Raw genomic sequence first — 72,089 nt, forward strand, 5'->3', positions numbered from 1 at the left:
ATAAAAATCCTGTTTATTTTGACAGAAAATCTATTGCGTGTCAGTAAGTCATCATAAATATGTATTGTCTTAAAAACTGACCTGATCTAAGACCAGTGATCGTTAATAAAAATAGAAATTTAAAATGATAACAATGCAGCCGTGTCCAGGCCCCTTCAAATGTGCTTTTTTGACACATAATTTAAAAGGTTTACGTACGTCGTCAAAAACATGTATTGTTTTAGAAACTGTCTAGCATATTTTAGGTGACTGAGTCTTAGATCACGCTAGTATCATCTACAACTGGACAGTTATAATTGTTATGTCATAATTATAACCCTGATCTTAAGTCACTAAATTTCACCAACAGTGATGAGAAAAGCAAAATGGAACAAGTTACACAAAAACTTTATTTCGTGAGAAAAAAAGCTGATAGAGAATTTTTTTAAATCTCTTTTGATCTTTTTTATCTTTGCACAAAATATAGTCTATGCAAACAACTGCTGAAAAAGTTAACCTTTACACAATTTTTAGTGCAAGCCAAACTCTATTCAGTGTAAATTAATATCTTAGTAGCGTTTTCCTGTTTTCAAGTGATGGTCCCAGTCACGTGATGTATGTATTCGATGAATGGAAATTTCCTCTTTTTGCCTTCTGAAAATTTCATTGTCATCAGAACTTAAATTATTCATTTTAACGTAATTATGAAAATGCGACCAACAATTCAGTCGATCCAACTAAACACGATACTGCATGAGATATTTGGACTGTAACTCATGATTCCATAAACTTGTAAAGAAGCATTAACTTCAAACACTTCATTATATATTTCCCACCATTAGATTTTATTGTATCTCTTGATCGAAAATACTTAGATTTGATACTGACATGCCTGTGTGTTGGGTATCTAAAAATATAAAGTGTACATGTGGTTAAATAACCTGGAGTATTTATCAATATATAAAGACTTTCATTATCTTTTAAATAAGAATGGAACAAATTTATGATTTTGAATGCCAGGTGTCAGCCATTAATACAGTACATACTAAGGGGTTTTCATTTTTGAGGCGCATTTAGGTAATTTTAGTAGCCCTAATTTGCACATTTTGCTAAATAAGCTGAAATGAGCAGTACAATAAACTGTTTGCAATCAATAATGTATTCTTCATTTTTTTTTTACATTACACCAAAATAAAGTGATAATAGGTAAAAAAAATATCGTACAAACAGATATCAATAAAATGCTGAATGTTTTACAATTTTCTAATTAATTTTATATCCATTAATCATCATTGAGAATTGAGAACAACTGCTTATAAAGTTAACTTACTCATTTTCATTCTTGTAAACCTTTCATTTGCATGGATGAGTTATCTTTCCTGCAGTTGCGCTGATTGAGTACTGTTGAACTGCTACGGAAAAAATCTTGAATCAACTTAACTTTGGAATGTAACATATTACAATGTTATTCGATTTAAATTGATTGATTGTACATATTTGTTGTTTCTCGTCCCATTTGAGAATTTTTCACTCGTAAAAAGACGTCGCCAAACACCAGTGAAGCGCTCCAAATTTAGAGCTTTACTCAGCATTCATGGAAATGAGCAGTGAGGGATTTTTATTGTGCCAACTCTGTCTTGACACGGGGTCGTTGTTTTTAAGGTCTCGTCCGAAGGACCCGCAACTTTCACTTCAAAGTGCCGAGCGCTTGGCGAAGAAACAGTTGCTACCTTTTTTAATGGACGAAGGTCAGTTGCGGCCGGGGTTCAAACACACAACGGTTCGATCACGGAGAGAAATAATTCAATTATGTGCAGACATCTTACTCTTGATCTTTTTTGATATCCTAAATATTTTCTTGTAGAATTTGACCCATACAATATTTCCAGGGCCATGACTTAAAAACAAGATTGAATCTGGACTCCCTGGTCTTCATGGACATTAATTCAACTCATTACCGTTTTGTTCTTCCTCGGAAAATAAAACTTATTTTTATCCCTTATCAACCCCTATTCAATGCTTTGATTCTCCACTGTAAGCCCTACCTGCCCCCGAGACATAGTGAGTACAAGTTTGAATCTACACTTTGTAATGAAGCTTTCACAAAAGGTTTATCTTCCATTGTCACGTTGTTTTTAAGATAATTCATAAGTAATCAACTGTAGCCCCTAATTAATTCGTGTTTTGAAATATAAAACACACACCTGTAGTTTACTACTTCCCTTTATGATCTTTGATATTTAGGATATATTTGTAGTTTGCCTGTGTGAAAAAGAGATTAGCAGATTTTGCCAAGAAGCAAACGATTTTGCTATGTTTGTCTTACATAGATACAGTAAGTGCATTTGTCTCTAAAACTTAAGTATAGGTCTCTGTAAAAATCAGGCAAAGGGTGAATCATGAGGGTTCTCAGAATTGGATGATTTTCCATGAATAGATTTCTTTTGCACTTTGAACTATGCATGTAAAATTAAAAACAAATTGGATTATGGCTACAATGGAAACCTGGTTAAAGAAATTTCCCTAGCAACCAGCCGATTTTCAATGTGAATGAACAAAAAAAAATCATTTATATGGAAGGCTAGAAATTAAAAACAAATATTATAAAATATTCGTTTTAATGAATGTTATCGTAAAGATAAACATTTAAAGTGTTTTAACAATGCAAAACATAGAAATTAGATTTTATGATATCTCCGGCAAAAGGAAGTGTAAGATATGCATGTTTTACATTTTCTGCTGATTCGTCATTTTTGTAAATTTAAGCACTTTTCAAGCCCATATTTTTCAAACTTCTGACACAATACATAAGTTTCGTATATTTTACACAAAGGAAGAGGAACATCACTTCTGGAATTTAAATTTAAAAAGGTGTTTTTTATGATATTTCCAATCCGTTGCCTAGCAAAAAAATGGGTGTTTTTATGAAGAAGAAAGAGTATTTGTAAATTCTTGGGTTTATAAATTGAATAAAATGTTACCGGTGAATATGAAAAAAACACTATTTTGCAATCAGAAAATTTATTTGAGACTTCTTTACAAATCAAGGGACATTGTACTAATACTTATCGCCATAGCGACAGAAAATTGGCCATAGCAACAAAAAAATAAAGTTACTTTTTGTCACTAATGCATTCCTGTAAAGATTAATAAAGATTATTTTTTGTTTTACTTTAAATTTCAAAATATTCCTTTAATTACATGTAGCACATTTAACAATATGAAATTGATCTTAATAAAAGTATATGTTGTATTTGATTAATCCATGGCAACGATTCTGAGTTTATAACGCCAACATATCTTTTAAAGAGTTACAAGCATTTCTTTGTAAGCAAAATAAGACCCAAAGTTAATGTAAGAAAGAAGATTGTTCTCACAATGAAAACTTTTTGTGGTTGCTCATCTTACATATCATTGTAAAATATATTCTAATTTAAATATACGAAATAACACCATTTCTATGGGAAAAAGTACAAAGACTGAAGAGTTCACTGTAACGATTGGTAAACCGCTCTCACTGATAATCATGAACACTATAAAATGTCTTAAAAAGGATCATACAAATATACATAAAAAATACATTTTTTTTTTTTTGGTGTATTCCTGTTGATAATTGCCTATTATGACACATTAGTATCATTCTATTTTTTCTTTAAAATATTTTGTCTTCAGTCAGTGTATATTTTTGAAAGCGTTGAACTTTCAGATACATGTAGACCCAATGCCATTGCAATATGTGACGATAATTAACATGAACTTAACATATTAGATCTATTACTTAGTATATTCACAAACCCAAATGCATAATTATTATATTATTAAAAAAATATTTGAAAACAATAAAAAAAAAATTATGTGTTCTCTGTTTGTAATTAAAAAAAATCGCAAAATCGTCCTACAAGGGTTCAAGAGCCACTTTTTAGTAAAAGTTATTTCCCTCTGAGAACTTTTCTGTGTAACTGATGTAAACAATATGCCAGACGTACCCGACGTCAGCTGTTCCATCGCCTGTGTATCCAATGCTATAGAAACACCCTGCAAAGTATCTTTAAGATTTACTCACGCATTTGGAGTAAGGAAGTTAAGTGAGTGTAAAAGACAGATTTACAGCCACTTCAGACAGTGCTCAGTAAGTAATTCCGACATAGCAAGTGAAGGGCAACTGATAGCCGTTCGATGTGGTTTGTTTGAAGTTGATCTCAGCTTATACACTGAGTGCCCCTTCCACAGAGACAATCTCGGAATAGCTTGGCAGCAAAAATCTACGTGCCAGTATCCTCTTCATGAAGGAAGGCCAAGCCATACCGCAGATTTACATTCCAATTGAGCAAGCTGGTTTTCAGTCATTTTGCCACATTGTTACCAGTTGGCTCAAGTATGTGTACAGTTTTAATTCTATTGTGCTGTTTTATAAATTCCATGATACAGTGGGCCAAAAATAAGTTCACTGTACTCTTGTAATATACCAAAGAAGTGTGAATTCAGGGGCAAAAGGGGGGAGGTATACTACACAAATGAAATAAATAAAACATCAGTGATATTTTTGGTGTCACCTTCCACACCCCAGAAAACAAAAGGAATGTTAAACGACTTTTTTTGGAACAAGATAATAATGAAGAATTAAAATGTTCCTAACATCATCTATATGAATTTGAAAGTACATGTATACAAACGGTACAGGAAATTCATTCCTTTATTGTAGGCATTTGCCGTAAGTGTATTGACCTTGTCCACAACCTGCCTGATATTTTTAAGGAAAATCTGTGATAAACAGACTGAAAGGTAAATGTACTACAATGAAATCAAAAAGAAATTCTTTAGCACATAAATGGCATGTTTCTGTTAGGAAAAAGGGAAACTGTCCTAACCATGTTTGTAAGGAAACAATACAAATGTTGATTTCTATTGAATATTTTAAAAAAGTTCATATCTAATAATATAGCAACAGTAAAATACTGTAATTTATTTACTGAATAAAAGTAATATTTTGCAACAATGTGAAATATCATGGTGATATTTTGTCACAGTGTTAATTAAAGAATATCAAAAGTGTGACAAAACTAGAAATTTTTCTGTCCATTCATGAAGAGTGTTGAAAAATACACTCAATGGCCTACTTTAAGATAGAGTCAATAAAACATCCTGACAGAGACTTAAGAACTCCTTAAGTTTCTCCAAATATGTTGAAATCCATGTTCACAATGTTTTCAATCCCTAAGTTGTGACATCTCAATGTCACAGCCTATGATGTTGTTTTGCTAAAAGATAGAGGCGAAGGGAAAAGAAAATGTAATAAACAGAAAATTCAATATCTTGTAGTTGAATATGGAATATATTTTTTTCACTCGTGATACAGGTTTTTTTTTATTGTGTTAACCAGTGCGAAGCATGAATGAAAATTCTTAAAATATATATATATATATATATATATATATATATATATATATATATATATATATATATATATATATATATATATATATATATATATATATATATATATATATATATATATATATATATATATATATATAATATTTGATGGTAATTAAGAATAATGAAATTATTCCTGATACGATTTTGAAAGTATGAAAGTGGTAGAAGGAATTAAGAAGATAGTGAGGTTGCCATCGAGTTCCTGTTTTAAACTTGAGTTTATATAAGATTACAAGGAAAGTTTACAGAAGATTAGTTCTCAAACTTAGCAAAAGAAATCTATTTATCTCTTTGCTTCAAGAAGTGCTTTTTCTTGTTTATGATCACAATTTTCTGTGTAAAGTGTAGTAGAATAGTGCATGTGATAAATTACCTACGGATCAGTCTTAACAGTGTGTGATAAATTATCTACGGATCAGGCTCAATTGTGTGTGTGATAAATTATCTACTGATCAGAATTATTAGTGTGTGTGATAAATTATCTACGGATCAGGCTTAATTGTGTGTGTAATTAATTATCTACGGATCAGAATTAATAGTGTGTGTGATAAATTATCTACGGATCAGACTAAATTGTGTGTGTGATAAATTATCTACTGATCAGAATTATTAGTGTGTGTGATAAATTATCTACGGATCAGGCTTTGTAGTGTGAAATGTGAAACGTGTAGAATCATGTATGTGATGTATTATCTGCGGGTCAGGCTTAATTGTGTGTGTGATAAATTATCTACGGATCAGACCTAATTGTGTGTGTGATAAATTATCTACGGATCAGACTTTATAGTGTGAAATGTTTCGAGTCTCGAAATAAAACATTTAAGTAAATGTCAAAAAGTGTTGTTGTTTTTTTTTGTTTTTGTTTTGTTTTTTTTTTTTTTTTTTTCTGTAGAAATTATTATCTTACTTTAACCAGTTTGACCAAGATTAATGAGTTAATTTTAACTCATTAAGACAATTATTCAAATAAAGGTTCAGGTTATCTGTTAGATGGATGTAAGATGCATGTGCTAAATGTGTATCTTTTAATAATTTTTGCAGAGCACTAAATGCTGTGCATGCTTTTCAGAGGAGGAACATGTCAGATGCACTGATATTTATTTTCTCAGTACTCATGAACTAACAAAAGGTTCCCTTTGTATGAAAGAAATTTGAATGTCGTTTCATTGATATAAATGTCGCCTTTTCGTTTAGAATTGAAAAAAAAACAATCTCACGAGAATTCTTCACAATAGTTTAGTCTATAAATGCTTGCACGATTTGATGTAATGGTTGAATCAATCTACACCTTTTGTTGGCTTATCATAAATTGTGCAGGGACATTACCAAAGTAATGAATAGAACGTGTCTATCTGTTTACGATCATTAAAGTCTCATTTTCAGTTCAAACTAAATAATTTAAATGCTGGTGACATTTTATCTTCAGTATATTCATCATTGCTTAAAATTGGTCTAAAATGCATCCAACCTTCTATTAATTATTCAATACTGGTTTTATAATATAGGGGACCATCACCAAATATGTTGAATAAATCATCACATTTCTACATCTTTTTTTTTAAATAAATCCCCTTTAATATGCTTACAGTTATATATGAGTGGAGTAACGTGACAACAACACAAACTAAATATAATAGGAGAAAGAACCAAGAGGTTAATATTTCATTGACTTATATAATTTATTTATCAGTTTCTCATAATCTTTTTTAAACTGCACAGGAAATTAAAAACCCCTTCAGAATAGAAATATAATGATGTTATGAATTATTTCATTTCATTAAAAAAAACCTGATTAACTGTTCATTTTTCACAAGCTTGATATGATTGCAAATATAAATTTAAATCATCTGTAAACACATTATTTTAAGTCTAAATCTAATTCATCTAAGGATACGCTATTTCAAATTCAAATCTAATTCATCTATAGATACATTATTTTTTTAATCTAAATCATTTAAAGATACACCATTCCACGTCTAACTCTTTTTCTCCCTTTAATACACCATTCCACGTCTAACTCTATTTCGCCCTTTAATACACCATTCCACGTCTAACTATATTTCTCCCTTTAATACACTATTCCACGTCTAACTCTATTTCTCCCTTTAATACACTATTCCACGTCTATTTCTCCCTTTAATACACTATTCCACGTCTAACTCTATTTCTCCCTTTAATACACCATTCCACGTCTAACTCTATTTCTCCCTTTAATACACCATTCCACGTCTAACTCTATTTCTGCCTTTAATACACCATTCCACGTCTAACTCTATTTCTCCCTTTAATACACCATTCCACCTCTAACTCTATTTCTCCCTTTAATACACTATTCCACGTCTAACTCTATTTCTTCCTTTAATACACTATTCCACGTCTATTTCTCCCTTTAATACACTATTCCACGTCTAACTCTATTTCTCCCTTTAATACACCATTCCACGTCTAACTCTATTTCTCCCTTTAATACACCATTCCACGTCTAACTCTATTTCTCCCTTTAATACACCATTCCACCTCTAACTCTATTTCTCCCTTTAATACACTATTCCACGTCTAACTCTATTTCTCCCTTTAATACACTATTCCACGTCTATTTCTCCCTTTAATACACTATTCCAAGTCTAACTCTATTTCTCCCTTTAATACACTATTCCACGTCTAACTCTATTTCTCCCTTTAATACACCATTCCACGTCTAACTCTATTTCTCCCTTTAATACACCATTCCACGTCTAACTCTATTTCTGCCTTTAATACACCATTCCACGTCTAACTCTATTTCTCCCTTTAATACACCATTCCACCTCTAACTCTATTTCTCCCTTTAATACACTATTCCACGTCTAACTCTATTTCTTCCTTTAATACACTATTCCACGTCTATTTCTCCCTTTAATACACTATTCCACGTCTAACTCTATTTCTCCCTTTAATACACCATTCCACGTCTAACTCTATTTCTCCCTTTAATACACCATTCCACGTCTAACTCTATTTCTCCCTTTAATACACCATTCCACCTCTAACTCTATTTCTCCCTTTAATACACTATTCCACGTCTAACTCTATTTCTCCCTTTAATACACTATTCCGCGTCTATTTCTCCCTTTAATACACTATTCCACGTCTAACTCTATTTCTCCCTTTAATACACCATTCCACGTCTAACTCTATTTCTCCCTTTAATACACCATTCCACGTCTAACTCTATTTCTCCCTTTAATACACCATTCCACGTCTAACTCTATTTCTCCCTTTAATACACCATTCCACCTCTAACTCTATTTCTCCCTTTAATACACTATTCCACGTCTAACTCTATTTCTTCCTTTAATACACTATTCCACGTCTATTTCTCCCTTTAATACACTATTCCACGTCTATTTCTCCCTTTAATACACTATTCCACGTCTAACTCTATTTCTCCCTTTAATACACCATTCCACCTCTAACTCTATTTCTCCCTTTAATACACTATTCCACCTCTAACTCTATTTCTCCCTTTAATACACTATTCCACGTCTATTTCTCCCTTTAATACACTATTCCACGTCTAACTCTATTTCTCCCTTTAATACACCATTCCACGTCTAACTCTATTTCTTCCTTTAATACACTATTCCACGTCTATTTCTCCCTTTAATACACTATTCCACGTCTAACTCTATTTCTCCCTTTAATACACCATTCCACGTCTAACTCTATTTCTCCCTTTAATACACCATTCCACGTCTAACTCTATTTCTCCCTTTAATACACCATTCCACCTCTAACTCTATTTCTCCCTTTAATACACTATTCCACGTCTAACTCTATTTCTCCCTTTAATACACTATTCCACGTCTATTTCTCCCTTTAATACACTATTCCACGTCTATTTCTCCCTTTAATACACTATTCCACGTCTAACTCTATTTCTCCCTTTAATACACCATTCCACGTCTAACTCTATTTCTTCCTTTAATACACTATTCCACGTCTATTTCTCCCTTTAATACACTATTCCACGTCTAACTCTATTTCTCCCTTTAATACACCATTCCACGTCTAACTCTATTTCTCCCTTTAATACACCATTCCACGTCTAACTCTATTTCTCCCTTTAATACACCATTCCACCTCTAACTCTATTTCTCCCTTTAATACACTATTCCACGTCTAACTCTATTTCTCCCTTTAATACACTATTCCACGTCTATTTCTCCCTTTAATACACTATTCCACGTCTAACTCTATTTCTCCCTTTAATACACCATTCCACGTCTAACTCTATTTCTCCCTTTAATACACCATTCCACGTCTAACTCTATTTCTCCCTTTAATACACCATTCCACGTCTAACTCTATTTCTCCCTTTAATACACTATTCCACCTCTAACTCTATTTCTCCCTTTAATACACTATTCCACGTCTAACTCTATTTCTCCCTTTAATACACTATTCCACATCTAACTCTATTTCTCCCTTTAATACACCATTCCAACTCTAACTTTATTTCTCCCTTTAATGCACCAATCCACCTCTAACTCTATTTCTCCCTTTAATACACCATTCCACGTCTAACTCTATTTCTCCCTTTAATACACCATTCCGTAATTTCACCTTCTGAATCAGAGGAACATTCCCCTTCATATAAAGAAATACACATAAAGTAGATACTCGTTGCAAAGAATCATAAACAACTGAAGAAATAAAAAAAAAATACAAAACTATTTCATCCTCAATAGAAATACTTTATACGTTTTCAGATTTTGATTTCAAGCATTTCCACAGAATGTTCTGACAATTGTCATGCCTCTCCATAGACAACAAGAAGAATACTGGACACTAGGTACTGTTTTCAATCTCCAGCCGTCTAAAAGATATTGTCCTTTTGTTTGGTGATAAATTATGTTGATGTTAAATACCTTGCTTTCAATAAAATTTGAAAGCGACTAAGCTGTTTAATGAAAAGAGCTGTATTAAATCTGAGTATCTCTTTTTTAAGTAATTCGCGGAAGGATGTTTAAACACAAATCACAATAGTAACCCCTTTCTATTTTTCCTTGTTCTTGGAAATGTTGTAGTGGTTAAAATATCTTACCATCAAAGATCTTTCAGAAATGAAATATGATAGACACCCCCCCCCCCCTCCCGAAAAAAAGGTATATATCACATATTTTTACAAATTAAAATGCATATGACGTCCAGTTCCCGGTTTGGCAGAGGGGGCTGGTGAAAGTTTTTATCAGTAACGGTGCAATTGCAACGATTAATGATACATTAGATTGTATCATTAGCGGTCGATCATGTAAATATGTGCTTGTTTCATTAAGCGTTAAGGCTGCTCTGCGTTTGTGACGCTTAATGATATAATTTTATCATTAAGCGGCGATCTAGCATTAATGGTTGAAAAGGTCAACCATTAATGCAATAATTTATGGCATCAAGCGTTAAAAGTGCAACGCATAATGATATGAGTACCATTAAGCGGCGTGATATCATTAGCGGTTGCTACAATGCCATCTCTTGAAATAAAATTTCCATAGGCTTATATTTTCTCCTAGCTTCAATCATGAGAATTGCATGATTACCCTGTTTGGTTTTCTCATAGTCAGGTATTTTAAAAAGTATGACCCTTTTATCTTCAGAGAAATGTATAATTCATAATTAAGATTTGCAAATGATTTTAAAATTAGAGTATCTGGCTATCTGCATAAACAACTGTGCCAAAACTCAATAAAAGTTAAATTTCTTTTCCCAGATTCGTTAAAAAAGAAAATAATGAATCCACATTTTTTTTTCTATTTATACTAAGAAAATATTAATTTTAATGAGAAACTGATGTGGAAACTTGATTCAGACATGTAGCATCATTTTTGAAAGTGGATGGATGGGGGGGGGGGGTCAGAATTTTTTTTTAACTTACCCTGGGGGTGTAAGTTCCACCTTCCTTTAAAAACCCAATTATATCTTTACATATATTACTATGATTTAAAGCTATATATGGCGTATCTGAGCTAAAAAATAAAAACACGAGACTGAGTGAAGATAAACATGATATATGTTATTTACGTTCAAATAAAAATTTTCCCCGATTTTGAATTTGAATAACCCCATGTTTCCATAGTTAAACTGACTTTAAGATATGTCCATTATTTTAATGCGGAGTCAGTAAATCAATCGGTTATTTTTTTTTTTTTTTAAATTTCTAATATCTTTGAAACGTGATTGATTTTAAATGTGTTATTTACAGGAAAGTCCTATCTTTATATAAAGTAATAAAACAAATAGAAAGATCTTTTTAATTTTGGTTAGTCTGAACTTATCAGAAATACGCTATATATGACTTTAACTATACTACAACAAATAGTGGGTAGAGGGCAACCATGCAGCCTAAGCGAACATTTACAATATTTATATAATATCAAACTCTCTGATACAATATAACACAGTGTTATAGCACTGTGGATAGTACAAATGTTGTGATTTGAACGGTTGCTTTCTCATGTTCTTAATGGCTATAAACGGTCCCACCATCTAACACATACAGTGCAGTCAACGCGTTTTATGCATTTACCGCGCATCCCCGCGGTGTGAATCTCATCGCGGTTAGTACAGGTGTCTCAGGTGAAAATCGCGTGCCCACGCGGTTCGACCATCCAGGTAATTCACACCGCCGGGGTGCAGCCTACCGATCATAGGTGAAAAACAGTCTTGGTCTAAAAGGCGAGTTATCTCCATTTGAAATGTAATGATATTTAAAATACAGAAGCTGAAATATTAGAATATTTTAAGTACAAAATGAAAATAACTTCTAATAAAAATATATTCTCGTGTATCTAAGATAATTTTAAACCTTTTTTTTTTTTTTTTTTTTTTTTTTTTTTTTTTTGCATTTTTCAAATAACGTTATATAAGCCTTGAACTTTATTTAATGTGCATGTAGCGAAAGTCAAGCAATGTGTTCATTCTTTTAGAAACCAAAACCGTCGATATAAATTACTGTAGGTGATATAGTTTTACGACTATGCAAGGTAATATACCCTATATGCTATTCATGATATTCGATATTAATTAATATTTTCTTTGTGTGTTTTGTAAATTTTAGATGTATATTTTTAGGGGGTTTGGTTAAAGAATGCATCTATCGCAGTTTCATTGGAGAGGGGGAGGTTATATTTAATTATTAAAAATCCAATATAAGATTGAAATAAGCAGAAGATTTTGGATGTAATTATCATTCTCGGAGTCGTCTGTGAAACGTCATTCCTATCTAAATGTACATGTATTCCTGGGTGTAGTTCTTGAAATCCGTAGGAATGGGATAATATGTGTGCGTAATTTGATGGCCCTTCAGTCCGGTTTGTTCCCGTTTTGCACACATTTAAATTTTAGGTATTGAAAAACTGTGTGCAAAACGGAAATTCGTCCAGATAATTACTTAATTGCTATAGTATATATCATAATTTGGAATTTGGAGAAAGAGAATTTATGGAAAGAATTGAAATAAAAAAGATATTAATTTTGCATTTCATATTTTAATTGATTTATTTCTGTGATTTCACGATAAGAAAAAGCTATTCTATAAAACATAAAAAAAATATCATAAATACTTATCAAAACTATAACTATTTTCATATGATTATCTCTGTCTATCACCCTCTTTCTACTTAAAAATTAAGAATGAATTCATTCACTCATTCATTTGTATTTTTATGGATAAAAGGGGTAACTGCGATGAGGATATCTGTCTAAATTATTAACTTCATCTTCAGTTGGATTGGACAAATTAAATTTTCAAAATTTATATTATAGTGCATTGTTAAAATACTGGTAATTCCAGGTAAATCCGGATCGACAGAGATCATACTATAATTGCTATCAAAACATATTTCACACCTATTGTTCTATACTTAATTATCAAATGTGTGCAAAACGGGAACACACCACCAGTCCTTAAAAGATATGTAAAATTACGTAGTGTCTAGAGCTTTACTTGGTACTCATACTTCGTCCTCCTGCATACTCTACAAGGTGCGATCACCTACACCAGCCCTACACCATGTGCGCACGCGCGCAAGCAGATCAGTAAAACTGTACGGTATAACATCTTTCACATTTACATCGATCATTTTGAAACAATTGGTTGTTGTTATTATATTATTGATGTGTTTTGGTTTCAAACAATTTTAAAAAATATATACGAATTATGTTAGCTAAAATCAACATCAAAATCATGAAATGGAAATGGTTGAATAAATTCATAAGTACATGATGTATGAGAAACCCACTCAAAATTTTAGCAGGAAGTGGATATGTAATATTTTAGCTTCATTTCCTTTGATCTTTAGTAGGAAGGGGATTTCTATGAAATTCTGCTCCCTTCATGAATACGAAAACGCCAAATAAATAAAAACAATTCTCACATTTTCTTCTTCCTCTTGGGTATCCAGTTAATGGATTTGATATGCATAAATGGTATTGATTGAGTCAGTCATTGCATAGAATCGTGAATTAATTATGAACTAAGTTTCTTGTCAATCAAACATTCAGGAAACAGTTACGCGATTTTACCTCAAATTATAAAGACCTTTTATCTAATGATAATTGATATTTACTTTACAAAAAGGAACCCCATTTACATTTACCAGAAGTTAAAATGTAAAGGGAGAAGATACATTTACCAGAAGTTAAACTAAGGATATGACATTACTGATATGTACATAGGTGATAACATTATTGTATTTTTTCAGCAAGGGTCTTTATTATCTTTTTTTTCTATAGTGTTCACACCAATGTAAACCCCTTCCTCGCAGTACAGTCACGCATTTTAATGTATATACATTTACTGCAATTAAGCACTTTAACACACATTCAATTTTGAAGATTTCTGCTCTGATAACGTTTTCAATTTTTGATAATAAATGATTAGGTAAACAATTTTGCAAATCTATTTTAAAATATTGCCCAAAGAAGAATGTTTATTTCTTCTTTCAAGAAGTCCGATTTGTTCAATTTATTTGACGATACTTCGCAGACGAGTCAATTTATGCAAGCCTTTCTAATGACGCTAAATAAACTCACCACTAGAATCATTGGCATGGTGAACTGTTTTAGAGGGTTTTGATGTCATCAAATTTTGTGCGAGCTGGGAAGCTTGATCCACAATTAACAAAATCCGACAAATGAAAAGTTTTTTTTTTAGTTAATGTTTGATGAAAAGTGTTTTATTTTCGTTTTAACGCTTTTTTTTTTTAAATTTTTCAGGATACTTTTTTTTTTTTTTTTGGGGGGGGGGGGGGGGTATGTACTTTATTGGTCAATTGTTTGTTAACCAGGTAGGTGGCAATAAGATTTTAAACAGGATATGATATATTTCTTTCACAACACGTTTACCAAAAATGAAGTTTAAAAACGTCAATGCCTCCATGGCACCTGATCCCACCTCTGATGTCTTAGAGGTCCGTGTTTGCCCTGCTCCTATTTTGTAATGTTTAATGGACTTTTGAGCTCGAATACTGTTCGTTATCTCCACATATTTCATTGATGAATTAATTTTATAAGTATGCAACGTTTCGATTTGATTTCGACTTTATACTCTGCAAGTTTGATTAAATTCGATCTAAATACGCTTATTCATAAAATTCGTCATGCCATAGAAATGTGATGGCAAAATGTATTTCGTTTGTATTTACCAGAAGTTAAAATGTAAAACGAGAAGATGCATTTACCAGAAGTTAAACTAAGGATATGACATTATTTTTTTTTTTTTCCAGCAAGGGTCTGAATTATCTTTTTCACATTGTGTTCATACCAATAAAAACCCTGTCCCCGCAGTAGAGTCACGCATTTTAACGCATATACATTTACTCCGCATTCACACAGTTTAACGCACATTCAATTTTGAAGTTTTCTGCTCTGATAACGCATAAAGTTTTCATTGTTTGATAACAAATGATTAAGTAAAAAATACAATTCTATTCTAAAATATTGCTCAAAGAAGAATATTTTATTCCCTCTTGAATATGTCAGAGTCGTTCAATTTATTTAACGATATTTCGCAGGCGATCCAATACATGCAAGCCTTTCTACTGATGCTAAATAAACTCACCACTGGAAACACTGGCATGGTGATCTTATGAGTTTTTTCAGCTTCTGCTTCATGAAAACTGTGCACAAAAATTGAGGGAATGAACTCATTTATACTGAAATGTACAACAAAGTTGAATGTATAAATACAAAACTCACCATCTGAAAATCTATAGCGGAGGATTAGTTAGGGGTTTAACCTCCTTTTTAGTTTATATAAATCTTATAATGAAGTAAACAATCAATAGTCCCCATTTTATCAAACGTAAACATATCACGTATACCTTGTAATTTATGAAGTTGGAGTAGTAATTTCAGAGATTGAGGGTGCACCAGGTGGAATAGTCAGAATAGGTGTAGGGTGCACCAGGAGGAATTGTCAGAATAGATGGAGGGTGCACCAGGTGGAATAGACAGAATTGATGTAGGGTACACCAGGAGGAATTGTCAGAGAAGATGGAGGGTGTACTAGGTGGAATTGCCTGAATAATTAGAGGGTGCTCCAGGTGGAATTGTCAGAATAGATGGAGGGTGCACCAGGTGGAATTGTCTGAATAGGTGGAGGGTTCACCAGAGGAATTGTCAGAATAGATAGAGGGTGAACCAAGTGGAATTGTCAGAATAGGTGGAGAGTGCACCAAGGTGATTTGTCAGAATAAATAGAGGGTTCTCCAGGTGGAATTGTCAGAATAGATGGAGGGTGCACCAGGTGGAATTTTCTGAATAGATGGAGGGTTCACCAGAAGGAATTGTCAGAATAGATAGAGGGTGAACCAAGTGGAATTGTCAGAATAGATGTAGAGTGCACGAGGGTGAATTGTCAGAATAAATAGAGGGTTCTCCAGGTGGAATTGTCAGAATAGATGGTGGGTGTACCCGGTGGAATTGTTTGAATAGGTGGAGGGTGCACCAAGTGTAATTGTCGGAATAGATTTAGGATGCACAAGTGGAATTGTAAGAATAAATTGAGAGTGCTCCAGATGGAATTGTCGGAATAGATAAAGGGTGCACCAGGTGGAATTGTCAGAATAGATAGAGGATACGCCAGGATGAATCGTCAGAATAGACAGAGGGTGAACCAGGTGGAATTGTCAGAATAGATGGAGGATGCAACAGATGTTATTGTCAGAATATATAGAGGGTGAACCAGGTGGAATTTGTCAGAATAGATAGAGGGTGCACTAAGTGGAATTGTCTGAGTAGATAGAGGGTGAACCAGGAGGAATTATCAGAATAGATAGAGGATGCACCAGGTGAAATTGTCAGAATAGATAGAGGGTACACCAGGAGGAATTGTAAGAATAGTTGGAACTCACCATCAGCAGTACGTTTGTATTTCATTCATATATCGACCATAATATTGCTAAGAATATATCAATTAGAATAAATTGACTCCTTTAATTTTGACGAATTATTGTCTTCCAATAGAAATTTGAGAGACATATTACTTTTTGTATGTAAAAAAAATAATTCGTATAAAGTAAAACAGATATATTGTATGCTACAAATACCATATGTGGTATGTTAACTCCCCTTCAAATTCCTTAAAACGACTGTCACAAAAATCTTAACGAGTGATTATTCTTCTCTTTTCATTTCTTCTTTTTTTTTTATTTCATAGGAAATCCTGCATATTTCGATGAAATGGTTGTGCATCTGTCCAAAAAAATAAATATATATATAAATATACAAAGGGAGGTAGGAATGTTGTCTCTCAGTTTAACATAGAAAGGGAACCCTGTCTCGAAAATCCAACAGTTTTAGCAATGTTTTAGATTAAATAAACTTTTTAACTAAGTAAAAACCTATAAAACTACATTAATTTTATGTAACACAATCTACACAAAAGAATATTTTCAAACAAAATAAGGAACAAATCACCAATAAAAAATACTTGATGTTACCTTCGGATGTTTGTGAAAACTACGACGATAAATACCAGAAATTTTACGATGAAATCATTTAAAAGAAGAAGTCAAAAAGATATGAAAACCTGAGGGACTATAGGCAATATTGATACATCTTCTTTGTTTGAGATGGAGAAAAAAACCCATATTTATACCAAACTTTCTTTATTTATCACTCTTAAACTATGTAGTTTGATTCTTATACGGCACTATCAATTTCGATTCACCAGATGCTTTTCGGCAAATCATGTCTCTTCAGTGATGCTCATGCTGAAACGTTAGAAATCCAAAATATTTTAATTAAAAAACAGACTTGGAAAGCTTAAAAAAGGGCTGCCAAAGACTGGAGCCAAATACGTCGAAGGATCAGACCCTCCGCTCACTCATATAAATCTAAGCGTTAACGTTTATGATTTTCTGCAAGAATTATACTTCATAAGAAAAACAAATATATATATATATATATATATATATATATATATATATATATATATATATATATATATATATATATATATATATATATATATATATATATATATATATGACTTATGGCTTTAGGAGACCAAGGAGGATATATTTTCTGGCTTAGGGAGACCACTGGATTAAGGCGACCTTTTTCGGTCTCCCTATTATTTTGACCTCATCAGTATTGCAAATGTCTTTTTATAGATAAATAAACAGTCTGTCATTAAATATTATTAATCTTTAACTCTGTTATTTAACATTCAAAAGTTGTCTAATTTCTATCATCTTCCCTAAAAAAGAAAAGAATTTATAACCTACGTATAATTTCAAAGGATAATTTTTCTGCATTTTGGAGACCATGAAAAACATGCAATTAAACAAAAAATCTAGCATATATATTTTTTCCGCTTTTGATTTGTTCAAATGAGTGTTTCTTTAACTTAGTTTTCCATGTTTTATGTTAAAAACCTAAAAAGGAAAAATATTGTAAATTTATGAACCATGTTTTGAATTCTTAGCAAGTGCTTTCCGTCATTTGTTCCGAATGCCATCGGAATGCCCCTTCAGTTTTCAGAAAATGACCCCTGAACACCATGGATGTTGAGAAATTTGGGTAAGTAACTAAAATGATACAGTAATAAGTTGTAATTAAGAATACACAAGACAAACATTCGTTTGTTTTTTGTTTTTGTTTTTTTGCCTAGTAATTTAGCTTCCAAGAGAAAAAGTATGATTTTAAATAATCGTTAGACTATAGTTCGGTATATAAAATCCTGAAGGAAATTCGAAATAAAGTTAAATGATAGGCCCCTATATTTTTTAATTCTTTTATGCAAGTCCACAAACAAATTAAATATTTTAAAGAATAGGCCGAACGTTGAAAAAATAGTCTCGCAAGTTGACGCAGCTATTTCTTGCTTAAAAATTTAAATTAAACTTAATTTCTGTAAACATCATGCAGGACATGATCATCATGATATAGTATAAATGAAACAGACCCTGTAAGAAAAAAATAGCTGTAATTTAATAATTGTTTATTAATATAATGTGGTCCTCTGCTAATAGAATATATATGCTGACTGTAAAAAAAATCTGAATCAGGGTGAAGCAGATTTGATACAATACATGGCTGAAGGAACGGGGGGGGGGGGGGGGCAGGCCCCCTGTAATTTTGCTGAAATTAAGGTATACTATAGAAAACATTGCTCCTTTATGCTCGGGCCCCCTCAATAATAACCTTTGATGATCTATTTTTCTTTTGCTTTTGGGCCCCCTCAATAATAACCTCTGATAATGTATTTTTCTTTTGCTTATTAAAAATTTTTTGGTTTGTAGCCTCTCCCAACCTGAAACTGAAAAATGTTGTTTGGTTGTGCTCACCCCCCCCCCTCCCCCCTCCAACTAAATTAACTACGGGCCTATTCTCCATCCCTGAGGTTTTCTTTCACCAAAGAAAGATTAATTGGTAACAGTTCAGATATATATAGCAATATTTACGGAAGGGAATATTCTCGTTTAATTATGAAGATGTGACAGTAACTCAGTCAAAGCCACAGTGAGTGTAACATTTATTTAATATTATTGTTAATGTTTACAAATAGTGAAATACTGATACTGTGAAATTTTAATGGATATATAGAAAATATAAAAGTACAACCATTTATTGTAAATCACATACATGAAAAGCTTCTTTTTTTTAAAGCAATTGGAAATTCTTCATTTTTTCATGAAATTATTTTATTTCGTATGTATGATAATTTATTTCGTATTTTAATTCAGTCAACAAATCATTGCCGCAGCCTAGTTCCCTTCATTATATTTTCAGCAGTTCAGTGACAGAGATAAAATGATCATTTGAGGTTTATACCCCCCCCCCCTCCCCACCAAATGAAACTGAAAAATGTTGGTTTTGGTCCCCTTCAACTGAAATTGATTCCTTCTTACCATGCTTACAGGCCTAACTATGAAGATGTGACAGGGAGTGTAATAACAATAATTGTTCAGACGAACACATATTAAGCTGATATACGTATCAAATTTTAATGGATAGATAGAAATCAATAAACAATTACAACCATTTATTATAAACTACATAAAGATAATTTTTCAAGCAATTTGAAATTCTTCATTTTTTATGATAATATTTTATTTCGTATATATGTTTATAGGTTTATTCGTATCAACAAATCTGTGTACGAGTTAATAACGCAGCCTGGTTCCCTGCATTTTCAGTGACAGAGAACCAGAATAAGATTTGTAGGGAAACAAGCCTTGTTACAAGGTTTGAGGTTTGTTTATTTTATATTTTAATTTACACTTTTTAAAAATTATTATTATTATGCAAAAATCTGTGTGCAGATGAATATTTACATTTTAATGTTACAAGTCGTTTTGTGGTTCATATTTGCGGTGACTGTCCCACGTGTGTTTACCTGTTTACATTCACCTACTGACCTAGAGTCTTCAAAATATACCTTCTGTAATCATGACTGTTGTAATCTTGTTTTTATGTTAGTTTACCGTATGTAACTTGACTGTTGTATAGATTTATAGCGATCACTGCAAGCTTTTAATATTTAGGTGAAGAGAAATTTCAGACTATCAATCACAGGCACTTGTTTCATATACGGTGCACCCCTACTTATTTTTACCACAAGGTATCTAACTCAATTTCAGGCACCCCCGCTTCAAGCTCGTATTTTGTTCATGTATCATTATCAATCATTAACCTACTTTAAAATGACATCGTTCACTTCAAGAGACTTTTTTCTTGTCAAATAAATCGTTTCAGACGTCTCTGGTCGAGTCTCTTTATTGTAAAACACTCATTTATTCCACGAAAATTACCTCGATACATTTTAAGACTTTAGATGGGATACAACTTCCAGTTGGGGGTAGAATAAAACCAGAGACTTCCGAGTATTCCATTCCGAGGTCTCTGGTTTTATCCTTCATTTATAACCCCAACCGCAAATTTGTATCGAAAATTACCTTGATACATTTTAAGACTTTAGATGGGATACAAATTTCATTTTTTTTTCACAGGTCACGAGGTTTCAACTTAAAAAATAAAAATTCTCACCGTTAAGATATGTTGGAAATTTTAGCTTGATATGTTGATAATTTGCCAAATTATTATGTAATAAAGGGGACTTTATATGATCACCCGGCGCTGTCGCTTTAGTTCAGTCTTCACAACAATTCTTTTTCAGCACATGCCCTTCGGGCATGTAGACCTATCATTTTTACCCAGCCCATTCAAATTTGTACATGTCCTACTCAAAATTCTTACATTTACCAGTATTGTGCAACAAAAAAAACCCATTCGGTATAAAGGTTTTATATTAATTTTTTCAGCATCGTAAACCAACCATGGCCTGTGATTGCCATTTTCCAAAGCGTTTTTGTTCATAAATATCTTTTGAGTTGCATGCTGGTCATTTGTTGGCCGGTTTAGCTGAACTGAATTTCAGAAATGGGATCATGACTGTAGTGCCACAGTATGTGGCATTGATGAACATCTCGTAATTTAGCAAGCAACTTCGAGAAAACAAATAGGTTAAACTAAACACTTCAATGATTAGATTGACAATCATTTGACAGGTCGTATCGAGAATGTAGACAGGCAATCCATTGACATTACATATAGCAACGTTTAAGCGAATAATGGGGGAAGGACAGAATAAATGGCAAGTAAAGATCGTACAATGAAAGAAGATTCACATATGCCCTCTTCGGACATGTAATTTGGCAATTTTTACATGCCCGGCTGCAAATTTAACAGGTCCCTGGCATTGGACTCCCGGGTTATTTGGAAGACTGTTTGTTTAGTTTCATGAGGTCCGACAACATTGATTCTCAATGTCTGCTCCCTCTACCCCATACACTTATCTTGATAAAATTATATATAAATTACATTATTATTTATATAAATTGATATAAATTATATAAACCAGTCTTGTTTATATAATTTTACAATGTCATAAACAGCTGCTTAAGTGCATATAATATTGTAAATGGATTTATATATAGGATTAGGGAAAGATCCTCACTTGATTATGGCAGCATATTTAGCTCGTAGGAGTTTATTATCTACCACACATGATCAATGTCACTTTTGGACGTGAATGACTTTTGACACCCTAACTTCAGTTCAAATCAACATTAACTTTATGTGACGTCTCTCTGAATCTTTTTTGGCATGTAACTTGGGTAAAAACAATTAAGTACTCTTGATGCATTTGATTTCTCTTAGCCCGTTTAAACATTTCCAAGGTCTATACCAGTTTTTGCAGGGGCGAAACTATGTAGAAGTTGGAAAAGAAACCCATCCCCTTTTTGACGTATTTGGTTTTCGAGGGGTGAAAATTTTCAATATTACACTCAACTACATGCAATATTTATTATATTATACTGAATGTTTTATACAAATAATAGCGAACCTTGAGTGCATAAATCTGCGCAGTCACTATTTTTTGGAATATCACCCGTCGTCAAGCCATGTTGACTGTTGCGACACTGGGCGTGGCTTCACTATTCAGCGGATAATAGTGCTTTTTAACAAATGTTTCTTGACAAATCAGATTAATTCATCTAATATACCTGAAAGTACAATATTAATTAATTGTCATCATTTTCCTATATTACCATTTTTACTGGTAATGGTTTTGAAATGATAGGAACATGCACTGTTCAAAAAGTCTTAAAATGTTGTTTTGGCTCAATTTCTTTGTTAGATTACTGTGTTGAACTAAGGCAGGCCAGTTAAAGTAACATGATCCTATAGATTCCATGTACATTTAGTACTGTAAAGTAGACAAATTTATTGTTCTCACAAGTAGTTCTCAAACATTGATTTAAGTTGGTCTCCTGAAGGATGTAATAATGCAATTGGTCTGCTTAAGGTACAGTGTATAATATAGACATGCATATTTTATTTTGAATTTGTACAGTTTGTATTATGTCAATCATTAGAAATATATGAATCTTAATTAAAAAACATTGTTTTCATTAGAATTTAAGATATGTATAATAGGCATATATTCTTCATGCTTTTCCATAGTTAAGTCCTTTTTTACAGGGTCTCTGCTAGAATCATGTGGACCCCAGTGTAACAAACCTATGGAAAGAGAGAAAATCTCAGCTCAAGGGTCAACATGTCTTTATTCCAAGAAAGGTAAATTGATAATTTTTTCTGCTGAAATACTCTTTTATAAATTATAACATCAATGCAAAAGAGTGAACAAACAATGTACCTAACAATATTTTGAAAATGAAAGTGCAATAACAGTTAATAATTATGATCAATCGTATGAATGTTAATAATCCAATCAAAGTCCTTGTTGTATATCATTTTTGCTAGGGCTGTGTATTGAGCAAAAAAAAAAAAAAAAAAAAAAAGACATTTTTTAATGCGATATGCAATATATTGAATTCTTTAACAATTCTGTCAAAAAAGTCTTATAAATCATTATGCATGAATTTTAAAAAAAATAATAATTGTTTTTTACTCATTTTTAATTTTTTGTCTCACCGTCTTTAAAAATTACACTTCAAATTCAAACTTTTCTTGACTGTAAAATCAACATGTTAAGTAAAGTTGTCTATGTATTTTTATGATTTTGTAATAATCATTTAAGATGTGCTACCTCCTTAATGATTATGTCATTTTTGATCAGTTTTAATTCAAAACAGTTACCGGTAAATATAATCTTTGGTGATTGAAATTCCCAAGTTTTTCACACAATTACATAAAAAAACTGCCTGCCCATAAGTTATTTTTAGCTCACCTGAGCCAAAGGCTCAAGTGAGCTTTTCTGATCAAAATTTGTCCGTTGTCTGTCGTCGTTGTCGTCTTTGTCATTGTTGTTGTTGTTGTAAACTTTTCACATTTTCATCTTCTTCTCAAGAACCACTGGGCCAATTTCAACCAAACTTGCCAAAAAGCATCCTTGGGTAAAGGGGATTCAAGTTTGTTCAAATGAAGGGCCACACCCTCTTTCAAGGGGAGATAATTAAGAATTAGTGAAAATTTAGTGGTATCTTTTAAAAATCTTCTTCTCAAGAACCACTGGGCTGTAAAAGTTGAAACTTAGGTGAGACCTTCATTACATAGTGTAGATTCAAGTTTGTTCAAATCATGACCCCCTGGGGTAGGGTGGAGCCACAATGGGGGATCAAAGTTTTACATAGGAATATATAGGAATAAATCTTTAAAAATCTTCTCCTCAAGAACAACAAAGCCATGATTAGTCATATTGATATGGAATCATCCTCAGGTAGTGTAGATTCAAGTTTGTTCAAATCATGACCCCCAGGGGTAGGATGGGGCCACAAGGGGGGATCAAAGTTTTACATAGGAATATATAGAAAAAAATCTTTAAAAATCTTTTTCTCAAGAACAACAAAGCCACAATTAGGCATATTGATATGGAATTATCCTCAGATAGTGCAGATTCATGTTTGTTCAAATCATGACCCCCAGGGGTCGGGTGGGGCCACAATGGGGGATCAAAGTTTTACATAGAAATGTGTAGGACAAATCTTGAAGTTGTTTTTCTTAAAAACAACAAAGCCACAATTAGTCATAATTTATATGGAAGTATCCTCAGGCAGTGTAGATTCAAGTTTGTACAAAATCATGACCCCCGGGTGGGGGGGGGGCACAATGGGGGATCAATATTTTACATAGGAATTTATAGAAAAAAATCTTTAAAAACCTTTCTCTCAAGAACAACAAAGCCACAATTAGTCATATTGATATGGAATCATTCTCAGGTAGTGTAGATTAAATTTTGTACAAATCATGACCCCCAGGGGTAGGGTAGGGCCACAATGGGTGGATCAAAATTTTACATAGAAATATGTAGAAAAAAATCTTGAAAAATCTTCTTCTCAAGAACAACAAAGTCACAATTAGTCATATTGATGTGGATTCATCCTCAGGTAGTGAAGATTCAAGTTTGTATCAAATCATGACCCCTCGGGGTAGGGTGGGGCCACAAGGGGCGATCAAAGTTTTACATAGGAATATACAGAAAAAAAAATGAAAAATCTTCTTCTCAAGAACAGCAAAGCCTTGTTAAGTCATATTGATATGGAAGCATTCTCAGATAGTGTAGATTTAACTTTGTTCAAATCATGACCCCCAGGGTTAGGGTGGTGCCACAATTGAGGATCAAAGTTTTACATAGGAATACATAGGAAAAAACTTCAAAAATCTTCTTCTCAAGAACAGTGAGCAAAGTCATGTCTTGTCATACTGATATGGAAGCTTTCTCAGGTAGTGTAGATTCAAGTTTTTTCAAATCATGACCCCCAGGGGTAGGGTGGGGCCACAATGGGGGATCATAGTTTTCCATAGGAATATATAGGGAAAAAAACTTGAAAAATCTTCTTCTCAGGAATAGCAAAGCCATGTTTTGTCATATTGATATGGAAGCATCTTCAGGTAGTGTAGATTCAAGTTTGTTCAAATCATAAACCCCAGGGGTAGGGTGGGGCCACAATGTGGGATCAAATTTTTACATAGGAATATATAGGAAAAAATCTTTTCATCAACAGAAAAGCCATGTTTAGTCATATTGATATGGAAGCATCCTCAGGTAGTGTAGATTCAAGTTTGTTCAAATGATTGGGGGGGGGGGGGGGGGGTTAGGGAGGGTCCACAATGGGGGATCAAATTTTTAAAAAGGGAATATATAGGAAAAAAATCTTAAAAAATCTTCTGCTCAAGAACAGTAAAGCCATTTGTTATATTGATATGGAAGCATCCTCAGGTAGTTCAAAATCCAAGCCCCCTCCCCTTTAAACTTTTCAATACTGAAGTGATTTGTGCTTTTTCCTAGCCAATGTGCTCAGGTGAGCATTGTGGCCCATGGGCCTCTTGTTTTCGATACGATATATTCATTAATCTAGATATGTATCGATATACAGGTAAACTTCGGTATCTCGAGCACCGGTATGTCGAATACCACGGATATCTCGAAGTGAATCAACGGTCCCGGCCGTTTTTATTATATTTATGATTTTAAAAAACCCCAGTATCTCGAACACGAAAATCTCGAATACCTCGCTTATCTCGAAGTAGATTTACGGTCCCAAGTGCTATAAACACATGCGTTATCTCGAAGTCCAACAAATTCTCGCTCCACTGAATTCACACCTTAGTAAACAATAATCCCATTATGCTAATTTTACGGTCTGTTGAACGTTTCCATTAGGTCTAGCACAGGCTTCATGGGACCATTGCTGATAATCACACCTTATTAGTCCCAAGCTGTTGTTTTTGGTAGTTAAATTTAATTACGCAGGCCAGGTGATTTGGAGGTGTTAATAAAATGCACTCTCAGAGATACTATGACACGATAATGAAACAGCAGCTTGGGGACGACTACTGTACTAGAAATTTAAATTATCGAAAATACACGCTTATACACATCATTACATATCAAAGTAAACACTGAACACATCAAAGTGATATTGAACTCAAGAAATTAAACAATTAAAGACATTATTTTGAGTATAAAAGTCAGTACCAAAAATCAAATGTTCAGTAAATATCATGTCCGATAGGGCAATCTAACGAAGGACCCAGTAGCCAACCAGGGGATAGTTAGATTATCTGACCGTGGTGTAAAAAGAAAACTTAAAGTTCATACAATCGAAACAAAGTTTGCTTTTGTTTATACATATTGGCAATTTCAGTAAATTATTGTAGAACGATAATTCCTGTTGTTACATTTAGGCATGTGGGTATATATACATATCCTGTTAAAGTCTTTGTGTATCACATTATATCATGATATACTTCAGACAAATTAGTACACCCGTAGTTTTGAATACAATTCATACATTGATTTCATTTGCCACAATGGTCTCTTTAATATTGCAATAATGCATTTGGTCTTCCTAATGCATGTATAATGCAGGTACTGTATATACTCTATGTCCAGCTTATAGGTGAGTCATAAAAAGATTAGTATTTTGAAACCAGGTTAAAACATCAGAGCATTGATTTGAAATTGTCAATTGATTCTGGCAAAAAGTTGTACTGATTTATAAGCGGGTCAATAGCAAATCCCTCCAAAATAACCTCAAAAAATACAACTGACTTATAGGTGGACCACCTTATAGGCAAGTATATATACGGTATAGTTTTTGTTGAATTTTGCTAACAGCAAAACACTATGAATAATGAATTTTGGGAAAAAAGATTATTAAGTTTAATGATGCATGTATGTAGTATAGAAATATTGTTCATATGCCTGTACATGGTACAAATATGCATTTTACAGAGTGTACATATGCCAGAATCATATGGACAGCAGACTGGCCCTGGTGATTCCGTTAAGAAAAAAGAGGAAAAATCAGTGCTTGTGCTCATTGGTCATTGGACAAAGGTAAATAGATTTATTTCATGAAACTAAACATGTAAATTACTAGGATATTAAAATATCACAATTAAAATACATGTACTGATTTATATATATATGGATATCAGTTGGTCTCCTTGATGGAGTTAAATGCATTTGTTATCCCTTTTAAGTGGATCATTTAAATATTATGCAGTTTATTTAGAAGCTCTTTATTATCTGCACTGTTCACTTTTACAGGGTGTATGCCAGAATTTTTTCAAGAACAGTCTGAATCTGACATGGAAAAAATTAAGAAAAACAGCCTTCCTGTTTATAAATCTACATTCTGACAAAGGGTAATTTTGTTTAGTTCAATTAGAAGTGCACATTTAAGTTCAGTTGCTTTCCTTAATGATATATTATAGCATTTTTATTCCCTTATGAACAATATGTATACTTGTAAAGCATGTATCACAAAATCTTCTGCAAACAAAGTTTTGGGTGTATAGTGTTTGTTGTTTAACGTCCCTCTTGAGAATTTTCACTCATATGGAGACGCCACCACTTGTCGGTGGAGAGCTGCAAATTTTTGTCCTATACTCAGCACTTATGGCCATTGAGCATTGAGGGATCTTTATCGAGCCAGCACCTACTGTGACATGGGACCTCGGTTAATACCTCTGTCTCATCTGAAGAACGGGTCTCCATGTCCCACAGTGGGATTCAAACTCGCAATGTAAGAATCAGCTTCTTTCTCCGCGACTCTAGAGTAGATGCTCTAACCACTGCATCTGCTCTACTTTGGCAACTTTGGGTGTATACAAGCATAGGAATCATCATGTCCATCTGTCTGTTCATGTGTTTGGCCACTTTTATGATTAGTTTTTTTGTTCCAATTCTGGCTGAGATAAATTGATTTAAGTCATCAAACAAATTAAGGGAAAATACCATGGTATTGGAATGAACATTTTGGAATACTGTCTAATTGTTCCATTGTAGTTGGTTTCTTTAATGTTGAAATAATGCATCTGGTCTTCCTAATGCATGGCATACACTGTATGCATGTGTAATGTTAAAGTTGGCTGAATGTAAAACAGTTCTTGCATTATGACAAAGGTAAATAGATTTAGTTCATGTAACTAAACATGTAAATTATTAGGGTATTAAAATCTCAAGTTTTGAATACTGATTTACATGTGGATCGAGAGTAGTTGGTCTCCTTAATGCAGTAATAATACATTTGGTCTCCCTTATGCATACTGTATATTATATAAATTTAATGACTGACATGTACGAGGGTTGATCCAAAAGTTCATGGAATTTCTTCATATTTTATTTATTTATTAGTGAAAGTGGTTGAATACTGATTTACATGTGGATAGTAGTTGGTCTCCTTAATGCAGTAATAATACATTTGGTCTCCCTTATGCATACTGTATATTATATAAATTTAATGACTGACATGTACGAGGGTTGATCCAAAAGTTCGTGGAATTTCTTCTAGTGTTGTACTGATAATCAGAAAACATCGATTGTCGACAAAAAAAATGCTACCGATTCCGATGATCGATTATAGTTTTTCATAATCGATCATCGGAAACATACTTCTAATACAATACATTCTGGAATTATCCATTTCTGGTTTAAAATTTATTTCTTCTTAACGAAAGAAAATGGCATCTGCATCTGATACAAGCCAACTAGCACGAAGCAGAGGTGATTAAAAACCGAAGATGCATATATAGGGCCTAAAAAAAATTATTTTTGTTTCCTGTAATAACCCGACCGACCCATTCAATTTACCCCCGGGTGAATTTTTTTTTTTCTGCCAAATCTGTGTTTGCTCTTTGGTTTGATCAATCAGCTGATTCTTTTTATTCAAAAAATATTAATTGTGTCTTTTATTTGAGATATAAAATATGCAACTTAGTCAACATTTACCTTAAATATAGAGTGATCAATTCCCCCCACGACTTTTTGAAGTTCGTTTTCTGCCGCTAGGCAGCCATGTTGGGTGTCCACTGTAAATATTTTTAGGTCTAGAAAGTGTAAAAGAAGCAAAACAACAAAGAAAATAATATATTATGTATTTTATATATTCATGTTAAAGAAATAAATAAAATTATTGTAATAGTCTGCTTTTTGTATACAAAACTATGAAGAAATCCAATTATAATGGGTGAAATCGCATCAGAAGCAGTAACCGATTCCAACCGATGATCGATTATGAAAATTAACTGATGTCTCATCACTAATTTCTTCATATTTTTTTAGCTCACCTGATCCGAAGGCTCAAGTGAGCTTTTCTGATCACATTTTGTCTGCAGTCCGTCTGTCCGTCTGTCTGTCCGTCTGTAAACTTTTCACATTTTCGACTTCTTCTCAAGAACCACTGGGCCAATTCAACCAAACTTGCCACAAAGTATCCTTGGGTAAAGAGGATTCAAGTTTGTTCAAATGAAGGGCCACGCCTTCTTCCAAGGGGAGATAATTAAGAATTTGTGAAAAATTAATGGCATCATTAAAAAATCTTCTTCTCAAGAACCACTGTGCTTGAAAACATGAAACTTATGTGGAAGCATCCTCAGGTAGTGTAGATTCAAGTTTCTTCAAATCATGACCCCCGGGGGTAGGGTGGGGCCGCAATGGGCGATCAAAGTTTTACATAGGAAATATACAGGAAAAATCTTTAAAAATCTTCTTCTCAAGAACAGCAAAGCCATGATTGGTCATATTTATATGGTAGCATCCTCAGGTAGTGTAGATTCAAGTTTCTTCAAATCATGACCCCTGGGGGTCGGGTGGGGCCACAATGGGCGATCAAAGTTTTACATAGGAATATATGGGAAAATCTTCAAAAATCTTCTTCTCAAGAACAGCAAAGCCAAGATTGGTCATATTTACTTGGAAGCATCCTCAGGTAGTGTAGATTCAAGTTTCTTCAACTCATGACCCCCGGGGGTCGGGTGGTGCCACAATGGGCGATCAAAGTTTTACATAGGAATATATGGAAAAATCTTCAGAAATCTTCTCAAGAACAGCAAAGCCATGATTGGTCAGATTTACATGGAAGCATCTTCAGATAGTGTACATTCAAATTTGTTCAAATCATGACCCCCGGGGGTCGGGTGGGTCCACAATGGGCGATCAAAGTTTTGCATAGAAATATATAGGAAAAAATCTTTAAAAATCTTCTTCTCAAGAACCACTGTGCTTGAAAACATGAAACTTATGTGGAAGCATCCTCAGGTAGTGTAGATTCAAGTTTCTTCAAATCATGACCCCCGGGTAGGGTGGGGCCGCAATGGGCGATCAAAGTTTTACATAAGAAATATACAGAAAAAATCTTTAAAAATCTTCTTCTCAAGAACAGCAAAGCCATGATTGGTCATATTTATATGGTAGCATCCTCAGGTAGTGTAGATTCAAGTTTCTTCAACTCATGACCCCCGGGGGTCGGGTGGGGCCACAATGGGCGATCAAAGTTTTACATAGGAATATATGGGAAAATCTTCAGAAATCTTCTCAAGAACAGCAAAGCCATGATTGGTCAGATTTACATGGAAGCATCCTCAGATAGTGTACATTCAAATTTGTTCAAATCATGACCCCCGGGGGTCGGGTGGGTCCACAATGGGCGATCAAAGTTTTACATGGGAATATATGGGAAAATCTTCAAAAATCTTCTTGTCAAGAACAGCAAAGCCATGATTGGTCAGATTTACATGGAAGCATCCTCAGATAGTGTACATTCAAATTTGTTCAAATCATGACCCCCGGGGGTCGGGTGGGTCCACAATGGGCGATCAAATTTTACATAGGAACACATAGTAAAAATCTTTTAAAAAAACTATTTGTTAAGAATAGCAGAGCCATGATTGGTCATATTTATATGGTAGCATCCTCAGATAGTGTACATACAAATTTGTTCGAATCATGACCCCCGGGGGTCGGGTGGGGCCACAATGGGCGATCAAAGTTTTACATAGGAACACATAGTAAAAATCTTTAAAAAAAACTATTTGTTAAGAATAGCAGAGCCATGATTGGTCATATTTATATGGAAGCATTCTTAGATAGTGTACATTCAAGTTTGTTCAAACATGACCCCTGGGGGTCGGGTGGGGCCACAATGGGTGATCAAAGTTTTACATAGGAATACATAGGTTAAATCTTTAAAAATCTTCTACTCAAGAGCAGCAAAGCCATGATTGGTCATATTTAAATGGAAGCATCCTCAGATAATGTAGATTCAAATTTGTTCAATTCATGACACCCCCCCCCAACCACTTTTATATTTAAACTTTTCAACCTTTCAAGATTGAAGTGATTTCTGCTTTTTCCTAGCCATAGTGCTCAGGTGATCGATGTGGCCCCTGGGCATCTTGTTTTATTTATTAGTGAAAGCGGTTGAATACTGATTTACATGTGGAGAGTAGTTGGTCTCCTTAATGCAGTAATAATACATTTGGTCTCCCTTATGCATACTGTATATTATATTAATTTAATGACTGACATGTACAAGGGTTGATTCAAATGCTCATGGAATTTCTTCATATTTCATTTTTTTATTAGTGAAAGTGGTTGAATACTGATTTACATATGGATAGTGGTTGGTCTCCTTAATGCAGTAATAATACATTTGGTCTCCCTTATGCATACTGTATATTATATAAATTTAATGACTGACATGTACGAGGATTGATCCGAAAGTTCATGGAATTTCTTCTTATTTTATTTATTTATTTGTGAAAGTGGTTGAAAATTACAAATAAGAATATAGACACTTGTTGAATTTTTTTGATAAAAAAATATTTTAAATTTTAATGATAGTAACTCTATGGCAGTTGCCATAGCAAAGGATGTTTTAAAATGCAGGGGAGACATTTACTCGTTCATTATCATTTTAATTCTTAATATGTGATATAAGAAAAAACCTGCGCCAAGTGGCAAATAAAATGAGAATTTTGTCATAATTACGATTGCTTGACCACTAATATACCTGTATGTGAGAGTTTTACTGATTTAACTTGATATTTAGATTATTAGTTGATGATTTCTTGTTCATCTTTTAATTGTTAGAGAACGTCACATTTCAGTCAAGTTATAAGTTTTGTTAAAATCTTAGGAACACTCTGACTTAAAGGGGTATACTACTGATACAGGCTGGAGAAAAATGCATTTAGCAACTGATTTTCCAGTGGCGTGAGAAATTTAAGAACAATAGAACTTCCATGGTGTGGCTGCTTTTGGAGGGTCTGTTTTTCTCGTAGACAAATTAAGCGTTGATGGATGTTGACCGCTGACGTACTGTGCTTGACTTTGCTACTGAATTGGAACATCATATGGAAAGATGGGGAGTATTTTTGAAATATGAATGTAATATAAAGATAAGTCGATTGGTGGATACCCAGGCTTTTCTTGAGAGAAGAAAGGAGAAAAAGGCAGAATATTCTGTAGAATTACTTAGTTGAATTGAACATGAGGGTGAGATGCTCCTATAACATGACATGACATACTTAACTTGACGTTACGTCGAAGTCTCCCCCGGATTTTACAACTATCAGTGTTCAGAAAGCTCATGTGACCTTATTGGTAATTGGAACGTGGTGAAATTTTCCAGTATTGTTGCATAATGACTCTATATTATAAATATGCCTATTGTTTGCTTTCATCAAATCACAATAAAATTTTAGAAATAATTAAATTCCATGAACTTTTGGATCAACCCTCGTGTTAGAAAAAAGATGGATCTAAGATTGAACAGGTTATAATTCACCTGAGTCATTTAAATTACTTATTGCTATCTGTTTTTGTTCAGTCATCATGTGTCAAGTATTGTCTGTAAACTATTGAACATTTTCAGCTTCTTTTCTGGAACCAGTTTCAACTAATTTCTCGGTTGAAGTACTGTATAGGGGATTAATTTCAGGGGTTGTAATTTTCATGTTTTTCTCTCCTCTGACACGATCGCGGTTTGTTGAATTCGCGGAATTGGTATATAACTAAGGTTACATGTACCTCCCTTCAATGTCTATATCCATTTACCGGTAATCCATAGCATAGCTAGAAGGCATTAATCAGCATTATGTATTCACTTCACGAACAACAGGGTAGATTTATATATACATCAGCAAGTTCGATAGTTATTTGAATGATTTTATAAAACCAAAATGTCGATAAAAACATGATAATGCAGGTAACAAATACACGTCGTAACATAGTTATGTACGGGTATTCAAAACCCATGACCCTAGTGTTTTGATTGATGAAACATGTAGTGTTGGCTATTAAAACAGTTTTTCTTTTTTTTTTTTACAAATACAGGTTATTATCTGCTGGGTGATCTAAATTAATGTCAAGCGTGATAATTAAAATAATTGAATGACAAGTACGATTCGTAATTATTGAAATGACCATGTACTGCACGTATATTTACCTATCGTAGTCTATTCTCAAATTTCCAAATATAACATGTAGGTTATTGAAAACTTATTCACTGTTTCTTGAATTCACGGATTTATTCACACCGTGAATATAGCGAATATTAACACCGCGAGTTATTTCCCCCTATACAGTATACAGACTTAATATAGAAATGATTTTATCGACTTTCTCAGTCTATGATGAATTTAAAAATGTAAATATAAGCATTTAATTGTAAATATTTAACATTTAGCATCTCATAACCAGAGTTGGAAATTACTGACTGCCCGAGGCAGTCTGTTTTTCAGGTAGGCAGGGACAAACTTTAGATTAACCTCGGTGGTCGGGGTCATTTAAACAGGTAGTTCCTGTTTTCCTTTTTTTTTTCAGGGTATAGTAAGTCTATAGAAATTAAGTAAAATATAGTATATCAAAGGAACACTTCTAGTTAAAAATATGAGATGACCTATAGGACCAATATTGGTTCAGTCTTTAGAAAAAGCTTACCGATATATGTTCCGGTCACTGACTTTAGGTCACGTGTGTAGTTTCTTGTTTCTCATGTATTGCTTTAGTTCTACATTAATGGTAATCTAACAACCAAGCTTTATGATAAACGTGATGACTTTAACTTTTCAATCATCAACTTCCCTTACTTATTCAGCAATATACCTTCATCACCTGCATACGGGGTTTATATCTCTCAGTTGATTCGATATGCAAGAGCATCCTCTATGTATGAACAATTTTTAAAAGGAGGTAAGTTATTGACAAACAAATTGCTGAAACAAGAATATCAGCAGTCTTGTTTAAAGTCATCATTTTGTAAGTTCTATGGTCGATACAATGACCTTGTCAGCAAATACAATTTATCATTAAGTAAAATGCTGACTGACGTTTTTCATACTTATTGTTAGGTCATTATTTACACACTGAATTGTGTATGGAATTTTCTACTGTTTCCCAGTCGTGACAAGGAGCACACAGCGGGTGTGACTAGTCTGCAGGGGATGCTCACTCCTCCATGGCACCTGATCCCACCTCTGATGTTTTGGAGGTCCGTATTTGCTCTGCTCCTATTTTGTATTTTTTGATGGGCTTTTGAGCTTGAATACTGATTGTTATCTCGATATATTTCATTCTACTTAACTGTGTGTTCATGTGATCCTACCTCAGTATTTACAGAATGATACATCCTTTGTTTGAGGGTCATTCTTGATGTCTGACTGAGTAATGGCAATGGGACATAAAACCTTAACTTACCACATTCTTTTCTAATCTGAAAACCCTCATGCATTTTTAGCATAACATATCGCCAATGCACACATTTTCCCCGAGGAATGAACTGCATCTACTCTGCATAGAACAGTATCTCTCCCACTGGCACAACAGTACTATTACATGTCATTATGTTCTTGAAAGGCAAACACAGCAATTATTTCTCGGCATGATTTTTTTTCATGACACCTGCAGTATCGAGTAACACAAAGTGAATGATTCATGTCCTCGAACAAAGTGTGCTTACAATGAGGTTTAGTTCCGGTTGATTGCGTTTAGTTAAAGAGAATCTATGATCTGCATTTCCATAGATGTCTTTAATATCAACACCAAACATGCATTTAAGGAAGAAAATATATTAAGTAAAATGCAAAAGCCTGTATTAAAAACTCAAAGGACAAGTGCACTTAAGCAATGCTTAATGGGTCCTTTTTCAGTGCCATATTACTTTAGAATGTATTACCAAATTGTTCTCTTTTGGTAATAGTTAAACACAAGTGGACATTTCTAATTAAAATCACATTAAAACATCACCTAAATCAGCATGGATTTGAAACAAATGAAGTTTTTTAAATGTCTATAGATACCCCAAATCCGGAAAAGTCGTACCGAACCTATTTTGAGTTTTTTTATTTAAATCAAGGGGAGAGATATTTAAATCAGACACTTGAACAATCTGATGGTGGATCATTGACAGGCGCGTATGCCGAATGATACTTCTTGTGCTATTTTACCCGAGAAAAAAATCGAATGAAGTTGTATAGATACCTGTATCCATAGTGATCAAACTAAGAAATTTGCATGCTTGCATTTGAAATAATACAATAAGTATTAACATTAGTTCCTTTAAATTTTAAAATGAAAAAAAAGTGTATTTAGGTGGCTTTCAATACCAGTACCATTGTCTTGCATGAATGTTAAAATGGTTGACACTTTTATTTATGATTACATTTTAACGACACTAAACTCTCCTAACCATCCCGTGTTCCTAAAACCAAATACATACAAACTTCTCTATGCGGCTTGACTTCGATATAATGATACAAAACGTGGTTATGTTTTACAGTGAGCATCTTTGAGGAATGTTTACCAGGGTAGAACTCACGTGACTACCAGTATTTTAAATAATTTATTCCACGGGTGGGTTCAACATAGGTCATACAGGTAAATAGCTCTTGCTTGTTATAGGAAAAACATTGAACTTTTCATACATTTTTAATATTTTAAGTACAAGCCTAATCATGTACAAATTTCCTACTTTCACACAAGTTTTATAAATGTATAATGCATTTTTTGTCAATCGCACAAGTTTGTACAGTGTTAGGCTGACAATAAACAAAAGCTTTGAAATGAATGACCGTCCTCGATTTACTTTAGAAAATCACGAATGTCGGCTGACCCCTACCACATTGTATGGCTTTGCTCTTTGTATATTCAAAATTTGTTGAATCTTATGGTTTAGATATCAATTAATGATCTGAGATGGAAAATTATGCTTAATTTAATTTACCGGGGCCCATAAGTGCACTCGTTCTTTAGTGTTTATACAGGTAAAAAGTTTGAAAAAATAAAAATGTGCCAACAAATGGTTTCGAACCAGGACACTAAAAATGTTCATGGTGAGAGTCTGCGGTCTATTGTTCTGGGCTATGCTGACTATGAGGACATTTGTAATAAATATAAACCAGTATGATAGAAATAGGTTTTCACGTTTTTTGTAGGTTTTTTTCTATGAATTTCGACCCTAGGCACCTCTAAAAGAACCTTGTTTTAAATAATCATAATTTAGGGGCAGGCAAAGGGTGATTATATTGCATCTATCGGGTATAATTTTCTTATCAGAAAATTGTAGAGATATGCAAGGTTAATTAATGACAACATTTATTTTTCCTTTTTGCCTAATACTTTTATGATTTTCACTAATAAATTGATTATTGAAAAAAAGCCTTTAATATGACTGCTGATTTTATCTCCATCTGTTAATTTTCAACACCTTTTCTCATGATTATAGTAGATAGAGAACAGATTATGATTTCTAACATTTACTTTTACAGATCATTTTCTTGAGATAGGTGGAACCAACAGTCAAATACAGACACTTCTAAGAAAAGTAAAAATCTGGCTCAGGTAAAAAAAAAAAAAAAAAAAAAAAAATCATTTACAGTTTTAACAATTAGTAATTTTACCTTAATTAACTGGAAAAACCTTATTTGACGAAATACAGGTCAAGAATGAAGAGTTTAAAGCCTAGTAGGGATTTTGGTCAATCATTACAGGTAATCTGCAGTCCCTCTTGAGAATTTTACACTCATATGGAGACGCCACCACTTGCCAGTGGAAAGCTGCAAATTCTGTCCTATACTCTGCACTCATGGCCATTGAGCAGTGAAGGGTCTTTTTCATGCCAGCACCTACTGTGACATGGGACCTTGGTTTATAAGGTCTCATCCAAAGGACTGGTCTCCATGTCCCACAGTGGGATTCAAACCTGCGACATAAGGATCAACTCCTTACTTCGCGACTCTAGAGCAGACGCTCTAACCATGGCGCCACGCTTGTGACTAGCTCAGTTTTAAAGAAATCATTCAAGATATTCTTTATCAAACTTAATATGCTGATACATATATAATTAGTAAGACCTATTCAACTATTTCAAAAACTTTTGACCTTTCCTGTGACCTTGACCTCACTTTCCTTCAATTTGCATTTTGCATGGTTTTAAAACCATTTAAAATATTGATATCTAAGGCTATGCATCTATACATAATTTGGTGAGAATTTATCATTTATATCCATTTTTTTTAGATCTCAATTTCAATTTTAAAGAAACTTTTCAAGATATTCTCATCAAACTTCATACACTAACACAAAATTTCATGTTGCATTACTATACACTCGGCGGGCATACATGTCCTATGGACATATTTCTAATGTATTGCTATTTCTGTTGTTTGTTTACTTCCGGTCAGTAAGTGCCCCCTAGGGGCAAGCCCCAGTCCTGTTTTCTTTTCCAGGGTTGCAACAGCGCCCCCTAGAAAAACAAGTTGCACCATCCAATTAAATCGTATTTTGTGCTGCTTTATGCCAATGAAATTAAGGCTGGACAGCATATGTATTAAATTCTGACCAATGGGGTTGCCGTATTTTCAAATAATTAGGATAGACTTACCACTTCAGCATTCCTTTCATCACTGAAGTGATATACATGGTCAAAAATTGACTAACTTTCATTTTTGTGTCAACTGCAGAGAAGAACGACACTTAGAGATCACTTTACCTGGTGTCTGTCTGTCCGTCTGTCACACCTTATATCTCCAAAATTTTGAGAGGCAGGGTTTTGATAATTAGCATTTATATATGTTTTTGAGCTCATGATACTATACTTTGAAACTGTATGAAATTCAGTTACCACACAAACTTATATTTAAATACTATGAAAATACATTGGGATCAGTATTCCACAATGAATCGTGTTGACTGACAAAGTGACAATTAAAGTAAAGACAGTCTGAAATTCCTTTCCTCCGAGGATTGTTGGAAGCACCTACATGTGTATTAATAAAATGATAAATAGTTATTCCTCATAATTTCAATTAAATTATTCATTTGAGGACTGGGGAACCATATTTTCTCTGATTGCCAGATTCTATCCCAGTCTTTTAAATACTTTTGGGTCCTTTTTTTCCTTGCAGGCAAATGCTTGAACCTCCATGCTAATATTAAATTAATAGCTGACCACTCTTAGATTTATTTACCTCTTTAATGACGATACCTAGCAGGTGACATATACATTCCTTGAAACACTCTAGTTCCTATTTGATTTTCACTAATATAAAGATTATTGAAAAAAGACTAAGGTGCTCTATAGTGATCAGTCTATTCATTCATCTGTCTGTCAAATACACATATCCCTTATGCTTGTTCAGAATACAGGTGACTCTAAATACTTCAAACTTTATATTTTTTAATTAGACTAGACTTTGACCCGTGCGTGCACGGGTTGACATTGTTATGAATGCATCCATGTGCATATATCGGACATTTACAAAATAGATACATCGAAACATTCATATATTGTAAGGTACTTTTGAAATAAACAATGAAAGTGAATATAATTCTGTTTTTTTTTTTTTGTTTTTTTTTTTTTTGTTTTTTTTGGTTTTTTTTTTTTTTTTTTGTTTTTTTTTTTGCAAAATTGTTGCGTAACGGCGTAGCGCAGAATGGGTTTGACCCCCATTTAGCTATAAATCAAGTCATGAGTTCGAATCACTCCGGAGCTTACATAAATTTCACCTTTCCAAACAGATTTAATAAAAGAAATTATGGATATTTATTGAAAATATGACAACAACAAAGAGTTGAGCACTGCTGATACATATCAAGCAAAGTAATGAAAATGAAGAAATGTATTTAGCTGGTACTTTTACACAATTAGTTATTAAACTAAAGGTGTAAAAAATTTTGTAACAATTTTAACACTGCAGGTCTCAACTTGTTCAAAATATGACCTCAACAATAAAAGAGTTATTAAGCACTGCTAATACATATATTCTATATATACACAGGTAATAGACATGTATATAATCTGTAAAGGCAGAAATGAAAATGGACAAATGTGCTATACTGGTATTTCTACACAATTTAGCAGATGTGAAGCAGAACAGATTATCTTGCAAATAACCCCCCCCCCCCCAAAAAAAAAAAACATACTGGTTGTTCAAGAGATCATAATAAAAATTAATAATATCAGGTGTATTTTTTCTTGTGGCGATTTAATAAAACATAAGTTTGTTTGCTACGATTAAATATAATTCATTTCATCATTGAATAAATATTTTTACGATCTTAATTTTGTCCCACCTCATAGTTTTGAGAAAAACTATGCATGGATTAAATTTTACAAACAATCGATATTTTAGTAGCATTGATAGAATGAACTGTACGGGCCGCAAGGGCTGACTTCAGACTACCTATCAAGCGTAGTTACCACGGCAACCTTTACATATTTAGAAGAACAGGCTGTCCCTTCTATATACATATTTCACCCACTTTTTTTTTCAAAGTTAAAGAAATTTTTGGAGGTGAAGTTATAAATTTCAGCAGTGAAGGTAATAGTAAACATGGCGAACAAATTCAAGTTGCAATCATTTAGACACATTTCAAATTGAAAATATCGGTTATATTGACGTTATTTGATTATTTCGATTTATTTCAAAGTTAAGAAATGAAAATAATGTTATTGTAATTTCTGGTGGAAAAAGAATGCATACTTCATTAAGATGTGATTCTAGCTGGAGTTGTAACATCCCCCTTTCCCCTCAAAAAAGCATAAAAGAAAGGAAGGATAAAATAAAATCTGGTGCATGGTTACAATAATATTACTCCTACGATCATGAGCTTTTTGCCTCCGTTGAGATGACCAGAGACGTAAATAACTTATAATAAATGCGTCTCCGAAATGGCGAATGATTACCCAAGTGGCCACAATATCACATTTGCATGGATAAACTCAGAAACATTAATACAAATACGTGTAAATTTTCATTGGAAATCTGCTATATATTTTGTTCATATATATTTATGATTTCTTATTAGAGAAAATTATAAAATAACAAATATATATCTACTTAGTTCAAATTACTTTTGTCTTCTCTGATTTGAACACCGTGATTTAGCGTGAATGTAATACGCACGCGCAAGATTGTAAAATCCAAAAAATCCAGATGATTTCCGGAATTTTTTGAGGAATTTTCGTTGATTATTAATTAGCGAAGCTTAATTGAGAAAAAAATAAAAACAAATTGGTAATCTTCAAGTACCAATGATGTTTAAAATATATAAAACAAACGACAGTACTCTTCCGATTTATTAAAGGCCAAAAATTCGAGTCTATTATTTTAATATAGTAGTATAGATACATGTAGCTGCTTTGGAACATCTGAAAGGTCTATTACATTATCACTAGTTTTACTAGTTTTCTTCATGTAAGTTGAATATATTTTAAACTTTTAAATTTTTATTTTTTCCAGGTAAGAAAGAAATTCAGGAGTTCTTAAATTGCCCTTGGAGTTCTTGGATTGCATCAAACTGCTGAAAGACCTCAACAAAAACAGCGTCTTAAAAATAAAAATGAAAATATTCAGTGAAAAAAAAATGCCACTAAAAATCTTCAAGCCTTTGAGCTGAAATCTGGAAGTCAATCTGTGGACTTTACTAGTAAGTCATAATTACTAAGTCATCATTTGTGTATAATAAATACACTAAACTGTAAACACTTGTTAAAATGTGTATAATTTTTAGATATAATTTGTATCTCATAGACTTCAATAGTTTCATGTAATTTAAGTAATAATGAAAATTTCCTGTTGTCTAGCTAGATTAGAAACTATTATTGTCCAATTTTGGATATTGTGAAATAATTCATCTAGTATGCATACATGTGTGTACACTTACGTGTAAATTAATTGTTATAGCAAATTCAATCGATCATTAAGTTGAATGTTGACTAATGTTTTTCATCAAAATTGTTTACACTGAATTGTTTGTGAATTTTTCCATTTGCCCAATCATGTCAAGGAGCACATGGCAGGAAATGCTTTCTCCTCCATTTCACCTGGTGTTTTTAGAGTCTGTTTGCTCTGCTCTAATTATGTATTGTTTCAATGGACTTTAAAGCTTGATCACTGTTGGTAATCTTCATATTTCATATACTATTAGAGTACTGGAAGAAAACTGTAAAGATTTAACATACAGTATAATGCATGTATATTGCACTTTAAGTACAGTGTATGTGGTTAAGAAATGTTAAATCGTCTCATAGTGCATTGAATTTGTTGAAAATTAGAAAATGTGTTGAAATTTTTTTTGAAATAATGTTAGATTGCAGATTTTTTTAAATCATGCAAGTAAGAAGTTGCTAAATATTTTTTAGATTTTCTGGACAGTCTAGATGAGTTCTCACTATATACCTAGCATTGTCATCCCAGTTAAAATTTAAGGAGCAAGGTTCATTCCTAAGCTCTACCTGGACAAACTTGCATGGACTAAAGCACATTAACAGATTTACTTCAGATGCTTGACCTGATCTACATTTTCCTCATGTGTTTTTTTTTGTTTTTGTTTGTTTGTTGTTTAACATCCCTCTCAAGAATTTTTCATCCATATGGAGATGCCACTACTTGCTGGTGGAGAGCTGCAAAATTTGACCTATACTTTGCACTAAGGGCCTTGAGCAGTAAGGGATCTTTTTTGTGCCCACATCAACTGCTAGGCGGGACCTCGGTTTATATGGTCTAATCTGAAGGACTGGTCCCCACATCCCCAGTGGATTTGAACCTGAGACTTAAGGATTAAATCCTTACTCGCGACTCTAGATTACAAACTCTATCCTTTGCGCCACATGGGGGACTCCACAAGATTAAGTGTTTTGAGCAGTCCTATTCTCATGTAATTATAAACTCTATGTTGAACAAACCTGCAAAGATGATGTATGTACATGTAAATGTTTCAGGGTACCAATCCTTGATTTGACTTAGATATTCTGGATTAATGACCAGTTTTTTAGAGAAGGTTCATTCAAAGTAACAATATACTCTTTGGTGATCAGTAAACATAGATGATGTATCCTGCTTCTGATGATGGATGTAACATACATTTTCAGGGTTATTGAGCAGTTAAATCTAACCCAGACCAACTTGCATAGATTTTGGATCCAGGTGATATACATTACCAGAGTGTTTGTTAAGTGAGACTTTGCCTTACTAGTAGATAACATTTATAGAAGTGAGCTTTGTATTCTTTGATTAGGTATGTTTTTTCTTTGCTCAGGATATATACAGACCTGCCTACCCTTCCACTTTTGGCGTAATTTTTCCGCTTTTTACCACAAAATTACGCTGTTACGCCATGAAAACGAATTTTACGCTTTTAAATATTTTTTCATAAACAACTTAATGAAAGGCTAACTTTGGAGTTAAAGTAAAGGCTTTCCTTAATGAAAACGAGAAGGTAATTAATACTAATTAATGGAGGGTTTCGGTTCTTCACGATATGATTATTTATGATACAAACAACATACGTAATACACGTTGTAGTTATGCCTTTTAAACGGGTTGCATGCCAAAATTAAGGAAACAAAACTTTTGAATGATGTGTGCAATAGGTAAAGTCAGTTTAATTTTCAATTTGGTTTATTCTTACATTGCTAAGAACAACATAGAGACAAGTAAATGTAAGAAAAACAAAATCGAAATAGCGGAATAATATAGAATTTGTATTAATATGCGATTGAAACTCTGAATTATGTGATTTGCTAATTTTTTTCCAAACGTTCATTAGGAATGTTAGATAAATAAGTTTGATTTGACTGCAATTACGATACCAGTTTTTACAACAAAGGGACTTTTTGTCTATAAATGATTTGAAAAAGAAACATTCATGCTTGCTTTGTTCAATGATGTACAATTTCAGGTTGATTCAGACAATATAGTAGCTTTGCAAAACATCAAAGTAGGGAAACATAAAGGATTACGCCTTTACCTCATAAATTCCACTTAATTGAGTCTTGAAATTACACCCTCGCAATGAAAAGGGTAGGCAGGTCTGTATATAAACCATCAGTGCCAACTACCATACATTTTATATAATAGATGTAGCTGTTGTTCAACTGAATATGATAAAACTGTGGATGAAAATAATTTGATTTTTGTACCTTTGAATGTATTGAATTAATTTGTAAAAGCTGTTATGATACAATGTTTGATATTTTATAAAAGGTTTTAGCATATGCAATCAATAAATGTATCAACATTTTTATTTTATTATACTTTTTACCCTGCAAACTTCTTAAAAACAGAATAGTAATGATCCATTTAATTGATTCTAGGTTAATGTCACATTGTACTGGTATATCATGTATACTGAACTGTAAATAAGAAACATCTAAATAGGTAAAATCACAGCATGAATCATTGGATTATGTAAGAAGTGCACTATCTTGTGCTTTGGTATGGTATTAATAATAAATGTTAAACTATCATTTTTTTTTTCAAATTAACAAAGGATATGCTTGAGTGACTGTATTTTGACTAGCAGTAAAAATAAAATGATTTTTAAGTATTTGAATTATTTTGATTCATGGTCTCTGCAAGTTTAATGATAGCAAATATGTACCGGGTATATTGAACATGGCATCCACATATTGCTATACTGGATGGGGCATAACTTTTACTGAATCTTAATTACAACCTTGAAATTTTATGTAGTACATTTACTCTTGGTTTCAACTGGTCAAATGTATTCTTAAATCAGAAAGAATTTAAACAAATATAGGCATAGGTCAGAACTTCATCAATTAGTTGGAAAGCGAATGCACTCGGTGACTATATGGTTTAAAAGAAGCTGGGTATAAAGAGCAGGAAAAACTACTTGATGTCCACTGTGAACTTTGTGTCCTCAACAAAACAATATGGAGTATACTATACTTGGTCTAAAGAATAGTCTGTGTCTGCATTCACTTTTAGGTTAAACTGTTTTGGGCATTGAGAGTTTGTTTGTTTTTTAACGTCCCTCTGGAGAATTTTTCACTCATATGGAGATGCCAACACTTGCCGATGGAGAGCTGCAAATGACCTATGCTCGGCACTCAGGGCCAATGGGCAGTGAGGGATTTTTTTCATGCCAGCATCAACTGCGACACTGGACCTCTGTTTGTACGAAGGACTGTTCTCTACGTCCCACAGTGGGATTCAAACATGTGACAAAAGGATCAACTAACTCCACGACTCTAGAGCATAGGCTCTTTCCACTGCACCATGTGGGCGACAGCATTGAGAGTTAAATGTGGATATCAGAACAAGCTACTCTGGGCTTATACTCTCTATATATTGATTGATTGTATGTTGTTTAACATTCCTCTCAAGATTTTTTCACTCATATGGAGACACCACCACATGCCAGTGGAGATCTGCAAATTTTGTCCTATACTCGGAACTTACGGCCATTGAGCATCGAAGGATTTTTTTCGTGCCAGCACATACTGCGACACAGGACCTTGATTTATACGGTCTCATCTGAAGGACCGGTCTCCCCATCCCACAGTGGGATTTGAACCTGCGACGTAAGGATCAACTCCTTACTTCGCTACTCTAGAGGAGACGCTCTAACCACTGCGCCACTGGGGCAACTACTCTCTATTTAAGTCACTTGTGCAATGACTTTAGTTTAATTCAAAGTTTTGTACTGATCATGTTGAGTCACATTAGCACAAATATCTTTCTGCTGACCTTGACTAATGACCATCCGCAACTATTCTGGTTGGAAACAATATGTTAATTAATGCATAATAAGTGAAATTACTATGAAAGAAAAATGGTCTACTTAAACCACAAGTTATATTTATAAAAAATATACACTGGTCTCCTTAAGTCATATGAGAGAAACATAAAATATTAAGGAGACCATTTTTTTCATATATTTTTAGGAGGCATTTATTATGAAAAAATAAAGCAAGAGTCGACTAAATGGTGTTCTATAGATCTTTGATCTGGTATTTCTTTTTAGGAAAAAGCAAATTTAAAAAATCTGTATATTGTCCCCTTAAGCCATATATAATGGTCTGGTCTCCCTAGTCCTTAAATCAGAGTTATATATATATATATATATATATATATATATATATATATATATATATATATATATATATATATATATATATATATATATATATATATATATATATATATATATATATATATATATAAAACACACACACACAAATATATATTTGTATGGGAAATATTGACTATGACATCATATAAAACTAACAATTATTAAAAATACCAGAAAGTCAATTGATTTGTTATTTTAAAATGTAGGAAACCATCAAACTTTCAAAACTTACACTAACATTCTGTTTTGTCATTAGTTTAATCCTATATAGCTATATAGCAAGGTATAAACAAGTCCTTGATCGCTATGCACTTGTCGATGTGACGTCATTTCGTAAATCTTGACGCAGTTTGTATGCAGTGAGATGCAGATCAAGTAATATTTTCACAAGGAAAAATTTATTTCTTAATTCAATAAAATATTATTTGAGATATTTAGGAGACCATTACGTTGGATTAAATGTCATCTTTATGATGTTTTTTTCATATATTTTCCGTACATTTCCTTTTTAATTGATGCCGCTGTATATTTTTATCTCTGTACATAGGACGGTAATATAAGGGTCTTAATAAATCGAGCTAGTGGCATGCACGCAATGAATCATAGTAAGCTTTTACACATAAAATCTAGAAGTATTCAGGTATTTGAAAAGTGCTGCGATCCTGGTGAAATCTTGAAAATGAATTAATTATATCTAAAACAAACATTATTTAAACAATGAAATAGCAGAATCAATATAGGATTGCATCAAAGTACTTTTCAGCAACTACAATGCGTGTTGAAAATATTTATAAACTTAACTTAGAATTCTGAATTGGTTATTCCCTTGCACTAGTGAAATTTATAGGTGATCTCAATACTGCAATTATATGTGTTAAAATCAGGTGAATACCATATCAAGTGACATGTCTAAATATAAATTCTAATCGCCCTCAATATGTAGTTAATAACGATAATTATAAATATAGTACTAAAAGAATCGCTATCCTGATTAAGAATGTATTTTTAAATCACAAAAAATTGCCGATATTCCTTTTGCGCACCTTAACTGACTGCGTAGCATGTGTGACAAAAATGAATCTTCATAACACTGCCTTTCTCTCCCCTTTTTAGATGCAGAATTTTACCTTTTCATTTCAGAACATTGTAATATTATAGCTAAAGTCTTCAAGCAAAGTCTGTTAAGATACTCATAACAGATTTTTTGGGAAAGAAACTTTCAATATATATATTATGTCGATTAAATAAAATCTTATACTTCACTGTAAAATCTCGAATTCGCCATAACAGCTATGTAGGTCATTGTATTATTTGATTGAGAAGGCGGAGCGTCTATCAAGCGTGCGATTAGTATGAATACATTAGAGGTTGTTCGAGGTGTACCAAGTTTTATGATTAACTCACACCAAAAAAGCCTTTTTTTCATGTTAGAAAAAATATTACCATACATTTTTAATTTGGCTGGCTTAACTTTGATTTTTTTTTCCTGCTTAACGTACGAGTCGTATTTGAAATGATTTACTAGAAATTCGTCAAATTATTTATACATTAAATACACAATAGAACTTGGAAGCAGAGCGTATAACGAAGGATACACTATTTTCCATACAATAAAGAAACCTTCTTTTTTGTGAAAAAGAGATAATTAATCCTTTTAAGATCACTGCATAATTAGAAATTTTTCAAACATATATATATTTTTTTGAAAAATACGACTGCGCAGTACAGTTAAGGTGCGCAATGGAAATATCGGCACTTTTTGTGATAAAAAATATGTTCTTAATCAGGATGGCGATTCTTTTAGGTACTTTATTAATATTGGACAAATGTAATTATGGTTAATAACTACATATTGAGGACGATTAACTACATATTGAGGACGATAAGATTTTATATTTAGACTTGTCACATGATGTGGCAGTCACGTGATATAGCATATATACTTGTAGTATCGAGGTCACCTATAAATTTCACTAGTGCCACGGCATAATCAAGTTAAAATTCTAAATTTAGTGTATAAGTATTTTCAACACGCATTGTAGTTTCTGAAAAGTGCTGCGATCCTTTATAGATTCAGCTTATTTACTGTTAAAATCATATTTGTATGGCTGCATGCTGTATTTTTTGCAGGTCAACGACATTAAATATAGGTATAATAAATTCATTTTCAAGATTTCACCAGGATCGCAGCATTTTTCGGATACCTTAATACTTCTTGAGGTTATATGTAAAAGCTTACTGCGATCAATTGAGCGTATGCCCTTGCACTAGATCGATTTATTATGACCCTTACATTACCCACCGATGTACTTGCATACAAATATACGGCAGTATCAATTACATAGGAAATGTAAGGAGTATATATGAATAAAATCATAAAGACCACATTGCATCCAAGTTAATGGCCTCTTGAATATCTTCAAATAATATTTTATTTAATAATAGAATACATTTTTCGTTGTAAAAATATTACTTGATCCGCCTCTAACTGCGTACAAACTACGTCAAGTTTTACGAAACGACGTCACATTGACCAGCGCATCACGATCAGTGACTTTTTTATACCTTGCTATGTGGGATTTAACTAAAGACAAAACATCGTGTTAAAGTAAGTTCTGATATAGTTTTATATGCTCCGATAATTTAAAATAGCATTTTTTTTTATTTTGTAGTATTTTAAAGAAATTTTGTATGATGTCATAGTTAACGTTTCCCGTACAAATTATGCTCCGTCCCCTTTTTGTAGCCTTAACTGTGCTGCGTGCTACAACATATACACGTAGGCGGTTGAATTATGATATAAAACTACACTCGGTATAAAAAAATAGATTGTTAAGAAAGTGAAAATTTAAACGTCAATTAAACGTCAGTATCATCACTTGTGGATAAAGACACATCAGTGTCAGTGTGCTTTGTACAGTCCCAATTGTATTGTGTCAAAAAAAAAAATCCCGTTTATTCATGCCAGACAAGTTAATATGATCTTCCTCATTTATGAATTAGTTAAGTGTCGGAATCCACTCCTGTGGAAAGATGAATAATAATTAACTCCAAGGTATTTTTAACGCCCTTCTTCATTCGACTGATTTTTTTTTTTACTAATATCTTCGTTGATCGGACACGTGAAAGGGCCATACAAATGCACGTTCTTGCTTTTAAACATTATGCTTTAAAAAATACCTGCGAACATGGACTTTTTTAAACATGATCTGCAAAAAAAAAAGTGAATTTTTTTTTTCTGCCGATGTAAATAGTTATAGCATTTGCGTCAGAAAAAAATCAGAAAAAAATCTGAAGCTTCCCTCTATTCAAAGAAGAAGGTACGGTTTTGGCTTTATTGTGCCCTAAAAAAAATATTGTTTTCAAAAAGTTTCGAGACTGGTTTAAATATGAGTTGAGTGTATGACTGTAATAAATCAGGAAAGAATATGCCATAAAGGAGGACCATTCTGGAAATATGACGTCATTATTTTGATACATTTCTCAGTTATAAGCAGAAATAACCTCAAAATGGTCCTTTTCTGGGGTTATTTTCCTTAAAAAAATAGTGTCCACAGCCGTCGCCCACTTAAATTTTCAAATATGTTGTGTAACATTCTTTGAAAAATCACATATCTCAAAATCTTTGTGGGAGATGCATGTCGTCTATATCTGAAAGAAAATTTTATTGAAAATTTATGTCTTCTGCAACTTTTTAGGAAAATACGGGAAAATGCACAAGTTTATGACGTCACTTTTAGCATTTAAAAGGTCATGCGAAAAAATGATTCGTGTAATCTTTCCGCATGGACTTTCAATGACTCAGAATGCATGAGTTTTAATTTTTTACATCACTTTCATATTTCAGAAAAATACAGGGCAAGATTTGTGTTTAAACCGTACCTTGTCCTTAGGGGTGCTTTTGTGCACATGTATTCATCCGGTGACTTTTCATCCGATACACAGGTTTTTTGAGCGCTCCGTACTTCAATTTCTTTCCCTTAAGGATTCTTCTTTTGGAAGTATGCATTTGTGCACTTGTAACAAACAATTCATTTTTCTACTGAAATGATGAATTGGTGTTTTTTTCAATAACGGACTAGAAAATTAATGACACTTTTCATTGATCAAAAAATCTCTCGTATCTTCCAAGTCAATGAACGGAGCACTTATGTATACTTAGGAACAAGGGCAAATGTATATTATATACCCACAGTAATTTAAATTTTAAAATTATGTACTTATGAGACACATGCAGAAAGTGCAAGCTTTATGGTACAGGACTTCAATATAAATTGATAGATACCGAAAAAAAATCAAACAAAATCGACTGAAAATCTTAACAAATCTTAATCATAAAAAGATTTAATTACCCATTTGAAATATGATTTGACCATTGATAGCTCGCAGACAATAGACACAATGCCACATAGGTGTGCTCAAAGCGTGAAAGTGAATAGATTTGAGTCACGTGTTCATTACTTTGTTATTCATGAGGTCAAAGACGGGTTGATATTTGTAAACAAGGTGCCTTTACTATGGAGACAAGCACTCGTGATTTTACACCTTTTTTTGGAAAATATGAATGTAAATGTCTAGTATACCTCTTTACATTGACCATATTTACGACAAGTTGAAAGATCAATGTGCTCACATAAGAAATGGGCTTGCAAAATGAGGGTGTGGCCTAAAGTCTATGAGAAATCGATGTAAACAACATACCCCTGCTATATTAATCACATAAATACCTAATTACAATGCAAGGGAGTAAAAATTGAAACTAATAACCTACAATACTTGATGGAAAGATTGAGGCAAAAATATATAGAAAATCTTTATTTTTTTTTTTTATTTTTTATTTATTTTTTTTTTTTTTTGGTAAATTATCAGGGGGCCAGATTTGGTCGTTTAAACGATTCATCCTTTGACAGTAAAAGACCTTTCATCTTCATAAATTTATGAAGGAATGATAGAAAAAATACGTCATTAAGAGTTGTCTCTCTTATCAAAGTATCAACGAACCTTAAGAAAGAAACACTTTTTTGATTGCCTAAAATTAATTATTCCCAGGCAAACTCTGATTTCGGATTGAAATCCCTCCCCCCTTTCGCCCAAAATATTCGAAAAAATTGTACAAGCTCATCCCTGTACGTTTTTCCTAGGTATCGGAGTTTTCATGGCACCTGATCCCGCCTCTGATGTTTTTGGAGGTCAATGTTTGCTCTGCTCCCGATTTGTGTTGTTTAAATGTTGTTTAAAGTGAGCTTGAATACTGTTTTTTATCTCTATATTTGATTTAAAATTTAATTTTGATGATACATTTTAATAGGGCTGGGCAATAATAACAATGTTCCTGTATATTGCGGTATGTTGACATAAATTTCGTATTGCAGTATGTTTACGTAATACCGATAAACTGGCAATATGTTTGGACTCAGGAATTCTATCATACTGTATAAAGTATAAGTTGTCAGAAAGGTTTGTGATCAAACAGTAAGACAGCAGGACAAAACCTGTTATATGGGTGTATTTCATTGCATATCTGTAATTAAATCAACAGGATACTTCTTTATTCAAATTCTCAATTACCACACTTATGTTACTTACGTACATTCTAAATGAAATATGTGGAGATAACAAACAGTATTCGAGCTCAAAAGTCCATGAAACATTACAAAATAGGAACAGAGCAAACACGGACCTCTAAGACATCAGAGGTGGGATCAGGTGCCATGGAGGAGTGAGCATCCCCTGCCGACCGGTCACACCCGCCGTGTGCTCCTTGTCATATTCGGGAAACAACAGAAAAATCCGTCGACAATTCAGTGTGTAAATAATGGCCTAACAATAAGTATGAAAAAGTAAGCCAGCATTTGACTTAATGATAGATTGTATTTGCTGACAAGGTCATTGTATCGACTATAGGATTTACGAAATGATGACTTTAAACGATATTGCTGATATTTTTGTTTCATCAACTTGTTTGTCAATAACCTACCTCGTTCTAGAAATTGTTCATACGTAGAACATGCTCTGGCGTATCGAATCAGCTGAGAGATATAAACCTTGTATGCAGGTGATAAGGGTTTATTGCTGCATAAGTAAGGGAAGTTGACGATTGAAAAGTTAAAGACATCACGTTTATTGTAAAGCTTGGTTGGTAGATTACCATTAACGTTTTTTTCTAATAAAATATCCAAATATGAAACAGATGTGTCAGACTCTGTTGTATCTTTTATCTCAAGCTCACCGGAATATATCGTGTCGACATCAGAATGGAAATAACCTTTGTTAATTGACAATACGTCGTCGATATATTTAAATGTCGAGTTGAAGACCACGGCAAGTGTTTTCTTCTTTTCACGTAAAAGATTTTGAAAAAATTCTGCTTCATATGAATACAAAAATAGGTCTGCTAATAACGGGTGCAATTGGTACCCATGGGAATTCCAACAGATTGTTGGAAGATTTGGTCTCCAAAAACCACATAGATATTATCAATAGAAACTCGAGCATCTTTTTTAATGTCAACTTCAGAGTACTTGTCTGTACAGTCAGAATGTTTTTTAACAAAGTAAGTTTGCAAATGACCAATGACAAGGTAAGTAAATTTACGAGTTCCATTTTTATTGAAAAAACAGATGTCAACGATGTCAGAAAGTCTGGACTTTCATTTATCATGGGGAATAGTTGGATATAACGTTGAAAAATCGTAAGTTTTTATGTTTTGATTTTGGTAAAATTTTGTGATTTCAAATGTTCCAAAAGTTCCTTGGAATTTTTATAGTATCCGCATCTGATTTACACCACTTCTCGAATATATTGTTGCACAGTACTCTTGAAGTTTCTCCTTTACTACTGTTAATATCTTAGCAAGGAGTAAAGAAAGAGGCTTGGTAGAACATTTACTGAAACCTGCTAAGTATCTTTGTTTGTAAGGATTTTTATGAAGTTTCGGAATCCAATAGAGATATGGTTTTGAAGAATTTCCTCCTTAGAAAGGGAGCTATGGGTATAAATTGGATTTCCATTTGTAGAATCAAATCCCATTTCCTCTAAAATGCAATTTATATAATGAGCCTTACAAACAAGGACAATGTTGTGAATGTAAAAAGAAGTTAATATAATAAGTTAATACCATTGAAATTTTAATTAAAATATTGCAATACATATCGCAATACAGTCCAAAATATTACAATATAGCGCATTGAAAATATCTAGGCAATGTCCAGTTCTACATTTTCATATAAAAGCATCTATTAATTTAAAGAATTGATGCGGTTATTTTATGAGGAAAACTTGGTTCAGCCAGAAAATAAGATAAGGATCAGAATCTATCAAATTCGTCCTCTTTGCCCCGGATGGAAAAAAGGTACACGAATTTTGTAGCAGACCGATATATGTAAAAATTTTATTTTCAATCATTGTTTCTACTCTAAGTTAATATAAAAAATCCAACCGACAAATATCGAAGCACGTGAATGGAATATTCTTTTTTGGAATAATGCGCGATTGGCATGTGACCTTATATTTAATGAAAATTTGTTATGTATTATAAGCAACTTATTCAAGGAAATTTTGCAATTCGTGTTTTACATTTCATAAGTCGATCATTATCTAAAAAAATGTCTTTCCACAGAGGGATGGATATGTGACTAAACGGACCTCAAAACCTAAACTAGTGAATGCGTAATTTTTCACAGCATTTATTCATTTGACTATTTTGGGTTTATACGGAAATTTTCTTACTCTTAATGGAATTACCATTTATAATCTCAGTAGAACTCAGTAGAACTCAGTAGAACTCGTAAATGTACTTACTCTGATATTGGTAATTTGCAAAATTATTTTACTAAACAAATTTTTGATTGTACACACAAGTACTCCGAGGTTGATTTTAAAAAGATACACGACTTTTCAATCATCAACTTTCCTTATTTATGTAGAAATATACCCTCATCACCTGCACATGGAGTTTGTGCCTCCCAGTTGATACTCTAGGGCATGCTCTACGTACGAAGAATTTCTATAACGAAGGAATCTATTAACTAACACGTTGATGAAACGAGGATACTAACAATCTCGTTTGAAGTCAACATTTCGCAAGTTCTCTGGTCGATACAATGACCTTTTTAGCAAATACAATCTATTATTTAGTCGAATGCTGACCAACATTTTCATACTAATTGTTAGGCCATTATTTACACACTGAATTGTCTACGGATTTTTTGGTTGCCTGACCATGACCAAGAGAACACGGCGGATGTGACTGGTCCACAGGGGATGCTTACTCCTCCATGGCACCTCATCCCAACTCTGATGCTTTTAGACGCCGGTGTTTGCTCTGTTCCCTATTTGTTTGTTTCAATAAACTTTTGACCTTGGTTTCTGTTCGTTTTCTTCACATTCATTATTTCTAAATGTCAAAACTAATCATTTAACATTATTTCCGCTATTTAAGAAGAAGTAAATTAAAAAATGGCCGTAAATTTAAACTTTTCTGTCCCTGCTTTCACTGAGAGTTGGGAACATTAATTTCGGTATTTCCAGTTATCCGTCCTTCTGTTCTTCGAAATGTTATTTTGTCTGTGTGGAATATTTTCAGACTGTTATTTTGTCTGTGTGTTAACATTTTGTTTCTGAACAATATCTCAAAAAGCCGATGGATTTTTTCAATGAAATTATATATCATAATGTCCTTTGGTCTAGAACAGACCCCTATTAAATAATTTGCAATTATAACATTTAAAAGTATAAAACTACACCCAAACTTAAAATGCAAACATTGTATTCATTTTTGTCTATACTTAAGTACCACACATCAAGATGTAAACAAGTAGCTGATCGCAGTGAAGTTTTCGATATGAATCATGTTAGAAAACTTTCAAGCATATTATGTGCGCTGATAGGTGGATCAAAATTTATTGAACAGTGAAAAAACAATTAATTATTAAACAGAGTTTTTGATAAAGATATTTAATCGACCACTCATTCCGATGCATAGCCTTTGTTTAATGCCATTGCTATTAAATCCCGATTTTTTTATGGGGACTTCGTTGATTTAGTGGTATGACGAATCCAACCAATTTGTTTTCCCTACGAAATGCTACATTTATATAACTGCTCATGTTTCTTCTTCAGCCACGAAATTAAAGCCCATCAAAGTTATATTTTTACTTCAATCCTCGAAAATTTGACTCCCGAAAATATATGATTTTACAGAATTCAATAAATATTTAGAGAGTGTATTGAATTTATTCCATAGCGTTGTGGGTTTTAAAATGACAGGTTGGGCATGGAAGTGCCCCATTTAATCGTCTTTTCGCAAGAGTATACACGAAATGGATCTTGTCAATTTTTTGAAAATATAAATAAATGAAGTATTCCTTAACCTGAAAAGTTGTGCTGCTTTCGTGAAATTATGAATCACGAACGTTACATAACAGATACACTAAATACTTGGTCAATGTCATGCATATTTCAACTTGAGCCACAATACTTGAAATTTGAGGTAAAAGCTAAAAGATCAAGGATAGAAATTCATACATTATCTCTGTGTGTAACACTTTTCATGTCCAAGCAATATCTTAAGAAACTTTTGAACATTTGCAATTAAATTTTGTATCTCTCCTATGGCCTTAAGAAAAAAGCCTTTGATTATAAGGTCTAAGAATCAAAGGTCAAAATTCATACATCGTGAATAGCGGGTTCCAGATGATAACCTTCTTCAATGAAATCTAAAATCAAAATGTCTTAAAACAGCACAAAGAATGAGTTTAAGGTGAAAATGTCAAAAGTCATGGTCATGTTCGTGGTTAGAAATTCATACATTTCGTCTGCGTGTAACACTTTTCAGACGATATCTTGAAAGGTTTTTTTTTACAGATTTCGAAGCGATATTTTGCAATGCAACTCTTTCAAGACCTAACTATTTTGAGATCAAAAGATCTATGGTCAAGGACAGCAATGAAAACGCTGCAAATAAAAGTTTCCAGACTATAGCTCCAGTATTCTTTAAGCTTCTTTCAATGAAATTTTATAAATCAAGCCCCTTGGTATTAAAAGACTACAATTGATTTGGAGGTAAAAAGGTCAAAGGTCAAGGTCAGAATTCATACATTCTTTCTGTGTGTAAATCTCTTGTTTCCGGATTATATCTTAAAATAGTCTTTGAGATCTTGCAATGAAATTTTACATCACATCTCTCTATGGCAAAATGCAAACCGTTATCGATTTGAAGTCAAGAGATCAAAGATCAAGGTCAAAAAATTATTTATTGCATGAAATAATTTCCAGAAAAACAACTTTCTTTCATTTTTATCCTTTTTTAATAAGTTATATTTCATAACTCCTGATGACTTTAAATAAATATTTGCAGGTGTAAATGTCAAAGGCCAATGTTAGAAATTCATACAATGCAAAAAAAGTTTCCACTTTTCTACCTTGACCTTTTTTATCAAATTTTATATAACTCCCAATGACTTAAAGAAGACCCTTGTGATTTTTAGAGGCAAATTATAGGGAAAGTGCCTCTGTCCAGTAAAGTATGAATACTGCGGTAAGGTAATCTTAGTATATAAATTGTGTTATGAAGTTAAATTTACTTGTTTGGTGATATGTACATCATTATGTCTTTGATGTACTATAAGCACGATTAACATATCATTTAACTCCGAGAACAAAAAACGTTCAGGCATAGCATGATAATATTGAGCATTATTAGAAGATTTCGGCAAAAATTGTCTGAATCCTCAATGAATGGTAAACATTCGACCTTAATTATAGCATAATGAATTAAAGTGTATTTTGAAGGAATGTTTTTGCATAATTTAAGAAATGTTTTTGTTTTGAATAAAAAATGCTTTATAAATCATGAATTTTTTGTCTGATATGTGTGTCGCTGATACTGTGACGTAAATATGAAAAAAGCATTTTTAACAACTGAAATATTAAGAATAAAATGTGACAAAACAACAAAACTGTAATAACAAAAATTATCATTATAGAGATGCTTGAATGCAAGTGTGTTATTTGATTACAAAATGATTTGAATATATCTTAATGATAACAATAAAAAAAAAAGATCAAGTGGAAATTTTACGTTATGAAAACTAAATATATTTTTTAACGTACTGAATAAAAAAAGGAAAATTAAAACAATTTTGACATGATGAAGATATAACTGTATCAGGACCTTAATTTTGGAGAATATTTTGTTTTTTATGAATCGTTAATTCAAAGGAAACCCATTGGTATTCTAATTTTAATATTACTAGTGCTATAATGTTATTAATCGAATATTTTTTTCTCTGTAAATTCTATGGTGCTTATAATAACTTTTTTTAGCCAATACAACCGATCATTACTCGTATTTTGTCTGAAATATTTCATACCCATTGTTAGGCATTTGTTTTTATATTAAATTTGTCTACGGGTAATTCCTACCTTATCAAAACATACTGTGTGATCGGTGGAATTGGGATGTTTTACTTCTCCTAGGTAGGGTCCCATCACTCGTATCTCCAGAGGTCCGTGTTTTTTTTTTTTTTTTACCTCTTCACCGATTTGTATTGTTCGTAGGCTTTTTGAGATCGATCGTTGTCCCTTATCGTCATATTGTGTTTTATCATTTCATCATTTTTACTGCATAAGCTCATAAAAAAATTACCAATTCACCGAAACGAGAGGGAGAGAAAAATATATATATATATATATTTTTTTTTTTTAAGTATATGATTTCTTATCAATATTTTAACTTTTAATAAATGTAAATGATTTTTTGTGAAAGGGGTTTCCTTTTGTACAGTTAATAAAACTTTTATTTTGATAGAAAAAGTCTTCACAATTTGGCGTAGAATTCATTAATCCATCAATAAATTAACGATTCTAAGTAATGATTGAATCCATCAATAACCTTTATGCATTCCAATCCATTTACAAGCTACCTACGAGGAGGAAATAAAACGTATTTTTCGTAAAGAGAACCTATTTATTATGTATTTAGCTATTCATGAGGGAAGCATAATTCCATAGAAACACTTTGTCTACTAAAGATCAAAGGAAATGAGGCTTAAATATTACATATCATCTTCCTACCAATAAAAATTATCGATAAGATTTCTCATACATAATTCAACTGTACAGAGAATTTAAATGAGTTCAGGGAAAAAAGATGAGTTTTCGTCACGGAAATTCTAAAAATCAATTACCAGATGTTTGAATGTTCGTTTTTTACTTTATTAATGTTTGTGAAATAATTTGAATATCGTATCTACTTGAATAATGGTGGATAAAGGGGCCATATTTTGTGACTAATTTTACTACTTCATCTTTTTATTTTAAGTTTCTAAAATATACATAGAATTTTTCCTTCTTCAAACGGTTAGGTTAATTATTTCTATGTAACTGTAACAATGGTTTGTAGGGGTGTAATTCTCAAGACACAACAATTAGGAACATAGAGAAAGTTTTTACATGGTTTAAGCTGTCTGTAAAAAAAAAAAAATGCCTATTGTTGATCCTTAACATAACGTGAGTTCAACTTCCTTTTTTCTAGTGATAAGTAGGAAAATCTAAGAAATATAAACCATAAACGACAATGTCATTATTTTAAAAGGGCCAAAATTAAGGGGACCTGATCTTTCAAATTATTTTTTTAAATATTATAAATTTTGTGGAAAATTACGCCAGGCGATTGACCAAACATGAAAAAGAAGACCTTGACACATTGTCAGAATGGATTAAATGTATCAGATGGATGTTAAAATCTCACAATAAGCGTTTGAGGGACAATATGAAAACCATATATCCTTCTGTTTTAATAACTAAGAAGTGAAAAAAAAAAATAGTTTTTACTGGTCCGAACTGACAAAGCAGTTAACAACATTATCTTTGTTTGAAAGGCTCATTATTTTAAAAGATTTTGGAGGAACTGGAATTTAATTCTACAAGTGGTAATCCAACAAACCCACAGCTCCCTTTCTAGGGAAGAAATTCTTAAAAGCCATATGTCATTTTAAATATTCTTAATATTTCCAACAGTCAAAATGAATTTAAATAACCATACCTATACAGGATTCCTTAACTTTATAAAAATTCTTACAAAAAAAAGAAACCTAGCGGGTTCAAGTAAATGTTCTACCAAGCCTCTTTCTTTACTCCTCGCTAAAATAATAAAAGCAGCGAAGGATAAACTTCAGAAATACTGTACAACAAAATATTTAAGAAGTGGTTAAAATCAAATGTGGCTACTTATAATTCCAAGGAACTTTTAGAAAATTTGAAAATAGAAAATAACAAATTTTACCAAAATCAGTAAAATGAAAACCTACGACCTTTAAAACTCTTTTTACAACCATTCCCCACGATTAATTAAAGTCCAGGCTTTTTTTTATATCATTGACAGCTGCTTTTTCAATACAAATGGAACTCGTAAATTTACTTACCTTGTCATTGGTCATTTGCAACATTATTTTGTTAGAAAAACATTCTGATTATACACACAAGTACTCTGAAGGTTACAATAAAAAGATGCTTGAATCTGATTGACAATTTCTACGTAGTTTTTGGAGACCAGTTCATTCAACAATCTGTCGGAATTGCCATAGATACCAATTGCGCCCCCTTATTATCAGATCTATTTTTGTATTCATATGAAGCAGCATTTATTCAAAAACTTCTACATAGGAAGAAGAAGACACTTGCTGTGACCTTCAACTCGACATTAAGATATATCGACGACGTATTATCAATTATTAATTAACAATAGTTACTTCCATTCATATGTCTACTAGATGTATCCTAGTGAATTTGAAATGTTTGAAATGTTTCAGATCTGGATATTTTACTAGAAAAAGAACCCTCATGGTAACCTAACAACCAAGCTTTATGATAAACGTAATGACTTCGACTTTTCAATCGTCAACTTCCCTTAAAGATGTAGCAATATATCCTTATCACCTGCATATGGGGTTTATGTCTCTCACTTGACTCGATACGCAAGAGCATGATCTACATACGAACAATTTCTTAAACGAGGCAAACCACTGGCAAACAAGTTGATGAAACAAGAATATCAACAGTCGCATCATTTTGTAAATTCTATGGTCAATACAATGACCTTGTCAGCAAATACAATCTTTCATTAAGTCGAATATTGACTGACATTTTCATACCAATTATTAATGATTATCCCATTATTTCACACTGAATTGTCTACAGATTTTTAGGTGATGCTTATTCCCCCATTGCACCTGGTCATACTTCTTAATATTTTAGAGGTTCGTGGTTGCTATGATCCCGATTTGTGTTGTTTAAATAGATTTTTGAGCTTGAATATTGTTCGTTACCTCCATATTACAGTATAAAAAGGTTTATCAGGTAAACTCATGAGACTGCAGCATTTCTTGATAATAAAGTGTTTATTTCTATATTCCTACACAGTGTCTAAATGAAAATTCTAAATGTCAAGCCGTCACGGTAGCTCAGTCGGTATAGTGCTCGCTCCGTGATCGGAAGGTCGTGTGTTCGAATCACGACCGCGACTGACCTACGCTGATAAAAAAAAATAGATAGCAACTGTTCCTTCGCTGAGCGCTTGACACTTTGAGTGAAAGTTGAGGGTCCTTCGGATGAGACCTTAAAACCGAAGTCCCACGTCACGCTAGGCGTTGGCACGATGAAGAACCCTCAATGCTCAATGGACCTGAGTGCCGAGTAAATTTGAAGCCCTTCACTGGTAAATGGTGACGTCTCCATATGAGTGAAAAGTTCTCGAAGGGGACCTAAAACAACATGAAATCAATAAATCAATCTAAATGACAGAAGTGACAACACCGAAGAGTGATTGATCTCAAAATTATTTTAACAATACAAATTTGTGAACAGGCAATAAACAGTGTTCTCAGGAAATACCAGGGGCGGAAGGAGGAGCCTAGGAGTAGAAATATCCCCCCCCCCCTTCCTCTTCATGGAATAAACCGTAGTCAAGTTAAGAAATGAAATAATTTACATTATTTTTAGACAAGCGTTCGGAATATTATCGTGAACGTTTCGGGCACTTCAGACAAATGAAAGCTATAACCCTCATTAATCTCTGGCCTTTTAGTTTGGGTTTAAATTTTAAGGCTTTCAAGGGTATCTGGTTATGTCCCTTATAAGTGAAATGTACTACTACTACTGCTATCACTACTATAACTACTACTACTACTACTACTACTACTACTACTACTACCACTACTACTACTACTACTACTACTACTACTACTATGTTTGCCATTCGATATGATTTAGAGCCCCCCCCCCTTTCCCCTAAATCGGTTACTTAGTATTTCCAGTATACTTTAATTAACATTTAAAAAGAATTTAATGTGTTTTGTAGCACAAAAATTTCAGTCTCAAAACACACATGCATCTAAACAAAGTCATTAAACAATTATAGTAGTTCAAATTATACATGTGCCGGCGGTGATATTTTTTTTAAATTGGCAGGGAGTGTGTTTCAAATTCAAGCGGCTTACTCATTCCAAGTGTTTATTCCGAACGTATTTTATTCATTTATTCTTTTTTTTTTTTTTTTTTTTTTTTTTTTTTTTTTTTTTTTTTTAGAAATGTTGGAATTATATCTAGAAATGATAAGAAAAAAATGTTAAACTTCTTGGAAATACTGACACTTTGCCTCCGGTGTGACGAGACTTTCACACCTGCACAGTGTCGAATGATTTTGATTGACACGTCAAGCACGTTGACTTCGTGTGAACTTGAAGCAGGAAAATAAAAACCGATTATGACTGCAAAACAAATGGATTTGTTGATAAAAAATGGTTACTTTCACTACCTGATAAATTTAGGGAAAAAAAAAAGAATACCACAGAGTCTTACACATCTGTTTCATATTTGGATATTTCACTTGAAAAAGACGTTAATGGTAATCTAACAACCAAGCTTTATGATAAACGTGATGACTTTAACTTTTCAATCGTCAACTTCCCTTACTTATGCAGCAATATACCTTCATCACCTGCATACGGGGTATATATCTCTCAGTTGATTCGATACGCAAGAGCGTGCTCTACGTATGTACAATTTCTAAAACGAGGTAAATTATTGACAAATAAGTTGATGAAACAAGAATATCAGCTGTCTCGTTTAAATTAATCATTTCGAAAGTTCTATGGTCGATACAATGACCTTGTCAGCAAATACAATTTATCATTGAGTCAATTGCTGACTGACGTTTTTCATACTAATTGGTAGGCCATTATTTACACACTGAATTGTCGACGGATTTTTCCGTTATTTCCCGATCATGACAAGGAGTACACGGCGGGTGTGACCGGTCGGCAGGGGATGCTCACTCCTCCATGGCACCTGATCCCACCTCTGATGTTTGGAGGTCCGTGTTTGCTCTGCTCCTATTTTGTATTGTATAATGGACTTTTGAGCTTGAATACTGTTTGTTATCTCCATATATTTCATTGTTTGATATAGGTACAAACATTTGAGGAAATGGGGGGGGGGGCTGAAACCGAATCTTTCTCTTTCTCTCTCTCTCATTTGTCTTTTTAATAAAAAGTATGACAGCATATTACTTAAATATCAAGTTGTGAAAATTTAATATATAACAAATTATATTAATGCCTCTTTGTATCATCTTGTCCGAGTATAATCACGGCCGGGAAATGTCTACAGATACATGTAGAAGTCTTCTCAATAAATCATCATAAAAAAAAATAAAACTGACATAAATATATTATTGCATTAAAATTTAAAAATACGAGTGTATTTATGCAATACGTCCACATACCTTTCTAAAAAAAAAAAAAAATCATTATGTTACACGGAATCGCCTTGGCACGGAAGTATATGTATGGTTGTTACAACCTTTGTAATTCATTCTGTAAGTCCGTAGTTTTCTCTTCTAAAATCCACATTATTTGTAATGGTTTTATATATCAAATAAGAATAAACATATTTATTTTACAACTAGATTAGTTTTAGCTTTCATACTACAGCGTTCGGTAACAATTGAAATTTTGACCGCGATAAAAATCGTGTTATTAAAAAGTTTAATTTAAACATCATACATGTACATATATGTGCAGAAAATATTGTAAGAAACTTAAATTAATAATTTTACTTAATGTGCATGTATCGTCTTTCTTAGGGCAATTTTCATTTATTTATTATTTATTTATTTTTTAGCTCCAGGCATTAGAATACAATAGAATAGTTTCAATGCAAGGAAAAGATCAGAGGCATTCCGAATAAATCGTTCATCTTGCGTTCACCGTTCGTTCACCGTTCACTTTGCGCTCGCGTTTGCGCTCCGTTCGCGTTCTGCGTTCGCTCACCGCTCAACGTTCACACATCGTTCATCGAGTTGCGTTCAGCGTTCACACATCGTTCACTCACCGTTCGCTCTGCGTTCGTTCAGCGTTCGTTTAGCGTTCGCTCACCGTTCTAGTGGGAAAGTAGAACGTTTCAGGGACTGTACTTCTATTACTACAACTACTATTACTACTACTACTAGTACTACTATTACTACTACTTCTACTACTACTACTACTATTAGCCCTACTACTACTACTACTACTACTACTACTACTACTACTACTTCTATTACCACCACCACCACCACTACTACTACTTCTACTACTACTACTGTTACTACAACTACTATAACTACTACTACTACTACTTCTATTACCACCACCACCACCACTACTACTACTTCTACTACTACTACCACTACTACAACTACTACTACTACAACTACTACTACTACTGCTACCACTACTATTACTACTACTACTACCACTACTACTACTACTACTACTACTACTACTACTACTGCTACTACTACTACTACTAGTTCATGAATATTTTTTTAAATAATTATGCAAGTCACGCCGCGAAAGCATTCCGAATCTTGCAATGACCAAATACAGTAAGTCATTTTTTTTTATTTCTTTCGAAGCAGCGCCCGTAAAAGAAGGACGGAAATTAACGCTAGAGATTCAAGATATTATCATTAATTATCATGCATCTTGACTAACATCTGTTACATGTAATATAAGGAAGCTACTCAAAACTAGTTACGACTTCAAAACAACTCGACAGAGCGTGAGGTGATTCCTTATTCGCTATGCATGATCGGGTTGTGATTGACTAACTTTATATATATATATATATATATTAAATGCACCATCGTAATATTTTCAGGAACAACTTAAAATAAATAAAAGTGAATTAAATACTTTATCGTTTATTTCTATGATTTTATCTACCCTATTCTTGTCTCTACGAACGTTCTCGGAAACCAAACACATTGAAAAATGTATTAGGATTCTGTGCTATTTTGTCAAATCAAGCCCTTAAATCATTTTTTATTTATGCAATACTTTTAGGGAGAAATGATTACAGATTTAGCAACAAAAAAAAATTTAAAAAAAAAATAAATAAATAAATAAATTGTCAATTTGAAAGCGGACATGTTAAAATGTAAACGCCTCTTAATTTAAAGAGAAATAAATAAAGGCGATGTATATATAAATAATATGTGTTGGTTTACATTCTTCTGACCAACCCAAGATGTTATCGTCAATATAAAATACTGTCAAAAAGTTCGATCGCCATATTTTCGCATGGAATTTTCAGTTTAATACACGAAATCATTTTAAAAAAAAATACAAATCTGGATATATATCAGAATTAATTTTTATTCAAAGCATTTTCCCATTTAATTTGCTTTATTCACTGAAACCTTCAGGTAAAATATGTTACCTGGAATTTACACATAAAGCCCAGTTGAATCTTTTTAAAAAATGCTTAGTCCGTGCATGCGTGTTCATACATTTTTTTTAATGAAACTGATACATTTCTTGCCATGGTCTCCTTATCTAGAATGGCGTCTTTCTATGCTTCCGTTATTTACTCAAAAACATTTGAAAATTTTGATCAAGTATTGTCATGACACGTGCACAGGTAAAAACTTAAACTGTGTATATTGAACCGTATCTAATCCCGTTAGTCCAGATATGCCTACATTCACACGTATATCAACAGTTTATTGTCTTAAACAGTAAGGCTAAAACAAAGAACCAGTTTTAATCAGCAGATAAACAGAATTTCATATGCACTCAGCTTTTCTTCTAGATCCTCAATAAAAAGGTTTGACAAGGAAACAAAGGGTGTGGGGTGGGATGAGTAGCACCCGGCATGGGCAAATTATTCATTTTCAAAGTATTTGAGGACATGCATGGGTGCATATTATTTATTTTCTAGGTAATTGAAAACGGACTAATATTTATTTCTAACATTTTGATAGATTATTTATTTCGGATATCTGTCTTTGCAGTCAATATATATTATATGTACATTTATACAATGTAGATGGAATTGTAGCTGTCTTAACCGTTTTCTTAATTGTATCTTCCCTTTAAAAGGCGTTTTTACACATTGATGGAAAATTTATGTAAAAAGAAAAACAATCAACAGAAAATTAAGTAATATTTTGCACTAATTATGTGCACTTCTACCGATTACTTTTCAAATTATTTTTTCCTAGTGAGCCAAACACCTTAGGAATCCATGTAAAAAAAGCAAATAAAATAAAACCTATTTATTATTTTATTGTTTGTTTGGTCATTCGGTTAAGAGATTTTTTTATGAAGCAACAGCGACAAGAACGTAAAAAGAATGATAGACGAAATGAAAGCATGAGGGATTTCCAAAATCAAACTCATTTGTTTAAAAGTGTGATAAGTGAATATTTAAAATAATAATTGTATTCAATTAGTACAATTAAAAAAAAAATCTACGCTTCTTCTTTACAAAAAAAATGCAGATGGACGCAACCAAATTTTTTTTTTTTTTTATCCTTGTTATACATTGTGTGTTGATATGTTCCATTTCTTTCCATGTTATTCAACCATAAGTAGATGGTGTACAAATTAAGACAATAAATAGACAACTTGAAGTATTTCATTTTAAAAAATTGAAAGTAGTTCATACAGAAAGTAAATTAAAAAAGATACAGTAAATAAGACAACTAGATACATGTAATAACGAAAATACATCTGTAAAAAGGAAATATTTTTAACAGCTTTAACTTAAAATCAACTTGTTAGAAAATGCATGCAACACCGTCCTTCCATTTATATAAAATAAAGAGATCATAATAAAGAAATAAAAGACTTTATGAAGTAGCCAATCATAAACTAAAGCGTACAAGCTCCGTCCACTTAATTTACATACCGTTCACCAAAGCATACCGTTCACAAAACGAACCGTTCCGTGCAAGAAGCGTACCGTACCGTGCACAAAGTGAACCGTACCGTTTACAAAACGAACCGTTCCGTGCAAGAAGCGTACCGTACCGTACACAAAACGAAACGAACCGAACCATGCAAGTGATTAGTAGCACGTTTTATTGTCTGTACTATTACCACAACTACTACTACGTAGTGATGGCGTGTAGTATGTTTGCGCGACGGCATGTTTTTTTCTGAACACGCTGTTGGGCTTTTGCAAATGGCCCTATCCGGGACCATACTTCTTTCACTTCTGCACTAAGTCTCTTTTAATTAGAATGTTGATTATCTTCATGACCCATCCTTCTGATATGGGCATCACTATATCTGTAATATTCTTTTCAAGCTCTAAGTCTGACCAATAGCAATCAAATATTTTCTTGCTTGTAAATGATTTACTATGTCCAGGCATTTTCCTTGTTGCTGTAAACATGCTTCCATATATAATGATTTCACTTTTGAGACAGTCTATTAGCGAACTTTTTCCATTAAACCTTTGAGCGTTTATTCTTGCTCTGGTTCATATGTATAAATGTCATCAGCATGCACCTCCTCCTCTGTTGACATGCCCTATTATCCATAATAGTGTAACTTCAATAGCTTCTGTTGTGCTTTGTTATCAGATCATGAAATATTATACATGTTACAGTATTCAAGTCTTGTGAAAAGGAATGTGTGTACAGATATTAAAACACAATTATTTCAATAAAATAACATGGTCATTATAAATTCCGTAGATAAACTCATATAACTCATGCTGCACTACATTGTAACTGGTAATATTCATGCAAAATGTGTATATTTTATAAGTAATGAAAAGTTTTACCAAAATTATGTTTATGATCCTATGTGAGTCCCTGTACATATCGGGGTGTATGTACAGTTAATAAATTTTTCAATATATACCTTTTTTTTAAATTATTTTACCATCCTGATAAAAAAAGAACCATTATTAATTATTTATTATAACATCCATTTTCTTGGGGAACAACCATTTCAGTTTCATTTGTGGGGAGGTGGGTGGATGGAATAAAACTACTGGGTAGATACACATGTATATAGAACCTGAACTTGAAAATGAGTAAACTTTCCTCCACTGGGAATGAGTCAATCTGACCTTGAATGGTCCCACCCTCCCTGCCAACTATTTTCAGTGAATAAATATATACAAAAAAGTCTCCGGTCATCTCCTAAAATTAAACTCTATCTGCAAGGGTATTATTATTACTATTATGGCTATTCTGACAAACTATCGAATAAATTACAAAGCTTAATACAATTTTTTTAAGAATATTCTACAAAACTAAAATAAATGCCCTGACAAAATTCGACAGCACCCCCCTCTTATTTGAATGAAATTATCACTCCTTTATCATGTTTATAGATCTTAATTTCATGCCTTTTTTTAATTCTTTCCAGTTTGTACTGCAAAATGGCATATGTTTTGGCTGCATTCGTGTGTTCTTTGCACAAGCAGAATATTGTAAACGTGTATCATGATACTTGCTTTGTCCTTGCTTGTTTTAGGATGAATCTTCTATCCGCATACATGCAATGTTTGCTAGTCTCTCCAGTAAACTAAACGTCATCACGATGTTTTAAAGCATACATGTGTAATAAATGTTTTAACAGATTTTATCACAATTTCCATGTCTACACGCCGATACAACATAATGGGCCTTAGCGCAGGGGCTATTTGCTTGTTCTAGCTAGATTGTTGCTTTTTTTCTTACATTCAAAGATATTTAAAATGAGTTTTTCACTTTCATACAACAATGATGATCCACAACAACTCCCTAGGTTCATACAAAATGATCATACATGACCATGATGACCTTCGTTATTCCATGTTGATATACATGTCATTTTTACCCAATAATACTACAGAGTTCCAAAAAGGGGAGATAACAATTAAACTCCAGGAAATTGGTAGCAGGGGGCTAAAATAAGCAATAGAAATTTATATGAAGTATCTAAATCAGTTATTCCTTTTTTTTTTTTTTCATTTAGATATTTAGGAAATAGTCAATAAATATGATAATAGGCTGTTCTTTGAAATATGCGAAATTGTAGCAAAGTATGGTATTTCAAAGTTTATTTTGAAAATGTAGATATTATTTCCCAAGCTCAATATTTTAATACATAGTAGACCTAAGACCATTCTAAAGATTACGCTTATTTTAATAATAATTTTTTTTGAGAGAAAATAGCATTAAAAAATTGCTAAAGAATCATACTCAATGATTTAGGATCTATGAAAAGACCTTTAAGAAATCAAACATTCATTTGAATTAAGTTTTTCTTTATTATTTGTATAATAAGACCATGCTTTTGAAAAGAAAACACAATTTGAAAATAATCTGATGGCAGAAGGTCACATTTTGAATTAATCAGTTTGTATGGTTTTGTCCGTATAATTTAGTGTGATTTTCGACAAATATGCAAATGAGCTGTCACTAGAAATAGATGCAAGGTTCAACAATTTTCTGTAAATATTCTGACTTCTACTTTTATGTAAAAATTTTAAGCCACTAAAAAATCCTAGGTTGCAACCTTCCATTTGGACGATTCTTTGAATTTTGCACTGACAGACTTTTAATGTAATTAGTATTTTTTCTTAGTTGAACTTCCTTTGTCAAAATGTTATAGAGTTGTAAATTTCCTGTCTTGTATACAAATCAATATATTGTTCATGTTTTAAAAAGGCAAACTGCCAAAAGTTCTGGAACTTCTATTTTACTTCTACACTAATATAGGGTTGAAAAAATATATTGCAAGCCAGAATTTGGAAATGCAAAAATTTTATTTATGGAATAAATGGGAAGGTCTATTTGACAATAATATTAAGTTTTAATCTGTTACAATACGTAAGGTTTTCCTTATTTTATTGTATTTATATTGATATTTAACTATTTTTCTCTCTCTTAATTTTAAAATATATTAACAAGTAAGCTTCCATGAACCAAAATGAATGAGTGTTAGTGAGAAAATAGGAGCAAATGGATAGGTAAAAATTATAATATGCACTTGATATCGTATTTTAGTATTCAGTTTTAAAAAAAATGGATAAATAAAAACTAAAGAAATTGTTAATTATACATATTAGATTATAAGAATTTCATCTTTTTGTAATTTTAAATCATTTAAAAGTTACTTTTTATTTTCTTTTAAATTATTAATAAGATTATTTTTTGTATAATCGGAAGATACAGATCAAGTTGATAAACTAAATGTCATTTGTCTTTTGGGCAAAAAAGAAAAAAAAAAGTATTATATTGGTTATGTAAATATTTCGAGTACAAAATGTAGGAATTAAACCTCTAAGTGAGAGGAGTAAATTGTTTTATATACAGTATTTATACTTATATCGGTTACAATGAAAAGTCAAGATAATTGAGGTGATAAGTTATTTGTATTTGTTTTGTAGGGTCTTGGGGTCTTAAACATCCTTTTTATAGATGTTAATAGAAATACCCATTCAATTTTCCTTACGTTCATCATTTTGACCTGATGTATGTCTACGGACGTATTTTTCTTTCTATTTTCCAATGGATATAGTTATATTTAGTTACCGAACTACATTTCAACGTACGTTGTGGTATAATGTTTATCAGCGTATAAGTCTGTGCAATAACAAATTCAATGCGACTATGTTAAAAACTTGTTGAGAAGCGTGATTAATAATTTTTTTTTTATGTTTTACCTTCAGCTTCTCTAAATCTTTTTTTTTCTCTCTGTGTTTTAAAGGAAATGTTTTAATTATGTGTTTCTATTTATAATTTATACAATGAAAATTTTTGTTAAGTGGAAAAAACAATTCAAATGAATATTTATCGAAGTAATTGCTGGTTAATGTCGGGGATGCTAAGAGATATAATTCTGTAATGCAGCAGGTGTTGTGCGACTTTTAATTTCCAAATAACAATTTACGTTGACTTTAGTACAAATTGAAAACAAAAAATGTAAAAATTTATCACGAAGTTTATGAAGATATTAAAATGATAAAACGACCTTAGACTAAGTTTTTCTTAATGTGAGTGTTGTTCTCACATTTTCACGTATTTCATCTGCACAGCAATTTAAATTCAGGGGTATTTACTGTAAATCGAGTTGTACGTGTATACTAAGATGTATCGACAAGCAAGTTTATTTCCAGATATTTTAAACCAGAAGACTTCTCTATTTAATATTCCGTTGCACCTCCTTTGACCTGTCACCGTTGACCGTTTGCTTACTGACAACAGAGCAAATTTCTTCCCGGTGTATGTTGTAATCGCTTTTAAAATTGCACGTACAGATATTTTCCTTACGTAATTGCTAACTTAGCAAATTACTATATAGACAATATCATAACGTGGGATTCATTATTCTTAAAATCTTTATCAGAAAATTATACGCGACTTATGCACGAAAGGCTTTTAGATCCACTCCCAAGAATCGTGTTCTTAAACGAGGCCAGCTATTGAAAAATATGCTGATGAAACAATAAAATCAATAGTGCGCTTAAAGTCAACATTTCGTAAATTCTATGATTGATACAATGACCTTATCCTGAAATTCAGCCCATCGTTGAGTCGAATGCTGACATTTTTATACAAATTGTTAGGCCATTATCTCACACTAAATCGTTAAGGTTTTACCGTTTGCTCGATAATGACAAGGAGCAGAGGGGGTGGGAGCGGTGGACAGAGATACTTATTCCTCTAAGACACCTGACCCCACCTCTGATGTTTTTAGATGTCCGTGTTTGCTCTGCTTCCTATTTGTATTGTTTCAATGGACTATTGAGCTTAATTCCTGTTCGTTATCATCATATTTCATGATTGCAATTTGTGGCATTATTATTTGAAAACGAAAAAAATGGTATGATTTTAAATCAAATTAATGTTATTCTACTGGTCAATCTTTACTCCATGAAATTATAAACGGAGGGTATTTGAAAAATTCCAAACTGATTTTATGAAGTGTAAAGCCTTTTCGTAGTTTTCGTAGACGTTGAAGATGTATACCTGTAATAAGGTCACATTTTTTGTGATATATTAATTAATGGAATGACGTCATGGTTCCGTGTGCCCAGTGTACCGGGTTTTGTAATACATGATTACGTCGTAAGCGGATCTATAATCATCGTTTTTGTTAAAACTTTTTTTTAAAACAAATTGGTACCGAGCTCTGCCAGGACCAAAAAATATTATAATATGATAAGTCAGCTATTCCAAATTTCTCTTCATAGCTGGTTTATAGATGCATTAAGGTCCAGTTACTTTATCACGGATAATTTTTATCCCTCTGGTATCGTTCGTTGGTTGATTTATTATAAGGCTTTCTACTCTATTAGAAAAACATATTTCATGTGAACTATGACATGTTTTTAAAACAAAACATGAAGAACAAGACTCTCAGCAGTATAAATAAAACAGAAATAACTCCGCAAACACGCCTGTTTCTATGTGCATTTTAAGCATTATTTGTACAATCCAAACAATTATTCCGCCTCACTTTGGAGGTTAAAATAATGAGTATGAGTTTCATAAGTTACAATAATATTTATTTACCATGATTCGTATTTTGTAAAAACAACGTATTTTGTACCCTTTATTTAGAACATGTATCGTAAAATCTTGCCATTTTTGAAAGATTTTTAACACGTCTTAGAACGATCTCAAATAACACTTTTACTACTGTATATTACAAAGTCTACATAATGTCTTTCTAAGGTGTGCTCGAGGATTGTAATCTAAAAAAACACTCAACAGTAGTTTAACATTAGAGGCATAAACTATGTGAAAAAAAAAAAAAAAACAGCAAACTTTTCATTTTGATATTTGAATTGCAATTGCAAAGTAATCATTTATGACAATTCATATTAACTTCAATAAAATCGATACTTAACGATTGTAAAATACAGAGTACGTAACAGTTAGCCAATCACTTTTCTGTCATTGATTAAGGTTCTGATATATATATATTTGGCGGTTGAAAGACCATTTAGCAAACTTTCACAGGAACGCAGCAGTTACTTTTTTCCTTAAAAAATGAAGAGAAAAATGAGCAATCAGTGTCTTATCTCTTTTATTGTCGGATTCATAGTTTTATCCGAACCTATCATTATTTCGCAGAAATATACCGCGATACTGGAATTTAATGATAAGAAATCAAATAACGAACTTTTAGGAGAATATAATTCTCATTCATTGACCGAGTGT

The 72,089-nt window shown here is 32.6% G+C and overlaps 1 long non-coding RNA gene and 1 pseudogene across 1 annotated transcript; both read left to right on the plus strand.

Moving 5' to 3' along the window:
- The first annotated feature begins 3,952 nt into the window (after window positions 1-3,952).
- Window positions 3,953-4,746, plus strand: LOC133198492 (uncharacterized; annotated as a pseudogene).
- An 18,210-nt stretch (window positions 4,747-22,956) lies between these two features.
- LOC133198888 (uncharacterized) lies at window positions 22,957-41,390 on the plus strand. Its single transcript, XR_009722647.1, has 5 exons — window positions 22,957-23,040; window positions 27,161-27,265; window positions 27,479-27,576; window positions 36,979-37,051; window positions 40,954-41,390. It is a non-coding gene; the product is annotated as an uncharacterized LOC133198888 (long non-coding RNA).
- The last annotated feature ends 30,699 nt before the right edge of the window (window positions 41,391-72,089 follow it).

The sequence above is a fragment of the Saccostrea echinata genome, unplaced genomic scaffold (assembly GCF_033153115.1).
Source record: "Saccostrea echinata isolate AGI-Se365-2 ecotype Australia unplaced genomic scaffold, CSIRO_AGI_Sech_v1 ptg000033l, whole genome shotgun sequence".
NCBI classification, from domain to species: Eukaryota; Metazoa; Mollusca; class Bivalvia; order Ostreida; family Ostreidae; genus Saccostrea; species Saccostrea echinata.